The 72,089-nt window shown below is 41.2% G+C and overlaps 3 protein-coding genes and 1 pseudogene across 4 annotated transcripts; all 4 read right to left on the reverse strand.

The window, feature by feature from the left end:
- Nucleotides 1-17,465: 17,465 nt before the first annotated feature.
- LOC311110221 (up-regulator of cell proliferation-like) lies at nucleotides 17,466-26,101 on the reverse strand (the record flags this gene model as incomplete). The annotated part of the gene is made up of 4 exons (XM_084188759.1): nucleotides 25,842-26,101; nucleotides 19,115-22,135; nucleotides 18,000-18,685; nucleotides 17,466-17,669 (listed from the first exon to the last, which is right to left on the reverse strand). Exons 1-4 carry the CDS (start codon nucleotides 25,891-25,893, stop codon nucleotides 17,466-17,468), a joined length of 3,963 nt encoding a protein of 1,320 aa, XP_084044885.1. The 5' UTR covers nucleotides 25,894-26,101.
- A 22,729-nt stretch (nucleotides 26,102-48,830) lies between these two features.
- Nucleotides 48,831-50,384, reverse strand: LOC311110143 (zinc finger CCCH domain-containing protein 15-like; annotated as a pseudogene). The gene is made up of 2 exons: nucleotides 49,754-50,384; nucleotides 48,831-49,566 (listed from the first exon to the last, which is right to left on the reverse strand). The product of its transcript is annotated as a zinc finger CCCH domain-containing protein 15-like (transcript).
- Nucleotides 50,385-63,925: 13,541 nt separating this feature from the next.
- Nucleotides 63,926-64,546, reverse strand: LOC311110222 (interferon-induced very large GTPase 1-like; the record flags this gene model as incomplete). The annotated part of the gene is made up of 1 exon (XM_084188760.1): nucleotides 63,926-64,546. A coding segment is annotated over one exon (621 nt), but the record flags the coding sequence as incomplete, so codon positions are not given.
- On the reverse strand, nucleotides 64,541-68,218 carry LOC311110142 (up-regulator of cell proliferation-like; the record flags this gene model as incomplete). The annotated part of the gene is made up of 1 exon (XM_084188702.1): nucleotides 64,541-68,218. One exon carries the CDS (start codon nucleotides 68,216-68,218, stop codon nucleotides 64,547-64,549), a length of 3,672 nt encoding a protein of 1,223 aa, XP_084044828.1. The 3' UTR covers nucleotides 64,541-64,546.
- Between the last annotated feature and the right edge of the window lie 3,871 nt (nucleotides 68,219-72,089).

Raw genomic sequence — 72,089 nt, forward strand, 5'->3', positions numbered from 1 at the left:
ATGGAATCTAGATCACAGCATCTAAGAATGAGTCAGCACAGCATCAGCCTGTATTCACAGACATTCCTGTTACTGACATTCCAAAGTCCAGTACCTGATAGCATGAACAGTGTATATCATAATACCTGACTATATAATCATGAAGCCATCTGAACACATGATAACTTTACCATGTCGTCTATGATCCTAATTAGGTAAAGCAATGATATGTCAAAATAATTTAAACATATTAACAAATATTGTATTATTTCAAAATATAAGGCTCTGATGTCAACAACAGTTTGACATGATTGTCACAAACAGACTCAAGTCATACGTTGTCATAGTTTTGATTGCCTGAAATATATTTGGTAGAAATTAAATGATCAACAATATAATAACTTCCTGCCTCTTGAGTGGCGCAGCGGTCTAAGGCACTACATCGCAGTGTTGCGGCGTCACTACAGCCTGGGGTTCGATCCCAGCCTGTGTCACAACCGGCCGTGACCGGGAGTCCCATAGGACGGCGCACAATTGGCCCAGCGTCGTCCGGGTTAGGGGAGGGTTTGGCCAGGGGGACTTTACTTGGCTCATCGTGCTCTAGCGACTCCTTGTGGTGGGCCGGGCGCATGCAGGCTGACTTCGGACGTCAGTTGAACAGTGTTTTCTGCGGCACATTGGTGCAGCTGGCTTCCGGGTTAAGCAAGCAGGTGTTAAGAAGTGCGGCTCGGAGGACACATGACTCGACCTTCGCCTCTCCCAAGCCTGTTGGGGAGTTGCAGCGATGAGACAAGATCGTAATCACGAAACTTCCAGAACAAATGAATCTTCCTTGACCAGTTTTGAAGTTGAGTTGTCTACATGCACAGTATATTTTCCCTTTAAAAATCTTTGACATTTTCTCTGGCACCGTTTTGATGGTAGACTGAGAATCACTTTCAATGCCATATTAGTATGGTAACTGTTTGATCAACGACACTAAACAATTTACTCATTACAAAACAGATATAGTAGAAACACATTAGAAACACACTAGAAACAATAAATAAGATAAAATACCTTTCATTAAGTTTTAGTGGTACATGTAACAGTCACTTTAACAATCAACTACCTATAGTTCATGTTAATGTCAAATGATTGATCACATACATACCTGGGAGAAGCCCACCTGGTGCCCCTTCCTCTTGAGTGACAAGATTAGCTTTCCTTGCGAGTTCTCTGCTAACATTGACTGTAAACAAAGCTCTAGAAACTGTAGATTATGAAATGTGTTCCTTCAAAACAGGTTGGGTTTGTGACACCTTCTACCACCATAAATGTTATCTGTTAATGGTTGACTCATTCTCCTCCTTCACCCATCTCTCCTAATCCCTCTCCCCCTGTCAACTGAATTTTCCCTCCAGGTGGCGGCAGAGTGGACTTTGTGGAGCTGATGGGTCCTAAGATGTTGGCAGAGACAGCTGACATGATAGGAGTGAAGGAGCTCAGGGATGCTTTCAAAGAGAAAAGAGGACGGTTTGGTGAACTTCGAAGGTGAGAGAGGGGGAGGATGGGGGAAGAGACAGAGGGAGGGTGAGGAAGGGAGAGATGAAGGGGGAGAGGGGGAGGGAGGAGAGAGAGGATGAGAGGAGGAGAGAGATGATGAGGGGAGGAGAGAGAGTAGATGAGAGCAGAACTAAAGGATCATACTAATACTCACTATGTTGTCACCATACTAATACTCACTATGTTGTCACCATACTAATACTCACTATGTTATCACCATACTAATACTCACTATGTTGTCATCGTACTAATACTCACTATGTTGTCACCATACTAATACTCATTATGTTTCACCATACCAATACTCACTATGTTATCACCATACTAATACTCACTATGTTGTCATCGTACTAATACTCACTATGTTGTCACCATACTAATACTCACTATGTTGTCATCGTACTAATACTCAATATGTTGTCATCATACTAATACTCACCATGTTATCACCATACTAATACTCACTATGTTGTCATCATACTAATACTCACTATGTTGTCACTATACTAATACTTACCATGTTATCACCATACTAATACTCACTATGTTGTCATCGTACTAATACTCAATATGTTGTCATCGTACTAATACTCACTATGTTGTCATCGTACTAATACTCACTATGTTGTCATTGTACTAATACTCACTATGTTGTCACTATAATAATACTAACTATGTTGTCATCGTACTAATACTCACTATGTTGTCATTGTACTAATACTACATTTACATTTACATTTTAGTCATTTAGCAGACACTCTTATCCAGAGCGACTCACCATGTTATCACCATATTAATACTCACTATGTTGTCATCGTACTAATACTCACTATGTTGTCACTATAATAATACTAACTATGTTGTCATCGTACTAATACTCACTATGTTGTCATTGTACTAATACTCACCATGTTATCACCATACTAATACTCACTATGTTGTCATCGTACTAATACTCACTATGTTGTCATCGTACTAATACTCACCATGTTATCACCATACTAATACTCACTGTGGTGTCATCGTACTAATACTCACTATGTTGTCACTATACTAATACTTACCATGTTATCACCATACTAATACTCACTATGTTGTCATCGTACTAATACTCACTATGTTGTCATCGTACTAATACTCACTATGTTGTCATCATACTAATACTCACTATGTTGTCATTGTACTAATACTCACCATGTTATCACCATACTAATACTCACTATGTTGTCATCGTACTAATACTCACTATGTTGTCACTATACTAATACTCACTATGTTGTCATCGTACTAATACTCACTATGTTATCACCATACTAATACTCACCATGTTGTCATCGTACTAATACTCACTATGTTGTCATCATACTAATACTCACTATGTTGTCATTGTACTAATACTCACTATGTTGTCACCATACTAATACTCACTATGTTGTCATCGTACTAATACTCACTATGTTGTCACTATACTAATACGCACTATGTTGTCATTGTACTAATACTCACTATGTTGTCACCATACTAATACTCACTATGTTGTCATCGTACTAATACTCACTATGTTGTCACTATACTAATACGCACTATGTTATCACTATACTAATACTCATAGTTTGTGTTCTCTCTACAGAGTTTGTCAGGATGTCTCGCTGACTCTCCTGGCCAGAAGACCATGATGACGTGAATTTAAGAGACTAGTCAACAACTAAACCTCCTCTGTTAGATGTTACGGACCAGTCCTCAGTATGTTGTTGTACATTTCATTACAGTATTATTGATGTACAAATATTTCATCTTGTTGTTAGGGTATTTGTTCATACTTACAGTGGGGAAAAAAAGTATTTAGTCAGCCACCAATTGTGCAAGTTCTCCCACTTAAAAAGATGAGAGAGGCCTGTAATTTTCATCATAGGTACACGTCAACTATGACAGACAAATTGAGAAAAAAAAATCCAGAAAATCACATTGTAGGATTTTTAATGAATTTATTTGCAAATTATGGTGGAAAATAAGTATTTGGTCACCTACAAACAAGCAAGATTTCTGGCTCTCACAGACCTGTAACTTCTTCTTTAAGAGGCTCCTCTGTCCTCCACTCGTTACCGGTATTAATGGCACCTGTTTGAGCTTGTTATCAGTATAAAAGACACCTGTCCACAACCTCAAACAGTCACACTCCAAACTCCACTATGGCCAAGACCAAAGAGCTGTCAAAGGGCACCAGAAACAAAATTGTAGACCTGCACCAGGCTGGGAAGACTGAATCTGCAATAGGTAAGCAGCTTGGTTTGAAGAAATCAACTGTGGGAGCAATTATTAGGAAATGGAAGACATACAAGACCACTGATAATCTCCCTCGATCTGGGGCTCCACGCAAGATCTCACCCCGTGGGGTCAAAATGATCACAAGAACGGTGAGCAAATATCCCAGAACCACACGGGGGGACGTAGTGAATGACCTGCAGAGAGCTGGGACCAAAGTAACAAAGCCTACAATCAGTAACACACTACGCCGCTAGGGACTCAAATCCTGCAGTGCAAGACATTTCCCCCTGCTTAAGCCAGTACATGTCCAGGCCCGTCTGAAGTTTGCTAGAGTGCATTTGGATGATCCAGAAGATCATTGGGAGAATGTCATATGGTCAGATGAAACCAAAATATAACTTTTTGGTAAAAACTCAACTCATCGTGTTTGGAGGACAAAGAATGCTGAGTTGCATCCAAAGAACACCATACCTACTGTGAAGCATGGGGGTGGAAACATCATGCTTTGGGGCTGTTTTTCTGCAAAGGGACGAGGACGACTGATCCGTGTAAAGGAAAGAATGAATGGGGCCATGTATCGTGAGATTTTGAGTGAAAACCTCCTTCCATCAGCAAGGGCATTGAAGATGAAACGTGGCTGGGTCTTTCAGCATGACAATGATCCCAAACACACCGCCCGGGCAACGAAGGAGTGGCTTCGTAAGAAGCATTTCAAGGTCCTGGAGTGGCCTAGCTAGTCTCCAGATCTCAACCCCATAGAAAATCTTTGGAGGGAGTTGAAAGTCCGTGTTGCCCAGCGACAGCCCCAAAACATCACTACTCTAGAGGAGATCTGCATGGAGGAATGGGCCAAAATACCAGCAACAGTGTGTGAAAACCTTGTGAAGACTTACAGAAAACGTTTGACCTGTGTCATTGCCAACAAAGGGTATATAACAAAGTATTGAGAAACTTTTGTTATTGACCAAATACTTATTTTCCACCATCATTTGCAAATAAATTCATAAAAAATCCTACAATGTGATTTTCTGGATTTTTTTTCCTCATTTTGTCTGTCATAGTTGACGTGTACCTATGATGAAAATTACAGGCCTCTCTCATCTTTTTAAGTGAGAGAACATGCACAATTGGTGGCTGACTAAATACTTTTTTTCCCCACTGTATTTGCATTGCTATAGCAACAATCCCTAATAATACTGTATGTATGTTTTGCTGTATAACTAACATTTTAATCATAATTGTATTTGTAAAGTACTTTTCATGCATTATGCTACGTTATCAGTTAAAGTGGCAATATGTAACTTTTTAGGCGACCCAACCAAATTCACATAGAAATGTAAGTTAAAGATATGTAATTCTCATTGAAAGCAATTCTAAGAAGCGATAGATCTGTTCTATGTACGCTATTTCCCCGTTCTTATGTTTAGTTTTTGCATCTTTTACTTTCGGTTTTGTACACCAGCTTCAACCAGCTGAATATTCAATATCTCCAGTAGCGGTGTGTGGATAAAATCACTGGGGAAGCCAAGCCAGAAAAAAAAGCCATATTACAACTTATGTGTTGTGATAATTGCGTTGTTTGCTCTATAACCTGTTAGTTCATATGCCTTGCGACCATGATATATAGGCCTAAAAGACAATAAGACAGTGGCAGAATAAATTCAACCACACCTTTGTTTCATCACAAAACCAGAGAGCAACCTCTGTCAAGCGAGGTCCACAAAGCATATTGCATGTACAGTAACAGACAGTTACATAACCTACAGCATGGTCAATGTTACGTGAATTATTTAACAAACTATTTTAGTGTCTCTGTGCGTCTCCCAAAAGGTTGTAAGTCTTTTGGGATTTAAGTAACGCCCAGAGTCCCGGTCTGCATGGTCAGAGATATTTATTCATTGAGAATTCTGCCATCAGAATTTCAGAGTCCATCTTTTATACTCATACGTCATACAAAAAGAAATCCCTTCCCTCTGTAGGCGGGCTGTAGTTTTCCACTCTAAAACTGCTCTACTGACCTTCAGTTCACACACACACACATATACACACATGCATACACACATACATACACACACACACACACACATATCCTACTCCCTGCTTTACTCAGTTATTGCCGTTCTCACAATATTCTGCACCATGTTTTCATAAGTTTCTCCCCTCCCTAAATTGGGAGGCCTCTTTATCTTAGTTTCTCAGTTGTCTTTGTTGTCTGGCCTGACTCTTACTCACATTGCTAAATAGTGGCTCAATGCCATAGCCTTTACTGGTCCTACACTCACACATTATACACAGTTTCAGGGTGTAATAATTAGTCATTAATAATTAATCTATCAATTCCACCCTTTGACTAAATATTACACACATACAAAATATATGTTGTTATAGAAATGAATCACACTCATTGAAGTATATAAGTTGGTTTGCATATTAAAACATTACAGGTTCATCAGGGTTACCCCATGATTAAAAGCATAACGTTACTTTTTAGCAATGGTAACTAGTACATCATACTTAAAACGAGACTTTAATACACAAAAGATCATTACAATAACTTTTAAACTAGAGATTTATAGTTCTAGGAAAACATCCAGTCTCAAATTATCTGGATCGTCGTCGTCCTCCACCAAGCCTGGTAGGTCATATCCTTCAGTCGGAGTCCGGGATTGGGCCGTATCTCACCATCTGTTGGGAAACCGCCTTGCTCACCAACCCTCAGACACAGGGAATAAGACAACATCCACAAAGAACAAGTATACCCATAGAAGCTATAACTTCACCCAGAATAGTTACAACAATAGTTTTCCATTTACCAAATATGTTATCAAACTAACCGTTTAGGGAGCTATCAATACCAGAGTTCTCAGCCAGTTCGTTCGCCAGCGTGGTGAGTCCCTGAAGCGCTTTGGTCACGGACCCGTCCGGTGCTGTATTGTTTGGGGATGAAAGTACAGCACATAGATCCAAACAGAACACAAACCCCGTCCCGCTCAGCCAAAAGCATATCTAAAGCTATTCTATTCTGCCATGTCATTAAGCTAGTTGCCGCTGTCTGCTCAGCTAATCCCTTTATTGCATCACAAGTGTGGTTTATAAATCTTTGCTCGTTATAGTAAACATAATTCATCCAATCTACGTTTTTATTAATTGTTGACCACCAGAAAATACTTGATTCAAACCCAGCTGCGATCTGATTCCTAGGTTTGAATTGTTCTGGAACCCCTCGAGGTACTCCTATCCCATCAATATATATATCCTTTCATCAAAGGATCCCGGGAGGAGGTTCTACTTTCTACGTGACAACTCACCAGTCTCTGACACGTTTGATTGTTTGCGTATGTAGGTGAGTTCACAATCAGTTATCACCACACAACCATCAGATGTCAGCACGGGCCTGGTTTTGATTCCTAAAATCCTCTGGCTGCAACAAAGAGGAGAGATTAGTCATGGTCTCTTTTAGTTGTGATATTCTCTGTGTGGGAGCAGGAGCTAAGATGCCTTACCCTGTATCCTATCTTATTAGTCATAGAAAAACAATAAGACTCCCCTGTGACTTCAAACGGAGGCAACCCAGGTCGGGATGACTTTGTTATCGGGGGATACAGATAGTGCAAGTTACTACAAGACTCTTTCACCACATTCCCAGGTGGCTTGCATGGAACCTGACAGAGAGTTAAAGCCTGTCAAGGGGAACGGAGTAGTTGTTAACCTTGGTTTGGCTGTCCTACAGGCATAACAGTCCTCTTTAGACCGTATACTGAATCCATTCCAACCACAGGTTAAAATCTATTTACTCCGTCTCCATCTGTACTACTTCCTTCAGGTCTATAGTTTGCACTGTCTCACTACCTCCCTCAGAGAGGTTTACTCTATAGGGTGCCCCAGTTGAAGAAGATATCTCACTTGTCAGGTCTGTAATCTGTTTTAGCATAATTCAGACTTTCAGACAGTACCTACCCTCATATGGGTCGCACTGCCATTTCTGATAATTCCCTACTTTCACAATACTACACCTGTTCCTAAACTGTGTATGGAGATTGACATATCCCCCCCCCCCCCCCCCCCCCCCGCTTGGTATAAGCAACTACATAGTCCCAGGATGTACATGGTGACATACATATGGTGATGTCCTTCCCTAAAGTCCCTAGTATTTCCCCTTTCCCTACGTCTAGCTGTCTCCTATGCCTTTTCAACTTGTGTTAGGTTAACTACCACTTCTGGCTGAAACAGGAGGGTCCGTGTGTGTTAGGAATATGGCCCCCACAATCAGACAGCTACCTACCGTCGGGAGACCTGTGAATCCCCACCCTCGCCCTGAGAACATGTCAGATGCCAGAGGCCAACCCATTGCTTTACCTTCTATCGAACTCACACAGGGATGATCAGACAGGGTAAGGGAATCTTCGTTAAGGAGCCAACCCCCGAGCCCTAGTGGTGATCGGATCTTTCTCCTAACTCTGTGTTTGTTCGTCAGGTGTAGCTGGTTTTACCTTTTTACAGTGTGTGACATGCACCCAGATGGATCTCTCAGCTATTCTGCTGGCAAAGGCAGTACTTGGTAGGGCCCTTCCCGCCAGGCCTGCTTCAGTCTCCTGGTTAGATAGAGTGGGTCACCTTCTCCTTTAATTCACCTGTGGGGGCACAAAACCTCTGACATACAGGTGTGGTTAATAAACGACCTTCTCACGTGTTCTGCTAGGGTGCTCTCTAGTTCTATGTCTGCCTGTCTGCTCCTGCCAACTGTGGCATTCTGTAAGGTCTTCCAAACACTTTCTCAAAGGGGGATAACCCATCTTTATCTGGGGTTACTCTAAATTTCTTCCCTTCACTCCGTGATAACACTATAAAATCCATTTCCAATTGCTGGAAAGGGTACTTAGCCGGAGGATACTCACCCTGAGGTGCCCTTTGTCTGCCCTGGTGATTATTTTGAGCACAGATAACACATCTTTTTTTATTTTTATAATTAGTAATCCCATGTGCAACAAAGTGTTGTCTAATCTGTTCTACCATCCATCCCTCCTTTTGACACATGTCACTGCCCATGTGTCAATATTATCACCAACCTAACAATCACTTAGGTAATATTGGTAATTTATCATCCAATTGCCATCCCTTATTTTTATTTATTGGTAAAATAAACTATCTTAAAGTCCTCCTCTCATGCCTTTAGAATTTACCAGTGTGGATGATTAATTAACACCAGAAAGTTAAAACAGAGTTCAGAGGCAATTGAAATACCATCCCATAGAATACCAAACATTACCATTATTCTAAATATTTAATAAATGTTACTTATCCCAAGTGTTCATTAATCCTCATGACATTCATTCTCATAAGAAATCATATATACCCCAAACTCAGCCAAAACCTAAAAAACTCCATAAAATTCACTGTGTGCTCCTCTAAGACCTATCACCCTTGACCTGCTGAAAACCCCCCAAAATTGAAACAACAAGGCTATATAAACATCATACTAGGTGTGTTGTTTTTTATTTGAAAACCCCAATTAATTAACAACCAAACAGCCAGGTCATGAGGACTCCTGATTTCTCTCTTCCCCTTCTGCCTACAGTTTCTTAACTGGTGCCCTTTCCTTGCACAGTAACTACACGGTTCCTCACATTCTCTAGCAAAATGTCCCGTTTTGTCACAATTGTAACACTTCCACTCACTCCTGTCTCCACTATTACCATTTCCTTCTTGTCTGTCTTTGCTACCGTAACCTCTCTTCTCTCCTAGCTATTGACTAATAGTCTCACTGTCTCTAATTCAACACAAAACCCCATCATCCAATGTACTCCCAGCAGAACTGAAAAAAACAAAACAGACTGTGATTTCCAGGACACTGCACCTTTGTTTCTGGCCTCACTATCTCCCCGGGAATTGGCCCTCCCTCAAGGTCCCTCCCAATCTGCTCTTGGTAAACTGCAAACCTTGTATTGCTTCTGGTTACATAGGGTATTGCTTCTGATATGGCCTATGATTAGATTTGGGTATCACCTGTACTGGAATTACCCCTTTTATTAATCCTACGTCTGCTGGACCCCGGGACCACAAATGCTCTGGAACTTCTTTTAAGTCTGACTCCTGTTGTTCTGTCAACAGGTATTCCTCTCCTCAGCATCTGCTATTCTCATCTAAATGTACTATCTGTGGATGGGCTGTGTTGATCGCCACTCACAATATTGACCCAATCAGTGATCCTCTTACCCTTGGATACCCCCTGGCCCATGTCTTTCCAGTCCTCTGCTGGCTCCTTTGCTAGGGACACATGTGGGCTCCATATTTCCCTGAACAGTCTCTGACTTTGGGGCCCTAGTTCCACCTCCACTACTGTGTGGGTGTTGTCATAGTGAAACCATTTCAAGGCTATAGTCCTTTCTGTGGTTTTAAATAATGCTTTCTCATAGATTGCATCTGGACCTGGGTGTTTGTTATACCAGAGAGTACAGTGTAGGTCATCGGGGGACTTTTTAGTGGGGCCTGGTACTACATCATCAGCAAGTTCCATTAAGGTTTGGGGAATATCAGTTATTCCCACCCTAAACAAATCTTGCCTATCCCAATAACATGGCTCCCCTTCCCCACAGACCACCATATTGTCTCTGACTATGTGTACTTTCATTCCCCTCTCAGCGGAAATGACAGCCACATTCAATTTAGTCATTACATCACGTCCTAGTAAATTTACCCGACACAGCTTAGATATCAGGATGGGTATGGTTGCCTCTCATCCTGATTGGTCATGTTTTAGGGTTATTGGGGCTGATAACCTTTCAATAAATTGATGACCAGAGGCAGATCGCACTATGATTTTCTCCCCATCAATCCTGACTCCATCTGGCTTGTCTGTTGCACAGGTTGCTGTCCTGCAGGCTCCCGTATCACAAAGGAATTTAATTTTCATACCCATTACTGTCAATGTCAAATAAGGTTTCTGTTCCTGTTGAAGTGCTAAGTCAATAGTAGCCAATTCAAACACCTCACAATTTGGATCAAAGGGTTCCTTAGTCTTCCCCCCACTAGAGTCTACTATTTCTCCCTCAAGGACTAGTCATGCCTTATCTTCCTCTTCCTCACGCTCAAAGCTGGGGGATGGACTTCTCTCTCCCTCTCTTCTCTCTTTTCTCTCTTTTCTCTCCTGTCTGACTTTCTCTGCCCTTGTCTGGTACTCCTCTACCTCTGGCTCTTCCTCACCTTCATCTTCCCTTCCTCCTCCAGCCCCTTCTTCCTCATAGGGAGGTGGGGCCGGTTGGGGGCAACATTATTCCCCTGCACTCTCCTTCTCCTCCCTACGTATTCATCATCTGGATTTTCTCTCCATGCCTGGTCTGCCAAGTTTGGATATAACCTTTCTGCCCTCTGCTCTGGGGGAGGCACGGAGACCTCAACCTTCACTTCTCTTTCCCTCTCACTCACTTCTCTTTTCTTCCTGCCTTATCTCCTCTCTCTCCTAAGTTTCTAGTTCTACCCGCCATCTCTCCCAGAGTGGCAATTAGTTACTCTGCATCTTCCTCTTCTTTCTTGGCTCTGTCCTGTCTGTTATTCTGCTCATGATGGATTGCATGTCTCTCTGAGGCTATTACACAATTCAGTTATTTTCCCAACATACTCTCCGTAATCGGCCCATGGCAAAAGTGTCCTCTGGGCATCCCCTGAAACCCACTGCCCTCTAACGGCAGCCCAAACCTTACTATTCCTGTTTTGGGGTGGGTCATTCTTTCTACCGCTCTGGCCACGTCCTCTGTGTTCATGGCCTGTCTGCTAAATGGCATATTATTATTATTACTGTATACATCTAAGGTTGCTGGGGCCCCTTTCATTCCCCGCCAATAGATTAGGTAAGGCTATCAGTGGGTACTGGCCCCCCTCCTACTCTCTCTCTCTGTCACTGCTTATTTCTCCTTTACACACCTTATGTATCTGTTTAAGCATGGATTCGAGTTTATCTGCGTCTAGATGTCCCTCAAAACCATACCTCTCCCTCCACCTGGTTACATAATGGACATTTCTTCTATCCCTGGATTCCATTTTAATTACATCAAGTATTTCTCGTCTCCAGTAAATTCTGGGACCTCTTGTGAGGATTTGCCCCCCCCCATGGTTGGTACTGTTAAAAATCCCTTAGCCACCTCTTCTATATAACAAGTCAATTTAACAAGTAATTCAAAATAGCTTCACACAACAACACCTTGAATCACCCCTTCCTGTATATGTAATCTTGACTAGTCCCCCAGAATTATCTCATACTTTTACAGAGGGATTGATCCCCACAATGTAATCTTGATAATTCCTGCCAGTCTCATACAACAGGAATGGGTTCTCCCTCCTCTATACAACCACCTGGAATTATTCATGTGACTTTTGAGCAAACATTAGGTCTCACACGTATACAACCTTACATGATTATTGGTGTTGTATCGGTAACCTGGAGTTTATAAGGCTCCAGAACGGATAGAGTTACAGCAAAATCTACAGTTGTTTGTGACTTTTGACTTAACTAATATTCTATTTCTCACACATGCTATTTTAATTCCTTCTGGTGTACTTTTTGTATTTGTTTAACCCGGATTATTTGTTAACTGCTCAATAATCTCTTACAGGTTACATCCCATAGGTGTACTTTTAATAGTTCCTTCTATTTCAACACCGGGTAGTTTCTTTTGGTAATGGCCTATTACCGTGAATCATTACGGACCCACCACCAGGTTGACTAGTCCCCCAGAATTATCTCATACTTTACGGAGGAGTCTATCCTCACAATGTAATCTTGATAATTCCTGACAGTCAACCCCACATTTCACTTAAAATGGCTACGCATTGATCAATTTGCTACTTTTCAATATTTTAGCAAGTCCTCAAATCAATTTCACCAAGTTAATGAATAAAGACTACTGACCTTATCCTTGCAGCCGAGATTCAATGTAGGTTTGGATTCCGTCACCGTCTCTGTCATTAATCAGGTGTCCTCTGGCCTGTTTTAACCCTTAATGTCAAAGGGCAGGACTTTCTATTTACGAATGTATCATTCGCCCGTCGACGGTTTTCAGAGTTACCTGGAATGACAGAAACAGGGTATTGGAGTCCGGCTCAGAAGGACCAAGCTGTTACGTGAATTATTTAACAAACTATTTTAGTGTCTCTGTGCGTCTCCCAAAAGGTTGTAAGTCTTTTGGGATTTAAGTAACGCCCAGAGTCCCGGTCTGCATGGTCAGAGATATTTATTCATTGAGAATTCTGCCATCACAATTTCAGAGTCCATCTTTTATACTCATACGTCATACAAAAAGAAATCCCTTCCCTCTGTAGGCGGCTGTAGTTTTCCACTCTAAAACTGCTCTACTGACCTTCAGTTCACACACACACACATATACACACATGCATACACACATACATACACACACACATACACATATCCTACTCCCTGCTTTACTCAGTTATTGCCGTTCTCACAATATTCTGCACCATGTTTTCATAAGTTTCTCCCCTCCCTAAATTGGGAGGCCTCTTTATCTTAGTTTCTCAGTTGTCTTTGTTGTCTGGCCTGACTCTTACTCACATTGCTAAATAGTGGCTCAATGCCATAGCCTTTACTGGTCCTACACTCACACATTATACACAGTTTCAGGGTGTAATAATTAGTCATTAATAATTAATCTATCAGTCAAGCAAGTTAATGTTTCTGGCATTTTTGGACTACTAAACAACTATTGATTTAGGACCATGGAGAGTTACCACAAGTTGCAAAGAAAACAGGAGCTGCCTCCACTATTCCAGCAGCATTTCAACTTCAACATTTCAACATCATCAAATCACCTCTGCTTAGTCTAACACAGCGACAACTAAAAGATACCAAAAAACGATTTAGTCCAATCAACGTAAACTAAATATGATGTGGCTGTCTATGTTTCTGATTTCTGTGTGTGTGTGTGCAAGTAGAAAGACATGATGACTCACCCTACTTGTAGAGAAATGCCAATGCCATCCTCCTCTCTTTCATGTTGACAAAACGGTCTATCACTCTGCCATACAGTACACGCTTTTATTTTTTGTTGTCCCAGGCTACCAGGCTAAAATGCTTGCTCGCTAGCCTAACTTCCTTTCATGGGCAATGTTAGCTAGTTAACATTAGCCTACTACATCTAGCTACAGTACATATTGAACTTCCATCCTCTCATGCCAGGGGCACAATGTATGAATTTATGGTTGGATCAGAATCGCAGTTCTAATCATTGGCCAGTAAGGAGAATTAAGAAAAACCACAAGTCCAAATCTTTATCTCCCTCATGGCTAATTTAGGAAAGGGACAATTTTAGCTAGCTAGCTAGCCACCGGAGGACAACAACACAATGATTCAAGTGGTTTATGTCAATGATGTACTTCTCTTGATGCAATGTGATAGGAGGGAAGCCAAATCCAAACTGGCTTCCCTTGACACTTTTTTTTTGGTGCACCAGGAACATTCACAGTTGAGCTCACTCAGTTTAGATTTGCTATTATTTTATACTTGGCCAAATGCTCGCTGGCTTCCCTTGCATTGGATGCTACGGGCGGCAACAATGTCATCCCCTTTATGTCCAGACAGCATCAGATAGATGGCTAACACATACAGAGACAGAGGGGCACTGTTTCGCTCGCTCGGATGCTTTCTCCGGTGAGATTTGTTCAGCCTCTTGCGAATTGAAGGACACTTATGAAAACACATAATTGTCAATATTTTGGGGAAGCCTGGCTTCCCTTGGCATCCATGAATACACACCACTGAATATTTTTGGTAAATATATTTCATAGTGGTTTGGATAGTACAATGATTATCTACAATATGCTAGCTTATTTTGTCACATAAACAGAACTTAGCCGAACTATTAGAATTTTAGCAACCAGGAAATGGAGGAGCGATTTCTGCATAGTGTAACTTTAAAGTGATGAATTTGTTTAATTTCAGCCAGTAGTTTTGAAATTGTGCACAATTGTGTACTACGTCATCCATTTTGTATGATATGTTATGAATTACAATTCGTACAATATGTTACGAATTTGTAAGTGCTTAAGATCCTTGACAAAAATGTTTAATTCATACTGATGTTGACATATCACTAGAATTACAATAAATGTTAATTCAAATAGTTTCAATTAATTCACTATTTACCTAAGAGGAAATTAATTCAAATGAACTTTGTGTCAATAAACAATTTTTATTTTCTTTAAACAATAAATGTTGACCTCTTTGTTAATTTGATGTGTAGCAGAGGAATCATAGAACACTGTATGTTACGTGCATTTTTCTTCAAAATAATTCTGAGATTATTAAATGAAATCAGAGGCATATACATTCTTGAAATATGACAAATCAGAGACAAATAAACAAACAATAGAATAATTAAGTTGTTACATAATGGAAATTAATATTTTTAGCATACAGCAGCCCTTCATACAATGTAACTTCATTGTATAAAAGAGGACTAGGTTGTTCTCCTCTTAGAAAAAGTATTGTCTGAATATATTTCAGATAACTTTTGTAAAACATTACATATAGAATCACATCTCTATGGTTGTTAAACTAATGGACAATTCATAATAACATGATGTACATTCTGCATGATTTTTTGATCCCTTGGGCTCATTGGGCTAGTCTTGGAAAGACAAAAGTAATTATATACAAGATAAAAACTAAATAAAACCAAAGATAATAAACAATATCAAAGATCAAACAAACAAAAATGACCTTTAATTTTTAGAGTTACATTACTCTGTTGTATTTATATATTTTTGTTTCATGTTTATCACAATCAACTGTCTTCATTCAATTCTAGTCAAGATCTTTATACAAATTGTGTGAATATATTTTTCACAAAAGTAATTGTTGACACAAATAATTGTTTAATAGACAACAATACAAATATATAAAATAAAGTAAAAGAATAACACAAATGTCAGAACATTAATCACTTATTAATTACTTTATACAATAGAAAACATGTATTAAAAGTTTAGTGTACAGTATGTATAGTTCAGTAAACTTATAACATTTTATTCAAAAGGTATTCACAAAACAAAGACAATATACATATTTTCTTTCTCTGGACATGGGTAGATATATTGTCCTTTGCAATAAACTGTACTTAAAAATATATATTTAATAATAAAGAAGAAGAATACAAACATTTGATTTGATTTGACATTTGGTATGCAGAAAAGCTATTCAACATATCCAGTCACCCTTGACATACATACAGTGCATTCGGAAAGTATTCAGACCCCTTGACTTTTTACACATTTTGTTACATTACAGCCTTACTATAAAATTGATTAAATAGTTTTTTCCACTCATAAATCTACACACACACCCCATAATGACAAAGCAAAAACATAAACAATTAAAAAAATAATATTTACATAAGTATTCAGAAGCAGTATTTGAAGCACCATTGGCAGCGATTACAGCCTAGAGTCTGCTTGGGTATGACGCTACAAACTTGGCACATCTCTATTTGGGGAGTTTCTCCCATTCTTCTATGCAGATCCTCTCAAGGTATGTCAGGTTGGATGGGGAGCGTTGCTGCACAGCTATTTTCAGTTCTCTCCAGAGATGTTCAATCAGGTTCAAGTCCGGGCTCTGGCTGGGACACTCAAGGACATTCAGAGACTTGTCCCGAAGCCACTCCTGCGTTGTCTTGGCTGTGTGCTTAGGGTCGTTGTCCTGTTGGAAGGTGAACCTTCACCCCCGTCTGAGGTCCTGAGTGCTCTGGAGCAGGTTTTCATTAAGATTCTCTCTGTACTTTGCTCCGTTCATCTTTCCCTCGATCCTGACTAGTCTCCCAGTCCCTGCCGCTGAAAAACATCCCCACAGCATGATGCTGCCATCACGATATTTCACCGTAGGGATGGTGCCAGGTTTCCTCCAGACGTTACGCTTGGCATTCAGGCCAAAGAGTTCAATCTTGGTTTCATCAGACCAGAGAATCTTGTTTCTCATGGTCTGAGAGTCCTTTAGGTGCCTTTTGGCAAACTCCAAGTGGCTGTCATGTGTCTTTTACTGAGGAGTGGCTTCCGTCTGGCCGCTCTACCATGAAGGCCTGATAGGTGGAGTGCTGCAGAGATGGTTGTCATTCTGGAAGGTTCTCCCATCTCCACAGAGGAACTCAGGAGCGCTGTCAGAGTGACCATTGGGTTCTTGGTCACCATTGGGTTCAAGGCCCTTCTCCCCCGATTGCTCAATTTGGCCAGGCGGCCAGCTCTAGGAAGAGTCTTGGTGGTTCCAAACGACTTCCATTTAAGAATGATGGAGGCCACTGTGTTGATGGGGACCTTCAATACTGCCGAAATGTTTTGGTACCCTTCCCCAGATCTGTGCCTCGACACAATCCTGTCTTGGAGCTCTACGGTATTTATATTTGTAATAAAGCCCTTTTGTGGGGAAAAACTCATTCTGATTGGCTGGGCCTGGCTCCCCAGTTGGTGGGCCTGGCTGCCAAGTGGGTGGGCACCCCTCCCAGTCATGTGAAATCCATAGATTAGGGCTTAATTAATTTATCTAAATTAACTGATTTCCTTATATGAACTGTAACTCAGTAAAATATTTGAAATTGTTGCATGTTGCATTTATATTTTTGTTCAGTATATATACATTTACGTCAAATCCAGTGGAGGCACACCAGACCATGCTTCCTTTCCTAGGATTCAGCATGGCATGTAACTTGCTCCCCTAAATGTTTCCCCAAAAATGTCTCTGTCAAGCTTTTCAAAGCCTGTTCACAAGTAATGGAACTCCAGTCTCCAGGCAAATCAGCTGGCAAGGCATTGTGCAACTCTGCATACTCCTCATTGTACTTCACAAAGAGGAACTTCCAGTAGTCTGTGGCCTGGGAATTGCCTGACTGGACGGTCGAGCGAAATGTCTTACCATGAACAAAATAAGCCTTCAATTGTCTTTTGAAGATGGAATAAACAGATTCTGAGCATATCTCTGTAGCAAGTTTTCCTGTGCTATTCAATTTATACCATCCAAGTCCTTTAGGTCTGTGAATCAAAGCTGAGTGCCATATATGGCTCTCCCCCTCTACATCACAGGGGACTTTGCAGGTAGGACACACTCTCCCACAACCAAACACCCTGTTAAATAGCTTTTCTTGAGGATGGTCAGGTAGACTGGCCAACCTCTTTAGCACATCATTATCTTTGTGAAATCCATCACTGAGACGGCTCACCATCTCTTCTACAGTTGATAACAGCATGTCAGAAAACTCTATGGTCTTGAAATTCCCTTCTTTGGTCTTGGAAGTCATCCCAGTTGTGTCAGTTGGAATAACCAGCAAGCTGGACAATTCTGAGAGTAAATCCTGTGTGAATTGGTAAAAATTCAGGTCACCCTCACCATCTTCATCTGGTCTGTCAGAGCCAGTTTGCAGTGATTTCTCAACAGCCTTCTTTAACCGTCTACTGATTGTCTTCAAGTGTTGGACCTCCATGTTTGTAATGATGCTGATGTCCTTTTGTTCCCTGCTTCTCTTTGAAAGGTATTCAACTGTGTTATTCAAAATGAACTCAAATACAAATCCCTTATAGTAGTCTGTGTACTTCAAGAATGTGGGGAAATCTTTAGACAGCAGGTTCTTAAGCATGGAGAACTGGAAAGAGCTCCTCGTGCAGAAAACATCACCACAGTTTGAAAGCATTTCATCCAAAATGTCTGGTCCAAGGGATTTGATGATATACTCCTTTACTGCAGGTTCCAGACAGTGTTTGGTGAACTCTTCAGCCTTCCTTTTGCAATGATCTCTCTTGTAGAATAGGTCCTTGAAGTCAGCCAAGAACTGCGGTCTCAGTTTCTCCAGGCTTTGTCGAGGATCACTGTCTCTAATGAAAGCCTCATGCATTTTCTGGAACTCTCTTGCTGCATTCCCACAGATGTGTATCTTAAGAGACGCTACAAATTCATCACTGATATGCAATTCTTTGTCCCTTTCAAGGTTTCTCTCAATCAATTCCAATAGTTCCTGAATGTAAGTGTGGTGGTAGTCAGTGGGGGTAGTCTTTTCTTTGACCTTGTTAACAACAAACCTCTCACTCTGCTTTATGATGCTATTGGAAATCTCTTGAATTTCATCATTTTTTTTATTTTTACTTTCATATGACTCTTTTCGAAATGTCTTCTTGAGGAACTTCACTACACTGCGTTCATTTTTTATTTGAAATTTCTCAAGACCACATTTTTCCAGGGGTTTTGCATTGCCTAACATATCCATGACCGCCCTACCTTGCCTTCCCAAGTTTGTGCTTAGTTGAATGTAGATATCTTCTGAAACATTTTGATGCTTTAGACCTTTGAATGTGAGCTCCTTTATTGTTTTGTCCCACATGTTATCAAATTCTTTCCCCAGTTGTTCGTCATTCATTGGATTTTCATCGCCACTAAATTCCTTAATAAGGTCAGATACTTTCTTGTCAAGAGTATCCCTGTTGTTTTTCTTAATGTTGTCTAACTCGTAGGTGCCTTTTCTTAGGTCCACTGCAGCTTCTAGTTTGTTCATTACAACTCTCTCTGTCTCGCTCACGCGGAACTCTGCACTAATATTACATTCTTCCCTATACTTCTCCACAAGACACAAATTCCTCTCTTCTCTTCTGTAATAGGAAGTCACATTGTCAAGAAAACAGTTTCGTTCTCTTTGTAGCTCATTGCTGGCCTCAGTTTTCAGACTGCTTAAGAGGTCTTCCAGGCCAGACTCCTGTTGAGACCTCATTAAGCCGTAGTTTGCAATTCTGTTTTCCGCTTTCGTCAGCCAGCTGTGCATATGTTTTTGGAAAGCCAAGTTCCATTTACTAAACTCCATACACAGCTTGCCGTACGCCTCAGTTACAATACTGTTGCAAAAGCTAAAGATGAAATTCTCATACTTTACAGACTCCCATAAGCTTCTGATCCACTCAAGGAAATCTGGGATAGTTTGCGCTGGAGTGGTCTCCTCTTTGAATGAATATATCAGATTCCTTTTGAAATTGGCTACAGCTTCACTGTAACCTTTATCGACAGGAGCCATGGGTGGACTGCCATGCCAGAGACCTGGGATGTAACAGTTGTTCTCAGGTTTGTAGTCTATGATGTCAGTGAATTTAGTGTCATCATCAATATTTTCCATCCTGCTTGCAACAGCTGTCATCTCATTCAACTGCACTAGAAAACAATTCCTGTCCCTGAGGTTTTTGTCATGAGCAGATATATCTGCAACATTCTGGTGCACAAACTGACAACTGAACTTCTTCCCTAATGCTTTCATTCTGAGGAAGGCATGGGCTACAATCTGCATTGTGTCTTTCATATCTGTGGTGTTCTCCATAGCAATATTCACAATTGAGATGTCACTCAGTCCTACCAAAAGTGTGGCTAGTTCATTATCATGCTGATAATGGTCAGTAAGGTGGGTAGATTGAAGTCCCTTTAGCCCCTCTGTGTCAATGACCATGATGAAGTCACATTTTAGTTCATCCTTGAATTCCTCTTTGACTTTTATCAGTTGCATGAAGGCACCTCTGGTGCATCTTCCACTGCTGACGGCAAACTGGACTCCAAACATGGTATTCAGAAGGGTGGACTTTCCAGAGCTTTGGACCCCTAAAACAGAAACCACCCGGATCTTACTGTTTGACATAGTCAAAGAGTGGAGCTCCTGCAGAACATCTGATATCCACTTCATTGGGATGTTTGATGCATCACCATCCATCAGCTCCAGTGGAAACCCATCCAACATTAATTCGGCACAGATTCTTGGCAGTCCTTGAACTTTCTGTTGAGTCTCACTGCTTTCAGAGAACATGGTTGCTTCGTATATCTGTCCAACTTCTCTCAAGAAATGTTCGGTTCCTAAGGAACTGTTTGAGATCTGTTTGTCTAAATCGGCAATGATGTCTTTCTTCTCTGGAGAAATCTGACACAGTTCTTTATATTCTTCTCTGTGTAAGGACAGATGTGTTCTTGACAGGTTGTCCATATTGAGCTTCATCCACTTTAGGAAATAGGAGCGCTCTTCTTTGGAAGTCTTCAAACCTTCCACAAAATGTTTCATACTATCACTAATACCAAGAGACAGCTGCTTCTTCCGGAGTTTATATTTCTCTTGCTTGAGTTGACTCTTGTACATTTCAATATCTTTATCACCTACATTTTTCAGCTTGACCTCCTCTTTTTCCAGTTCAGTCAGACTTTTCCATGTCTCTCCCTGTAATGTCAGCTGGCTCTCCTTATAGCTTGCTATGCAAGTGATTGTATCTGTAATTAAAGCTGCACTTTTCTTGGCTCTCAGACAGATATCATAATCTTCATCCACAGGGATACCCAACTCATGCGCAACAACACACATTTCCTCTACTTTAGTTTTGTGTGGGTTTGCCTTCATGACGTCTGTGACTGCAGACCGGAGCGTCTTCACAAACTGTGCGTTGTTTATTTTCCTGTCTTTCCTTATTATGGCACCAGAGTGTTTCTCAAATGTGGCTGCATCGTAGCTCTTAGCCTCAGAGTTGCACACAATGAAGAGTCGATCTTTCATCTTCTGGAGGTTCAGAATACTGCTGTCAGAGCCCAAATCATCACAGAACACAAACACTGTTGCTGACGTCTCGCAGAGGAAAGAGAACTGGGTCTGAAAATCCTGGATATCACCAGGAAGATTAGCTACAGCCACAGCTTCAGTGAAGATGTCAATTTTTGGGTTGCCACTGGGCAGGTACCAGCTGATTTCCACTAACCCATCAGAAATAGTTCTTGGAATGTTGCCAGCTGGCATGTTACCGTGAACAAAGGTGTTGTAATTCTGCTGAGAACAGCTTAGAACATCATTCAAAAGCTGAGACTTTGATAATGTGCTGTTGCCCAGTCTAACAAATGACACCATAGGGAGGTCAGTAAGCACGATACTGTTCTCAACATACCCTTTCTGGTCTTTCATTGAATGAGGCCTGTACTTCTTCACTATGTCCCTCATGGCCCACAGCATCAACGTGCTTTGTTCTGTGTCACAGTTGGGCAGCAGGAGAGGAACAGCAAACTGACACATGGACATTTTCAGGGCAATATCCTGCTGCAGGAAACCATCTGAACACAGAAACAGGGCTGTTATGAGGTCTAGAGGGTTCATACGATCTTTATCATCAGACTGCACATCCCTTGCTGACACATTCACCCTCATCAGTTCTTTCAGAAAACACAATGGTAGGGACTGTAGAGTAGGAGCATGGTTGTCCTCTAACATCTGGCCATCGACTGCAAGTACGGTATTCAACAACATCTTCTGTGTGAAACACTGTTTCAGTCCAACTTTCTGCATATACAGTTCCAGACTGAGCTCTGCAATAACAAAGAGAACAAAAGAAAAATCCAGAGTTTACCACTGAGATTGAGGCCAGGATTCACTCCAACGCAGATTAACGACATGCACACAGTGATAGACTTTTAAAGGCAATTTTACTGATGTTTGCTGAGATCCCATTCACTGTTAATGCCACAGATTATTGCTAAAGTAGTAATCCCCTTAAAAAGTTAATCACAGTGCATACATAGTTTATCTGTGATTGTTTGAATCCCAGGTCTGATGGTAAGAGTGTCATTCCACGAATAGAGTGCCTTTTATTTCCCTCAGACATTGTGTGTACATTTTTATAACACTAAATTTAACAGTTGGATCACATACTGAACATCTAAACTAAACCACGTTAAAATTTCAAATAGCAGTGTGTTTTCATTCAAATAAATGATTTGTTTTCTCTGAAAATCCCTGTTTTGGAATTTCCCATGCAAGGTTATTATAGTTGTGTTTTATATTCGTTTTTATTCGTTTTAGATTTTTATTCGAAATTACATTCAGTTTCAGTTAGTTTTCAGAACTGATTTGTTAGTTTTTTTATTTAGTTTTATCAAAATATTTATATTTAGTTATATTATTTAGTTGAAATTTTAGTTTTAGTGTTAAGAACAGAAAGCATGGAAAGCTAGGAGCTATTTGTGTTGTATAGTTTCTTGGGATATCACTTCTTCCAATGGGGGGGCAGTAATACATAATGTGATGGGCCAGGTTAGCTTTATATCACAAAGTAAATCTCAATGTGACTTGAATCTAAAAAGGAATAGCACCGAGACCAAAAAATTGTGGAATGAAACTCTCTCTCTCCCATATTTACAGAAATCCTATGATTTTTCACCTCAGTAACACATGTGTTTCTTTACCTCTATTTTACACATACATTTTTCTGGTCCCCCTCCCCGCTGGGCAGAGACATCAGTTCAACATCTACACAGACTTCAGCTCAATGTCTAGTTTTGATTTAGATTTGGTTGAGTTGTCAACTAACATCAATTCAATGTGAAATCAACCAAAAGTGTCACCATGTCATTGGATTTCGGTTCAAATTTGGGTGAAAAAAAAACTTTTTGCAAATCCAATCAGTTTTCCAACTTGAGTCAACCAGTTTTTGCCCAGTGGGTCCCTTCACATTTCGCACTTTCAATCGTGAATGATAATTCTTCAAGTTTTAACGGTGAAACGTCCATGCAGCATCTGCATACCAACCATTTGATCTCAATTAGTTTATTGGGGATATGCATTTAGATCTTCTTGAGTTATACAGTGTTGTTTCGAAGTAGCCTACAGTTTTGAACGATGTACAGTGAGCGAATTTTAGAGCAGATGGTGTTAAACTGTAGCACAGACTTCCTGTTTTACGGTTCAATCAAAGCACATATTTTGTGGCGCCCTTTTGAGTTTTGGCCATATGAGAGAAACATGCGACCATTCGCACAATCATCCTGAAAATGTATAAGAAATCAGGTGGTGTGTTTTTGTCTTACAGTAACATGCTATTATATTTGGTTATTTTATGTAGAATACTATCATTATGTGATCTTGCAGACATTGATTCAGCTTTGACCTAACTTTTTAAACGAGTACCATTCACCAGAGTAGCCTGTTCTCTGAATAGAGCAGAGACTGCACGACCTTTAGCTGTTGGGAAGAGGGGTCGAGTATAGTCGGATCGGCAGCCACTGTAGTAGTCCATGTAAGAAGAATCAAGTTAGCTACCTAGCCGATTTATTCCCTGGTTCAGGGTCAATCCTGTAACGTGAACTGAACTCATGTTAATATGCTAAAATGACTTATTTAAAAACATTTGTTTAAAGAAACATTGAACATTAATAGTCAAATCAAAGCGTAAAAACAGGTGAGTTGGTTCTACTCGTTTTGGGCATTTTCTGGTGTTTTGTGATGGAAAACTGAGTGGGTTGAGCATAACATGTCAACCTTGTTACCCATAGATAGGCTAGAAAAGTTTTAACAAGTTCATATATTGTCTTTAAGCTTGCATTCAATTGCCCCTCCCTAATTGCACACAAGCTTCCATTCCCCCTGTCACAAAGGGATTTATGGCTGATTTAAGATAAAATTGTCAACTCTGTTATGGTGAACCCTGTCACTTTTAGTAATTTCTTGTAATTTAACCTCTTGAGATGGGAAAACATGTTTGTTGTGACTAGTGCTGAGCGATTAGTGCTTTTTGAGGTCGGTTCGACTATAAGTAAGTTAAAAACACGATTTTCGATTATTAAAAAAAATATTAAATGCACTATGCATTATGTGGGTTGAATGCTGTAATACATAATAAAACAATTAATAAAAGTCCCATGATGGTAGTGACTGCCCATTACCGGTTATCACTTATTAACCGTAATTTATTCACATTACTTTAATAAAATATTTCAGTTGCGTATATTACATTTGTTGAATACTCGTTTCTGATTGGCCAGAAGGGCATTCTAGAATGGGCATTAAAACCAGGACAGTTGGAAAAGATATCGGGACACCTTGATAGCATGACGCAATATGCACCTAAACATGCAGACCTTACTTGCTACAAAGTTACAGAAAGCTAAACCAACAACCACACAAGACGAAATTGGATACATTGTAAACGCAGGTTCAACAAGAAAAAACATCCATTCTCAACAGTTATTCTGGCTGCATAGATCATGACTGTGTTAGCCGTAGCTAGTTAGCAAGCAAGGGATAACGGAACATATAGACCGAAGAACTGGGTCGTGACCATAAATATAGAACTAATCGAACGAACGACTGGGTCGCGTCTCTAGAAACCAAAGTATGAATTTGCTTATAAAAATATAAACAGAAAAATATTATTTCTACTGGTAAATGTGTGCTTTAGTACTGTTTTCTTTGGCAACTGTGGTATAAGCGGGATAAACACCTCTGTTCTGTACGTTACGTTGGAAAAATGAACTCAGCAAAGGGACTCGGCTCCACCTCCTCCTGCTGCGTCGTCTATTATTTCCAAGGTAATGTACAGAACGTCAGCGTTTATCCCTTACTTACTTGATGACTTTATTATTTTATTCCAAGTCACATCTCATATCTATAGAGCTGCTGCCTATGCTGTATGACAAAATCACTATTTTAGTAGTTCTTCAAAGTAAATAAGGCATACTTTTATGACTACTACTAAATACCAACTATCAATCACTTAGATCATGTATGTTCCGGTAGAGATACCTTGAAGCAACTGCTATCTATCCCTCTCGGTTGCGCTTTCTTCTGTCTCTTCTTTCCGTCTCGTTGTCTCGCCCACACAACCGAACAAGTAGGCGCACAATGGATTATGGTCATTGTAGTTAATTACCACGTTTTCTGGACTACACTGTGTAGAATATTGGCCTTTTGGAAACTACAACTCCCTACTACATCGCACAGTTTGGGCTTGATCTGATTTATCTCCAGAGAAACCATGCATTGAGCTCACCAATTTTTTTTAAGCTAAAAATTTTGGACCTGTGATCTGCTTTCAACCAGACCTGGGTTTAAAACCTTTTTGAAATCGTTCAAATACTTTTAGCATTTGCTTTAGCCTGCCTGGAGTGCCAAATGGGCGGGCCACTATTTTATTTGTTCCATTACGCCAGGCAAGCTCAAAAAAGGCCAGCTTAAGTATAATTTAATGATTACTAATAGTATTTGAACGCAGGTCTGCTTAGAAGTTGCACCACTTACTTGTGGTGAAGGTTGTTGACATTGGTGCTCTTTGTTCCTCATCTTTCAGCATAGTGCAGACAGCGACAGAGTACTGAGTGGCAGGTTGCAGGTCGGAGAGAGTGATGATTGGTGAAGATGTGGTAGTGATGTGTGGTTCTGTCCCTGGACAGCGGTAGTAGATCTGGTAATGATGTTGGGTTTGGTCCAATCCTGGTGGCTGGCTCCAGCTAACAACAGCTGATGTGGTCTTCACTGAGTCAACAGTCAGCTGGTCTGGAACTGGGAAAACTACATTACAAAAGAAAAGTGGTTGCATTTATATTATTTATTTGATTTTGTGCTAATCTTTATCAAGGGTGCCAATAATTTTGGACCTGACTGTGTATTTTTTTTAATTGTCAAAATCAATCAATCAATCAATCAATCAATCAATCAATCATTCAATTAAGCCATGTCATTGTATTTTCAAAAATTCCTGAAATGAGTGTATTGAATTGTTGCAAATCTAAGATGTATCATTGAGTCAACCAGTTTGTGCCCAGTGGGAAGGTTTGATGAGGGATGTTTTACTTGACCCCCAGGATACAAACAATACTTGTGCAGATGGTTGTAGAAACAGGTCGACTCTGTGTTCCATTGTTCAGCACACTGGTGTGATTGCTACTACTGCTATATTGGTAGTTACAGTGCCTTCAGAAAGTATTCACATCCCTTGACTTTTCCAAATTTGTTGTGTTACTGCCTGAATTTAAAATTGATTCAATTTAGATTTTTTTGTCACTGGCCTACACACATTACCCCATAATGTTAAAGTGGAATTATGTTTTTACAAATTTTTACAAATTAATAAAAATAGAAAGCTGAAATGTCTTGAGTCAATAAGTATTCAAACCCTTTGTTATGACAAGCCTAAATAAGTTCAGGAGTAAAAATGTGCTCAACAAGTCACATAAGTTGTATGGACTCACTCTGTGTTCAATAATAGTGTTTAACATGATTTTTTGAATGACTGCCTCATCTCTGTACCCCACACATACAATTATCTGTAAGGTCCCTCAGTCGAGCAGTGAATTTCAAACACAGATTCAACCACAAAGACCAGGGAGATTTTCCAATGCCCTTCAAAGAAGGGCACCTATTGGTAGATGGGTGAAAATAATTTTTAAAAGCAGACATTGAATATCCCTTTGAGCATGGTGAAGTTATTAATTACACTTTGGATGGATTATCAATACACCCAGTCACTATAAAGATACAGGCGTCCTTCCTAACTCAGTTGCCGGAGAGGAAGGAAACCACTCAGGGATTTCATCATGAGGCCAATAGTAACTTTAAAACAGTTACAGAGTTTAATGGCTGTGATAGGAGAAAACTGAGGATGGATCAACAACATTGTAGTAACTCCACAATACTAACCTAATTGACAGAGTGAAAAGAAGGAAGCCTGTACAGAATAAAAATATTCCAAAACATGCCTCCTGTTTGCAACAAGGCACTAAAGTAATGTGGCAAAGCAATTCACTTTTTGTCCTGAATACAAGGTGTTATGTTTGGGGAAAATCCAACACAACACATTACTGAGTACCACTCTCCTTATTTTCAAGCATAGTGGTGGCTGTATCATGTTATGGGTATGCTTTTAATCGTTAAGGACTGGGAGAGTTTTTCATGATAAAATATAAACAAAATGGAGCTGAGCACAGACAAAATCCTAGAGGAAAACCTGGTTCAGTCTGCTTTATTATAAAACAATAGCGAATCAGTGTTGAGCTAAACTGAGTGAGTTTAACTGTGAATGGTCCTGGTGCACCAAAAAAAAAGGTGTCAAGGGAAGCCAGTTTGGATTTGGCTTCACACCAATTACATCACATAAAAAGCATTGACAGAAAAAACTTTTGCTGCGTCTTGTTGTGTCGTTGTCCTCTGGTGGCTAGCTAGCTAAAATCGTCCCGTTCCTAAATTAGCCATGGATGGGATGGAGATTGGGATTTGGACTTTGTGTACCGGCCAATGATTAGAAATTCATACATTGTGCCACTGGCCGGAGAGGAAGTTCAATATGTAGCTAGATGTAGTAGGCTAACGTAACACGTTAACTAGCTAGCTGGCTCATCGTTGCCCATGAAAGTAGTTTAAGCTAGTTAGCAAGCCTTTTAGTCAGGTAGCCTAGTCTAGGACAACAAAAACTAAAAGCGTGTAACGTTAGGCTACTGTTTTGGCAACATGAAAGAGAGGAGGATGGTATTGGCGTTCCTCTACAAGTAGGGTGAGTCCACATGTTTTTTCTACTTGCGTGCGCACACACACACACACACACACACACACACACACACACACACACACACACACACACACACACACACACACACACACACACACACACACACACACACAGAGAGAAACCAGTACCATGGACTGATACTTAGCTTACGTTGGCCTAAATTGTTTTGGTATCTTTAAGTTGTCACTGTATTAGGTGATTTGATGATGTTGAAATGGAGCCAGAATGACGTCAGTGGAGGCAGTTCCTGTTTTTTTGCGACTTGAGCTAACTCTCCGTGGTTCTAAGTGAATAGTTGTTTAGTAGTCCGAAAATGACGTAAACATGAACTTGCTTGACCATGCTGTAGGTCAGGGTTCTTCAATTCCGGTCCTGGAGGGCCGAAACACCTCTGTTTTTCATCCTCTCCTTCTAATCAGGGGCTAATTCAGACCTGGGACACCAGGTGAGTGCAATTAACTACCAGGTAGAAATAAAAAACAGAAGTGTTTTGGCCCTCCAGGACCGGAATTGAAGAACCCTGCTGTAGGTCATGTAACTGTTTGTTACATGCAATATGTTTTGTGGATTTCACCAACAGAGGATGCTCTCCAGTTTTGTGATGAAACTAAACATGTGGTTGCATTTATTCTGCAACTGTGTGAATGTTGTCTTTTTGTCATCTCAGCCTTATAAATCACGGTGACATTTGAACTAACGGGTTATAGAGCAGCAAACAACGCAATTATCACAACAAATGTAATTAGGGTGACCACATGTCCTGGAATGTGAGGGACTGTCCCGCATTTTGGCCCAGGACGTAAACAAACAATCCAGCTTTTCATCAACAAATTCAAACTTCACTAATTTAGAAAGAAAATGTTGATTTGTCTCGTATATTTTAGTCAGACATTCCAAACTGTCTCTTGCAGTCACGTTGCGCTTATGAAAAGATAAGTTGCCAATTTATTAGGTATACCCATCTAGTACCGGGTCGGAACACCCTTTGCCTCAGAACAGCCTGAGGTTGTTGGTCAGTTTGTATCAAGGGACCTAACGTGTGCCAGGAAAACATTCCCCACTCCATTACACCACCAGCCTGTACAGTTGACACCAGGCTTGCTGAAATAGCCAATCCGAGATGCTGTTCTGCACACCATTGTTATACTGCGCCGTTATTTGCCTGATTGTTAGCTTTTACGATTCTTGCCATTCTCCTTCGACCTCTCTTATCAACAAGCTGTTTTCGCCCACAGGACTGATGCTGACTGGATGTTTTTTGTTTGTCACACCATTCTCAGTAACTTAATTAGTATTCTAGATAACCTTACCAAATACACTGAGTGTACAAAACAGGCTGTGTCAAAACATGACATAGACTGATCAGGTGAATGCTATCATTCCTTATTGATGTCACTTGTTAAATTCACTTCAAATCAGTGTAAAGGGAGGATACAGGTTAAAGAAGGATTTTTAAGCCTTGAGACAATTGAGACATGGATTGTGTATGTGTGACATTCAGTGGGTGAATGGGCAAGACAAAACATTTAAGTGCCTTTGAACAGGGTATGGTAGTAGGTGCCAGACGCAACGGTTGTGTCAAGAACTGCAACTCTGCTGGGATTTTCGCACTCAACAGTTTCGCGTGTGTATCAAGAATGGTCCACCACCCAAAGGACTTTCGACACCTGGTAGAGTCCATGCCCCAACAAATTGTGGTTGTTCTGAGGGCAAAAGGGGGTACAACTCAATTTCTTTTACTATTCGGCTAACCATCCTAAAATCTCTAAAATATCATAAGAAATGAGGTGATGTTTTTGGTGTAACAGTAATGTTATATTATGCTATTATACAGTGAGTGTACAAAACATTAAGCGCACCTTCCTAATATTAGCTTACATGGCCAAAACCCAACAGCGCTAGACATAATGTGCTTTGATTAAAACAAAATACAGGAAGGCTATATAGTTTGTTAACACCATCTGCTCTAATTTGCTCACGAAAGAGTAATTAAAGAAGATCTAAATGCATATTCCTATTAAACTGATTGAGATCAAATGATTGACAAGCAGAAGCAGTTTGGACATTTTACTGGTAGAATGTGAAAAATTATTATACACGATTTACCAACTAGCTCTCACAGTCTCAAATCAGAATTAGATGTTCATCCATGTTTCTCAAACGTCAAATTTCGAAAAGTTGTTCCAAACATCACATTTCAAAGTGTTTAAGGTTAAATTTAGGCATTAACTCCAAATTTTTAAGGTTAGGGTTAAGGTTTGGGATAGGCTTAAAACAAAAATATCAAAAACAACTTTCTATCGCTGGATTCAGACAACTTTAGAACCAGATGCATCCCCCTCCACAACACCCAAGCAAAACCAAAACATACTTTAAGGTAACAGTGCTCACTGTTGCCCCTAGTGGCCCTAGTGGCTGACGGCCTCAGACATGGATGTTGAATCCTGACTTGTATCACGGGTGACCAGCCTAGATTTACAGTGATAATGCCATTGAGACAATATGTGTGGGCATAGGTAGACGTTGCAATTGGAGGATGCATTTTATGCATATTTTATAATGATATTCAATAATCTACATCCTAATTAATCCATGCATTAACATAACCCAATGACGAGGAATTAATGGTAAATGTACTACTGGTGACATATGAAATGGGGAATTGATACAAAATAAACAAACAAAGGGCAAACAATTAACACAACAAAATAATGAATGCGCAATAATTGACGGTAGACAGCTCAGCGCATTCTGTAAAAGACCGCCAATATCTACACCACACACCCCTCCCCTTCTTGTATCAACATTTCAAATTATACTCAAGTCACATTATCTTCACACATATTTTAGATGCTTTTCACTGACTGCCGCATCTTAATAATCAGCTAGGCCTATTGTCACGCGCGATGCCCAAATTGCAGGCTTCCCAACTACACATAGGCCTACATCCACAACTTTAAGAGAAGCTAATGATCCTCTGTGGCTGTCATGCTCTCTGGCGAAGGTTAATTTATTTATGTATAGAAAGGAGTAATTATATATTATATAATTTTGGCACATTTATTTCAATTTACTTTAGGCTGCAGTCATACTGTTACCGAATCTTGTCCTATGTTTAGGCTACTCATCACGTTAGGAATTGTATTTTACTGTTAGCCTGCAAATATTTTATTAGAAAGGTGTTGGGGTTTTTTTACCCCCCAAACTCAGCACCCCCTACTCAAAATATCTTCCCGCTGATCATACAGCTTTTGGTGGTTCTTAGATTTCCCCAAGTTGCGCTGCCTGAAATTGGCCCAACGGCACAAGTTAAGGACGCACCTCAGATATTTCCACCTCAGTGCAAGTTGATGTTAGACAGGTAAATTACCAACACTGGCACAAGGGTTGGAAAATAGCTATAGGGCTGGCTTTTACAAGTCGAAATTGCCAACGAGCGTGCATTTGACAATAGCGGAGCTTTAACGTCAGCCGAAAACAGAGCCCCTAGTATGAACTCGTTGCACATTATTTAAGAGGAGAATTGTCTTTATTATGGTGGATCGAACTGCGCAGGTATAGCCTACTTTTTGAAGTGATTTGTTTGACAATCAGGTCAAAATATCATCACACAACACCCATGATAGGCGAAACGGAGCCTCAGCAGACCGTAAAGAACAACAGTAAAAGGGCTAAGGTGTTGACATGACACAGTATAGTGTCTAAGATCAGCATATCTCAGGCATCTTATCAGGTTCTCTCATAATCAGGATACAAGCTTTTTTGGGTTATTGTGTCGTATATGAAGATTATGACTTTGTTAATGTTTTTAAGTGGAATCTGAGAGGTTTATTTGGCAGAAAGAGAGCCATTTTTAGTGTGACGCCACATACAAAATACAGGAAGTGTGTTGTAGACAGGGGATTGGACAGTAGAGGGAGCCACCCATATCTTGGGAAGATTATATATACTGGGTAAAAGCGAAGAAGAGGTTAGAGCGGCCATTGCAATCTGGGACGCCGTTCTCCGGGTGATCTTGACACCTGTAACTCATGCTGAAAGCTTGTGATATGAATAAACTTATGATCAAGGTTCAGTATGAGCGGACTCCTTTGTTTGACAGCAAAAATGACTAGCAACATTTGACTCGATACTACAAATGGGGGCTCGTCCGGGATCGGTCTGCATCGTCCTTGTGTTCCATTCATGAGCCACGAGGTGACTCCCGCTATAAGGTGAGATTCCTCACTCCTCACAAGTTTTGGGCGTTGGTTCGCTGGCTTATGAGTGGGCATTGGAAGGATGTACCGTGGAAAATTACTTGGGTTTGTGCTGATGTGGTGTTATTGCGGTCGACTAGGGGTCTGTCATAATTATTCTAAAATTTTAGAGCAATTGATGGTAGTAAAGGCAGTTATACAAGGCAGATATTAAAGGCAGATATACGTATACAATTAGGGCATTGTGAATCTGGAAAGACCCCAGGGGGGCGACCTCTCGGGTGGGCCATAAATCCTGGTAACGCGTTAGGTGTTTTTAGGTCAGTCTGGGACTGGGGTTTTTGGAATATATTCTATTGCATGTTACCGCTCAGCTGGTGGTTGACGAAGCATTTTGTTTGATGTAACCTCTCATAGGATATCCATGAACTCACGGCAGCATAAAGTTAGTGGTAAAGGAAAAAAGAATTTAGGCACAATGCAGGTTACATTGTTACATGCCACATGGTAGATACATGCTAAGGCTAAATGCTAATGCTAATTGTGTTGCATGCTAACGTGTGACCTTAGAGGGCCATTGCGATGGAATAAAGCCTCTTAAATTATGTTTGTGTGTGTAGAATTCAGGTTATATGCGTTGTGAGCTCTGTTAAATGTTGTTTGACTATAAGGGGTAAAAGAGAGGAGCTGTAGCAGAATGCTAACGTTCTGTTGTCTGGAAATCGTATCGTTGAATGTATTGCGCATGCGTTTAATTTTACGGCACTACACTACAACACGGGGGAGTTTACGGCACTAGATTATGACACGTTTGATTTTACGGCACTAGACTACAACACGTTGGATTTTACTAAAACTACAACACGGGGGATTTTGGGTAAATGGGTCATACTTCTGTTACACTGGGGTGCAAGGGGGAGAGACAAACACAGACGAACGTAGAGATTTGAAAACGAATGGAATGTTATGGTTGTTACGTCGGCTGTTGTTTGAAAATGAAACTATTTGTTGAGATCTATTGAATTTATAAATTAGATATATGCTGACTGATTAAAAAAAAAAAAAAAATGACGGATTAAAATAAATAAAAATGTTATTGAGCTATTTAGTCCTGAGTTAATTCTTAGAGCGAATGTGAACGGAGGAATATTGAATGGTTGAAGTGACTCAGTGACTGCATAGACTGCTAAATTCTTTTTCTGGTTCTCTGTTCTTTTGTCATATGAAAGGAAATAGGAACGATGGGACGAGAGGAGAGAGAGAGAAAGAAAGAGAGGTGCTGACGTGAACATCACGTGACAAGGGGAGGATCGAGTCAAAAGGTTTTGGTGCTGTTCTGTTTACAAAATCTTCCCCTACAGGATATTTGATGTTATGACAATTTCACAGAGGCTTGGCAAAATACTCATTCATTAAAAATTGCATTTTGGAGTTTCTGTGCATCACTTGGGTTGATTAGGGGTTGTGTTGGGAATCGAGGACTGACATTATTCTGTAAAATTAAGATAATTGGGTGCTTATAGAGCAAGGGGGTTTATGGGTATTGTAGTGTTGTAGGATTAGAAGTCTTTGTTTTTTGGGATTGCTGTGAAGTTGACTGCTTGCATTTTACTTTCCTGATGGGTTGTGGTAAGATAGCCACTAATTGATAAATTGGTAAAATAGGATATAGAAATAAAAAATTGTTTTGGATTATTCATAATTTTTAAATGATTTTTTAATTGATTTTTTATTTAAATGAAAAATAATTTTTTGAATACATATTTTTATAGAATTTTTTAATAATCATATATTTTTTATTTTTTATTTTTTTGTTTAGTTTATATTAATAATTAAAGGGGGGAAGCCATAGGCTATATAGTCTAAAATAAAATAAATCACAATAAAGGAATATAAAAGGGTTGTTACAATGGGGAAAAAACGACATCAAGGCTATGAAGGTAATTACACCTGTTGATATAGTTGAAAATAGTAAACATTGCAATACCATTAACTAAAGTATTGCGAGGTTATCCGGCAAATGAAACAAAAGTTGGCCTGACAGTGAACAAACCATAGCTAGTAGAGGGAATCTTAACCCTGACGTCATCAACATAATGAAAGTGCTTCTGTCAATTCATAAAGCAGATCAAAAGAAAGGGAAAAAAGGGAACAACGTAAAGAAAAGAGACAGAGAGCTGGGTGTTCTTAAGTTGCCCTTCATTCTCAAACAAAAACTGATAAAAGATTCCAGCGATAAGATAAACAAAGGTATAGAGAGAATTGTGAAACAAGGAAAGGCGACAGAAAAACTAATGGCAGAAGTTAGTACACCTTTCTCACATACGGATTCAGCAAAAAGACCCCCACCTTATGAGGAAGAAGTAGAGCTTAGGGACGTTTATCCTCAGCTTCCAGTGATCATCCAGGAGGGTGATTATTGCATCAGAGATGAAGATGAATGAATAATAGATAGAGGACAAGAAGAAACGACAATAAAAATGAATCCAAAACTCCAGAAGTAAGAAAAAACAGAGATGTCTGGAAACTAAGAGAAGAATGAGGTTCGGAAAGATGAAGATGAAGCTGAAGATACAGAAGAGAAGAAAAAACTGCTGAGAAAAGGATCCCAAGAATTGGAGGAGAAGAATACATTGAGGCCAAGGAAAAAGGCCACTAGTAAGAAGATGATGGAAGATGATATTTCGAGGGCAAAACTTAGAATATAACCTTTTGAAGAATACTGATATGTCAACAACAAGAAAGAACAGGACCAAGAAACTCTCAGAAAACTCAATCAAATACAGCTGGTGGAGAAGAAGAAGGAGAAGAAACAAGCTTTGGTTATGAAGAATCAGAGTGAACCAAATCAACAATCACTGCTACAGCTTCAACTGAACAAGGTGAAATGCAATTGTACCAGCCACCAAGGACGGTACCAGTTGTTATCCATATCCACAGCCAGTTTCTGGACAGACACAGAATTGGAGAGGAAGAGGACGAGAAGGCTTAGAAGGAGGAGGAAGATTTCAGACACACTTCCAGCAACTTTCAGAAGAGTGTTATAATTGTGGACAGGTTGGTCACTTTACCTGTGAGTGCAATGCGCCAGGAGGAAACAACAGAGGAAATTTCTGAGGAAGATAAAGAAGCAAGTGAAGATCACCTGTTCTCCAGGTGAACCCTTAAAGGAGCAAGGATTCTAGAGTACCTAGAAGATCCGAAGGGGGGTGTCAGCTGATAGCACCGATTTAGGGAGAGGAAGAAAATATCTAACAATTGAAGTGAAATAAAAAGGACTATGAGAAGTGATGGTGAATAGTGGAAAAACTTTTATCTGTGTTGAGCCTAAAGAGGTTAAACATCTCACTATGTAAAATTAACTAATTAGGATAGGATTTGAGGGAGTAAAACAGCTAATTACTCTTAAGGAACCAATTGAGCTCTGCTATAAAAAATCTAAGAGATGCATTGAGAAAGTATGCGTTGCTGAATGATAAGAGAAGATTAAGGGTGATTGAGTATCTATATTTACAATTCCCAGCAGGAAGATCAAGGTAATTATAGGTGTATTTTTATAATCAAAAATTTGAAAGTGAGGGTTTAGAGTAGGAAGAGAGAGTTGATGTAGTGACACTAGTGGTGATAGATGGAAGTACAAGTAAAGAGTTCAAAGTCTTAGGGAAACTAGATGAAGTAACAACAAGGACATTAACACTTCAGTCTATTATAACAACAGTGAGAAGCAATTTAACTCTTTCAACATTGATAGTTATTAAAGCCATAAATATATCGCATTTGATTACAAGGGAACCAATAGCTCCAGCAGCAATTTTAGAGGTAAAGACTATTAGGGTTAAAATAGGAGAGCAGATGGTGGTAGAGAAGAATATAGATTCATCTGAAATAGCGAAGGATACTATCATGGAGGTACAGGATGAGTTCTTTGATTTTAATGACAGACAAGGAGAGGTATCTGATCAGTACCGCTCGTTAGGGAAGAGAGAAACTAAATGGAAGGCATATGGGTTTGATTATTCTGTTGTGAAAATTAAAGATGGATGGGCAGGTAGGAATCTTTGGTTCCAGCAGCTAGCTCATTCTGTAAGATCAGTGAGGAATCTTGAGGGTCCATGTCTGTTGAGAATTCCAGCACCAGAGACGTGGGGTTCCATTTTGGGACGGTCGCTCAGCCTCTATCAAGTGTGTGTCAGTCTTATGCTTTGTCATGGCTGTTGTATCAGCAAAATCATTAACAGATAAAGTAATGTCGTTGTCAAAACATTTGTTTAAGCCTAGGTTTAAGTGTTCTTGGTTAAATGAATTACCCTATGTGAATTTGTTAGATGGGAAGGAAAATCAGGTAACAGCGAACCCTGAAGCATTGGAGGTGAAACCAGTGAGGGCTAAAAGTTGTTTTTGTTCTAATAAAACATATGATGGAAAGGGTATGTTTATGGGAATATCAGATCGTGATGATTATATGATGACTTTGGGTAAGCATGACCTTAAGGGTAGTAATGAGAAATATAATGTTACTTTTTATGTTCCAGTTAGTAAGAAGAGCAGGACTTTGATGGTTAAAAGATTAGCTTTTGCTTGACAATGTGACTATTGGGAATTTTAGAGATATTTGGAGGGTTTGTGGTGATAAAGCATATATATTCTTACCCTATGGATGGACAGGATGTTGTTACATGTCAACGTTGAAGCTTCCATATGAGGTTTCTACCATTAAAAGAGAGGTAGCACCGGACACAGATAAATCTGAATTTAGGTTTGGAAATAGGGTGAAAAGGGACATGGTGACATGTCATAGTCTTGAAGCCTATCATTGGAGGATAAGTCTAAGAGAGAAGGGGGGACATTTTCCATGGTATGGTGTAACATTTTTGGCAGATCATATTGATAATATTAGCTATACTTTGATTCCAGATAGTTATAGATGCATTGAAGAATATAAGGGATGCGTTTGGTAGATCTGAAGGAGCTGGATGGTCAGCGAAGTCTTGGTTGCAAGATCAGTTAGGCCCAGTGGGAGCAGTGATGGTTTACGATTTAATAGCAGGTTTGATAGCACTGTGTGTGATGTTTGTAATTTGTTACTGACCTTTGAGAAAGCTATGATATTGAGATAGGTTGGAGTTGTGATGCCTGGAGACAACGCTCAGATGCCGTTGTTGACTGTTCCTGATATGGATGAAGATGGACAAGTGGGACTGGATGGATAAATATCCTTTTTGATTATTTGATCATTTTTCAAAAAAATTTCAATATTAGTGTGATTTTGGTATGATGTTATGAATCAAAGGGGGTAAATAGGATGATGTGATTCATATATCATTTTATATCATTTTTTATATTCTTAGTTGATATTGATGTTTAATTTGAAAGTGTTGTTTTGCAAAAGATACTGTTTGGTCTTTTCTTTTCTTCCAGAAGCATTTGGGGGAATATGTAGAGATTGAAATACTCAAACAAGGACAATATGAAGGGACAATATGACTGGAGGAGATGAAACAAGGAGGGTGTGGCCGATTCCATCATCAATAATCCATTGGAAGAGGAGACTACGGGGAGATGAAGTGTAGTGGACTACATTCCAGTGTCTTCAATGAAATATAGACATATTTGCATGTGTAATACATAATTTGTGTCATATTCTTAGGTATTACTTTTTGTAGAATGATATTTGATGTTATTGGATACATGTGGGGATCTTAGATGTTTTTGTTTATTTCGTGAATGCTTAGGGACATGGAGTCTAGGCAGGGATAGAAATCCACTGTAGGGTCCGATGGGTTGACCAGCCTTAGAGTGGACATTTTTTGGATAGTATTTTGTTTGCAGGGGCTTTCATGTGTATTTAATTGCAACATAGTTTCAAATGCATTGATAAAGATTTATGAATTCATCGGGAGTACCTAGGTGGTTGCCTGGGGCAGAGGGACCGTGAGAGAATTTTACTGTCTTGATTGATGGATGGATATTTGGACCGATGGCCAGACAGTTTTTCGCTCTCACACTCCATAAAGATTTGTTCATATTTCATAGTAATGTATTCACACTCCATAAAGATTTGTTCTTATTTCATAGAAAGGTATTTACACTCTAGAGGGAAATGTTTTTGGTTTAATGTTAAAGATACTCAATAAGATAAATTGTTACTTGTCATAATCCTATTCTGTTTGTTTTCGAGACTTTTAGTTCGTCTCGAAGGGGGGAATGTAGTGTATTAAGATTATGACGTTGTTAATGTTTTTAAGTGGAACCGGAGAGGATGTTTATTTTAGTGTCAGAGGGAATGGTTTTAGTGTGACACCCCGGATAGGACAGAGAAGACTGTGTGTTGTAGACAGGGGATTGGACAGTAGAGGGAGCCACCCCTATCTTGGGAAGATTATATATACTGGGTAAAAACGACGAAGAGGTTAGAGCGGCCATTGCAATCTGGGACGCCGTTCTCCGGGTGTCATTACACCTGTAACCTCATGCTGGAATCTTGTGATATGAATAAAACTTATGATCAAGGGTTCAGTATGAGCGGACTCCTATGTTTATCAGCAATAATTGCCAGCATTGACCCGATACTACAGTGCTGCCCATGCTGTCACAGATGCTATACAGACACGGATACAAAGGTGAGTTCTCTATCTGTCTATATGATGGAGACCCGCATAGCCGCAGGAAGTAGGGGGGCTGAGGGTCCTGCAGCACCCCCAGATAAATCAAAATTTAAGAAATTATAATAAAATAAAAACATGTTACACAGGCCTTTATTACTCCTGTATGAGCAGACATGGAACAAATATTTATATATACAGTACCAGTCAAAAGTTTGGACACCTACTCATTCAAGGGTTTTTCTTTATTATTACTATTTTCTACATTGTAGAACAATAGTGAAGACATCCAAACTATGAAATAACACATATTGAATCATGTAGTAACCAAAAACGTGTTAAACAAATCAGAATATATTTTATATTTGAGATTCTTAAAATAGCCACCCTTTGCCTTGATGACAGCTTTGCATACTCTTGGCATTCTCTCAACCAGCTTCATGAGGTATTCACCTGGAATGCATTTCAATGAACAGGAGTGCCTTGTTAAAAGTTAATTTGTGGAATTTCTTTCCGTCTTAATGCGTTTGAGCCAATCAGTTGTGTTGTGACAAGGTGGGGGGGGGGGGGGGGGGGTATACAGACATAGCCCTATTTGGTAAAAGATCAAGTCCATATTATGGCAAGAATAGCTCAAATAAGCAAAGAGAAACTACAGTTGTTGTCTCTTCCTTTCCTGTGGCGGTTCTCATGAGAGCCAGTTTCATCATAGCACTTGATGGTTTTTGCGACTGCACTTGAAGAAACTTTCAAAGTTCTTGATATTTTCCGGATTGACTGACCTCTTAAAGAAATAATGGACTGTCGTTTCTCTTTGCTTATTTGAGCTATTCTTGCCATATTATGGACTTGATCTTTTACCAAATAGGGTTTTCTTCTGTATACCCCCCCTACCTTGTCACAACACAACTGATTGGCTCAAACGCATTAAGAAGGAAAGAAATTCCACAAATTAACTTTTAACAAGGCACACCTATTCATTGAAATGCATTCCAGGTGACTACTTCATGAAGCTGGTTGAGAGAATGCCAAGAGTGTGCAAAGCTGTCATCAAGGCAAAGTGTGGCTACTTTGAAGAATCTCAAAAATGAAATATGTTTTGATTTGTTTAACACTTTTATATTTACTACATGATTCCATGTGTTATTTCATAGTTATGATGTCTTCACTATTATTTTACAATGTAGAAAATAGTAAAAATAAAGAAAAACCCTTGAATGAGTAGGTGTGTCCAAACCTTTGACTGGTACGATATATAAAACAATTTACGAACAAAAAAAATATTTCAATAAGAACATCTCCACATGGCCTGTCCTCCCTATAGGCCTACATTAAAATGCAACCAATGTTGTTCTAAAAATGTAATACGTTTTTGTTTCTTCAATGATGATGCATGTTAGTGTGAATTATTTCACATATCTCCCCTCTTTCAGGGGTTTAACGTTACAATTGAATAGCTAGGCTATGTGTTTGTAGATCGACTAAGGTGAATGAACCTACAGCATCCAAGTTGATAATGGCTGGGGTCATTTAGGCTTGTTTTTGCTGTTCTCCAAATAGCTTTTTAACGTTTTTAAAAAATTGTATAGAAATGCAATAAATGAGCTTCAACTTTTTAAAAAAAATACCTTGAGGACGGGATAGCAAACTCGTCCGTTCACCTACCAATTTAAACTTTCCTCAACCACTGACCGCTTATCGGTTTCTGGGTTATGGCGGAAAGGTAGATGGAGGAGTCGAGGAAAGGACAGACTTTTTTGCAATTGAGAATCTCCCGTTGCTGTTCACTAGCTCTGTCCCTAACTAGTGCATGAATAAAACATGGCATGGAGTACTGAGTGCATCAGTTATCAGTATATGGACTGGACTCCCAGTAATGATCACTATAGACTACAGTAGTTATAATAATACTCTCATAATATAATGCTGATGGCTGCTGTATTAGGCTAGTGTGATAAATCAGTTGATTTAGGATAGACTACTTACAAAGGTGCACCATCATCATGTGATTTAGTTGATCCTTTTCTTGTCAGTCATTTTTTATGAAATTATAGTTAACAATTATAGAGCAATTTGTTTTTATAGACAGACTACAACTCCGCCATTTTAGGCCATATTTAAGTGCAAGAGAACAGTGAATATTATCCTCAGGTGGCTGCCCTTCCCTTGCCCTTAGTCTGCCTACTGTCCCTCCTATCTCCATGGAGACACCTTCCTGAAAACAATAGCACTGTACTTTGTTTCAAACCTGTTCTGCCAGTTCATGTCTTAAAAGATTAGAATGTTCCAATGTGGTTAGTCAAAAAAGATGATATCGTATATGAAGATTATGTCTTTGTTAAATGTTTTTCATGAAGAAATGGAATGTTGTTTATGTTAGTATCAAAAGGGAATGTTTTAGTGTAACGTCACATACAACAGACAGGAAGTGTGTTGTAGACAGGGGAGACTGGTGATTGGCCAGAAGAGGGAGCATATTTTTGCATTGTTTATAAATAGGGGTTAAACGAAGAAGAAAGTCAGAACGGCCATGACAATCTGGGACGCCGTTCTCCGGACACCGCGGGTCTGTAACTTATGCTGTAACCTTGTGATATTAATAAAAGCCTCTAAATCATTGTGCAGCATAAGCGGACTCTTTGTTGACAGCAATAATTGCCACCATTTACCCGATACGACAATGACAAGATGGTTCACACATTCATCATCCAGGGTTACTATCAAACAGATATGTTATATTTCTGGTTTGTCCACTTGTTTCCAGCTTGTAACAGCGCAGTTACAGGAATGTTCTAACTATAAGTCACATGATTACATGAGAAAATGTTTCTGCAGTGAGGGTGGGTAATGCAAGTAAAGGTGTCCTTGGATGAATGTCAATTAAATGAATTAAATCTGACCATACCAGTTCATGCCCCAAAACACTCAAATTCAAATCTGGACCTCGAAGCCTGTTCCACTGCTTTTGTCTTCTTCTAATTTTCTCTATCAGGGACTGATTTAGACCTGGGAGACCAGGTGGGTGTAATCAGTCATCAGGTAGAACAAAACCAGCACCATTTCAGATTTGAATACCCCTGCCCTAAAATAATACAATGTTCAAAGGTAGTCCATGAGGAGGTAGGCCTATTAAGATTATGTACATAGCTATTAACCTCACATGTAGCTATAGCAACTGATTAGGGGCCAGGGGTATTCACATTTTACCCTATGAGGACTGCTGCTGGTTTTCTGTTCTACCTGATAATTGATTTTACCCACCTGGTGTCCCAGGTCTAAATCAGTCCCTGATAGAGAAAATTAGAAGAAGACAAAAGCAGTGGAACAGGCTTCGAGGTCCAGATTTGAATGTGAGGGGGTTAAACCTACAACTATATTGAGAGAAAGATCGTCTTTTTCTGCATACGAACATTAACAGATCTCACAACGCCTGGGGAAGTATGTATCATGTCAGGAAACTCATTAATGTGACATATTATTATATTGCAATCAGACTCGCAGCACAACTGCAAAAAAGACTACCTGGAACGCTGCCAGATAGTTTGCCTGTAGATTTTTTTTTAAAGTAGTGAAAAATAAATGAACATTTGACAATTTTTTTATATATGCTAAGAACAAATGAAACCCTTTTTGTGAACTTCCCTGTGCGCAATCTCTCATTATGCGAGATCTGGGCCATTTGATTTTTACCAGTTCAAAATACCTGAGAGGAATAGCAATTGTTATGACATTTTGAGTCCTAAAGTCTTCCCCAGTTTGAATAAGGAATAGCCTACCTGCCAGTCATCAAAACATATATTAACCCGACACTTTTATAAAACATGTATACTTACCATTTTCCAGCTGCATTCAGAGTAGCCTAGCCTGGAGCATGTACTGACACGGTCATAATAAAAAGGTGGCGTTACTGAGGTGAGGCGAGGAAGACTGGCAGGAGGAGAGGGGAAGGGAGGAGCATCTGGGCATGCATCACCTGGGACAATTTTAGCTTCTTCTTCGATGAGGTTTAGCGGTGGTTGGCATCGAATAAATGTTGCAATTCTGCCACCTACTAGACTGGAGTATAACTCCTTTATATTTTGCCTGAATTGAAATCATAATAAATAATAAATAAAATAATAAAATAAACACCCCCTACTCCACTATTTAAATACCCTACCATCTAACCCAATCACAAAAAAAACACCACCCTAATCCACTATTTAAATACCCTACCATCTAACACACTCACAAAAAACCCACCACCCTACTCCACTATTTAAATACCCTACCATCTAACCCAATCACTAAAAACCCACCACCCTACTCCACTATTTAAATACCCTACCATCTAACCCAATCACTAAAAACCCACCACCCTAATCCACTATTTAAATACCCTACCATCTAACACACTCACAAAAAACCCACCACCCTACTCCACTATTTAAATACCCTACCATCTAACCCAATCACTAAAAACCCACCACCCTACTCCACTATTTAAATACCCTACCATCTAACCCAATCACTAAAAACCCACCACCCTACTCCACTATTTAAATACCCTACCATCTAACCCAATCACTAAAAACCCACCACCCTACTCCACTATTTAAATACCCTACCATCTAACCCAATCACTAAAAACTCACCACCCTACTCCACTATTTAAATACCCTACCATCTAACCCACTCACTAAAAACCCACCACCCTACTCCACTGTTGAAATACCCTACCATCTAACCCACTCACTAAAAACCCACCACCCTACTCCACTATTTAAATACCCTACCATCTAACCCACCCACTAAAAACCCACCACCCTACTCCACTATTTAAATACCCTACCATCTAACCCACTCACTAAAAGCCCACCACCCTACTCCTCCATAATATCTGGCATGCTCACGGTTCCTCCATAATATGTGGCATGCTCACGGTTCCTCCATAATATCTGGCATGCTCACGGTTCCTCCATAATATCTGGCATGCTCACGGTTCCTCCATAATATCTGGCATGCTCACGGTTCCTCCATAATATCTGGCATGCTCCCGGTTCCTCCATAACATCTGGCATGCTCACGGTTCCTCCATAATATCTGGCATGCTCCCGGTTCCTCCATAATATCTGGCATGCTCACGGTTCCTCCATAATATCTGGCATGCTCCCGGTTCCTCCATAATATCTGGCATGCTCCCGGTTCCTCCATAATATCTGGCATGCTCCCGGTGACGTTACTGAGGTGAGGCGAGGAAGACTGGCAGGAGGAGAGGGGAAGGGAGGAGCATCTGGGCATGCATCACCTGGGACAATTTTAGCTTCTTCTTCGATGAGGTTTAGCGGTGGTTGGCATCCAATAAATGTTGCAATTCTGCCACCTACTAGACTGGAGTATAACTCCTTTATATTTTGCCTGAATTGAAATCATAATAAATAAAAAATAAAATAATAAAATAAACACCCCCTACTCCACTATTTAAATACCCTACCATCTAACCCAATCACAAAAAAACCCAGCACCCTACTCCACTATTTAAATACCCTACCATCTAACCCACCCACTAAAAACCCACCACCCTACTCCACTATTTAAATACCCTACCATCTAACCCACTCACTAAAAACCCACCACCCTACTCCACTGTTGAAATACCCTACCATCTAACCCACTCACTAAAAACCCACCACCCTACTCCACTATTTAAATACCCTACCATCTAACCCACTCACTAAAAACTCACCACCCTACTCCACTATTTAAATACCATACCATCTAACCCACTCACTAAAACCCACCACCGTAATCCACTATTTAAATACCCTACCATCTAACCCACTCACTAAAAACCCACCACCCTACTCCACTGTTGAAATACCCTACCATCTAACCCACTCACTAAAAACCCACCACCCTACTCCACTATTTAAATACCCTACCATCTAACCAACCCACTAAACACCCACCACCCTACTCCACTATTTAAATACCCTACCATCTAACCCACTCACTAAAAGCCCACCACCCTACTCCTCCATAATATCTGGCATGCTCACGGTTCCTCCATAATATCTGGCATGCTCACGGTTCCTCCATAATATCTGGCATGCTCCCGGTTCCTCCATAATATCTGGCATGCTCCCGGTGACGTTACTGAGGTGAGGCGAGGAAGACTGGCAGAAGGAGAGGGGAAGGGAGGAGCATCTGGGCATGCATCACCTGGGACAATTTTAGCTTCTTCTTCGATGAGGTTTAGCGGTGGTTGGCATCCAATAAATGTTGCAATTCTGCCACCTACTAGACTGGAGTATAACTCCTTTATATTTTGCCTGAATTGAAATCATAATAAATAATTAATAAAATAATAAAATAAACACCCCCTACTTCACTATTTAAATACCCTACCATCTAACCCAATCACAAAAAAAACCACCACCCTTCTCCACTATTTAAATACCCTACCATCTAACCCACCCACTAAAAACCCACCACCCTACTCCACTATTTAAATACCCTACCATCTAACCCAATCACTAAAAACCCACCACCCTACTCCACTATTTATATACCCTACCATCTAACCCACTCACAAAAAACCCACCACCCTACTCCACTGTTGAAATACCCTACCATCTAACCCACTCACTAAAAACCCACCACCCTACTCCACTATTTAAATACCCTACCATCTAACCCACTCACTAAAAACCCACCACCCTACTCCACTGTTGAAATACCCTACCATCTAACCCACTCACTAAAAACCCACCACCCTACTCCACTATTTAAATACCCTACCATCTAACCCACCCACTAAAAACCCACCACCCTACTCCACTATTTAAATACCCTACCATCTAACCCACTCACTAAAAACCCACCACCCTACTCCACTGTTGAAATACCCTACCATCTAACCCAATCACTAAAAACCCACCACCCTACTCCACTATTTAAATACCCTACCATCTAACCCACTCACTAAAAACCCACCACCCTACTCCACTATTTAAATACCCTACCATCTAACCCACTCATTCAAAACCCACCCCCCTACTCCACTATTTAAATACCCTACAATCTAACCCACTCAGAAAAAAACCACGACCCTACTCCCCTTTTTAAATACCCTACCATCTAACCCACTTACTAAAAACCCACCACCCTACTCCTCCATAATATCTGGCATGCTCACGGTTCCTCCATAATATCTGGCATGCTCACGGTTCCTCCATAATATCTGGCATGCTCACGGTTCCTCCATAATATCTGGCATGCTCCCGGTTCCTCCATAATATCTGGCATGCTCACGGTTCCTCCATAATATCTGGCATGCTCACGGTTCCTCCATAATATCTGGCATGCTCACGGTTCCTCCATAATATCTGGCATGCTCACGGTTCCTCCATAATATCTGGCTCACGTGAGAGAGGGAACAGCTGGCTCTAACCTACTTATTGTCCCATCCCTTACCGCCAGACAAGAAAGAATTTGCCAGTGAGAAGTCTCGCCCTGGAGCAGCCCCTCCGTGGGGCGGGGGCAATAAGTAGTCCACTCGAGTGGCCCCGTACTGATCCAAATAAATGAGAGAGTGGGGTGTCTCGCTTTCTCTACCGTCTCTGACTTTAGATATCCCTGTTTTTCTATGGTCAAAAGACGACAATAGCCACAAGACTGTTGACAACCAAAGCAACCATTACTGCAGTTGTTTAACATAGCAGTCAACCTATTTCCTGTAGTCTCAAAATGATTAAACGTTTTATTTCATGTAAAGTTTATTTTAGATTTCTACATCAAATAGAGCACACTTTGGCTAGGCTAATGTGGCTTCTACCTGACGACATTACTCTTGGTAATAGCCTGAAATTCACATCTCCCATGTAGATAGAGATCATTAACATAACTCTCAGTGTTCAGCCCTTCTTTTCTGCCAAACATTCCTTTGTTCATTGAGCAGCTTTTCTGCATGAGCTAGGCGGTGGAGACCATAGAGAATGATAGAGGGCTCTAGTGGCCAAAAGGTTGTATTAGCATGGTCAAAGCCATTGAGGGATTACACCATTTTAATATAGTCAACTGGATGAGACTTTCAACATCATTCGCTGATCCCTCCTGATGACCCAGTTGGGGTCATGTCCAACCGGGTCATCAGGAGGGATCAGCCAATCGTGAAGAAGAAAATGGACTACTATGTGAAGAATGGAAATTGCCTCAATGGTGCTGCCCATGCTGTCACAGATGCATACAGACACGGATACAAAGGTGAGTCCTCTATCTGTCTATATTATGGAGACCAGCTTCAGCACTCTGCATAGACACAGGAAGTAGGGGTGCTGAGGGTGCTGAGGGTGCTGCCCCCCCCCCCCAAATAATAATAATAAAATAATAACAAATTCACAACATTTTTGTGAACTAGGCCTTTATTACTCATGTATGAGATATACAGTATATACAGTACCAGTCAAAAGTTTGGACCACCTACTCATTCAAGGGTTTTTCTTTATTTTTACTATTCTCTACATTGTAGAATAATAGTGAAGAAATCAAAACTATGAAATAACACATATGGAATCATGAGCTCCTGAGTGGCGCAGTGGTCTAAGGCACTGCATCGCAGTGCTAACTGTGCCACTAGAGATCCTGGTTCGAATCCAGGCTCTGTCGCAGCCGGCCGCGACCGGGAGACTCATGGGCGGCGCACAATTGGCCCAGCGTCGTCTAGGGTAGGGGAGGGAATGGCCGGCAGGGATGTAGCTCAGTTGATAGAGCATGGCGTTTGCAACGCCAGGGTTGTGGGTTCGATTCCCACGGGGGGCCAGTATAAAAAAAATATCTAATCACTAACTGTAAGTCGCTCTGGATAAGAGCGTCTGCTAAATGACTAAAATGTAAATGTATATGTAGGAACCAAAAAAGTGTTAAACAAATCAAAATATATTTGAGATTCTTCAAATAGCCACCCTTTGCCTTGATCACAGCTTTGCACACTCTTGGCATTCTCTCAACCAGCTTCACTTGGAATGATTTTCCAACAGTCTTGAAGGTGTTCCCACATACGCTGAGCACTTGTTGGCTGCTTTTCACTCTGCCGTTTGACTTATCCCAAACCACCTCAATTGGGTTGAGGTCGGGGGATTGTGAGGCCAGGTCATCTGATGCAGCACTCCATCACTCTCCTTGGTAAAATAACCCTTACACAGCCTGGAGGTGAGTTGGGTCATTGTCCTGTTGAAAAACAAATGATAGTCCCACTAAGCCCAAACTAGATGGGATGGCGTATCACTACAGAATGCTGTGTTAGCCATGCTGGTTAAGTGTGCCTTGAATTCTAAATAATTCACAGACAGTGTCACCAGCAAAGCACCCCCACACCATAACACCTCCTCCTCCATGCTTTACGGTGAGAAATACAAATGCAGAGATCATCCGTTCACCCACACCGCGTCTCACAAAGACACGGCGGTTGGAACCAGAAATGTCCAATTTGGACTCCAGACCAAAGGACAAATTTAAACTGGTCTAATGTCCATTGCTCGTGTTTCTTGGCCCAAGCCGGTCTCTTCTTATTATTGGTGTCATTTAGCAGTGGTTTATTTGCAGCAATTCGACCATGAAGGCCTTATAGGCTCCTCTGAACAGTTTACATTTAACATTTAAGTCATTTAGCAGACGCTCTTATCCAGAGCGACTTACAAATTGATGCTCGAAAGGAGTTGCACAATCTGTCATGGTATGGTCTAATAATACAAGTCAGGAGGATGTTTATACAATAGAACCCAACATCAATATACAGGATTCAGGACACCCAGAAAGAACGGGTGATTTCACATGAACCACATTCAAGACCATACAGTTCAAGATGTACCCCTCCCCCTACAATCCTTTTCACTCTCTTAGCAATCAGGACCACTGAGAGGGAAAGGAAACAGCAGCAGCAACAAGATGTGAGCATCAGGATGTTTTATTATGAATCTGTTTTAGTCATCTCTTCTTCATAGTCCATGAGGCACTGTTCTATTAGAAGTCATCATTGTCAGTCATCCAGGTCCAGTGTATTGAGTTCTTCATCCAGTTCGTCCAGGTCCTCACCGGTGAAAAGGTTCTCGTCCACAGGCACGGCCTCTGCTTACTTATCATCGAGAGTCTCCTCTTCCCCGTCGTGCCCGTTCTCCTCCACACCTCCACAAGCCCGGTTCAGCTGGTCATCATTAATTTCCTTTGTTGGCTTCGATTTGGCTGTGAATCTGTCAACTGCAGCAACAGTTATTCCGGTGTTGTCAACTTCCTTTGGAACAAACCTGGCTAGATCGATGTCCTCGAACTCCTGAACATCTTCAACCTCTTCAACGTCATCATCGTCCTCAACATATTTTATGTAATCAGCCTCCTCATCGTCATCATCAGCCAGATCAGGGCAGAACTCAAATACTTGACGGCCTCTAACCCCAAAGAACCTGCCAGCATTGAAATCAGCCTTCTTTTTCTCCATGTCCTGCTCTGCCTTGGCCACTTTCTCTTGCCTTTTCCTCTTTTTCCAGGCCAAGAAGGTCTCCAGAGTTATTCGGGTGACATTTGGTCCGAGGGCAGATCGCTCATTCTCTATCAACTCTTCCATTGAGATTTCATCTTCCTTTTCGTCCTTTTTCTTGTCTTTCTTGAGCACAAACCCGGCAGGCAATTACATTTTACATTTTTTTACATTTTACGTCATTTAGCAGACGCTCTTATCCAGAGCGACTTACAGGAGCAATTAGGGTTAAGTGCCTTGCTTAAGGGCACATCGACAGATTCTTCACCTAGTCGGCTCCGGGATTAGAACCAGCGACCTTTCGGTTACTGGCACAACACTCTTACCCACTAAGCTACCTGCCGCAATACATACAAGTGTCAGCTCCACTAGTACATACCCAAAACCAACCATATTTGTTGTTTTCAATGGCATCAAGGAAATGCTTGCAAACTATTTGGGTTTTTGAGCTTTGAGCTTTCTTCTTTTCAGCTTCTCCGTGCTTCTGGTTCACTACCTCCTCCAGCTTCTTCTCATCCCAATTATCCATGGTATCTTTCTCAAGCTCGTCATCTCTCTTGTCAACATAGAGGCTCCGTTTCTCACACTTCCTCTCGAGTGTCAAATCGTGGGAGAACCTGCACTTGTCTCCCTTGGTGCATTGGCCTTGCTTGAAGAAGGCACAGAGAACTGACTTTGGGCCCACCCCTTTAGCGACTTTCTGAGCAGCCACCACTGGCTTGAAAAGTTAGTTCAGCTCATCTAACAATTTTTTCTTGTCACCCTTTTTGTTCTTGTCCCCTTCCGCACCAACCTTACTACCAGGAACTTGCTTGACTTGCTGAGAGACATTCTTGATACATTTCTGTTGTTTTCCTCCCTTTTTGTTCTTCAAACCAAATGTCTTGTTGTCAATTATCTTTTCCTTCTTCTTCTCTTGCGTTTTTTTTTACTAACGGCGGCAGCTTGAGCTGGTTTCTTCGGAGGCATAGTGAATGATGTAACTATATTTTGAATTATTCTATTACGATAGCCACCGCTACATGAAGTACTAAAGTTGATGTTGAGATGTGTCTGTTACTTGAACTCTGTGAAGCATTTAATTTGGGCTGCAATTTCTGAGGCTGGTAACTCTAATGAACTTATCCTCTGCAGCAGAGGTAACTCTGGGTCTTCCATTCCTGTGGCGGTCCTCATGAGAGCCAGTTTCATCATAGCGCTTGATGGTTTTTGCGACTGCACTTGAAGAAACTTTCAAAGTTCTTGAAATGTTCTGTATTGACTGACGTTCATGTCTTAAAGTAATGATGAACTGTCGTTTCTCTTTGCTTATTTGAGCTGTTCTTGCCATAATATGGACTTGGTCTTTTACCAAATAGGGCTATCTTCTGTATACCCCCCCCCCCCTACCTTGTCACAACACTACTAGTGTAGATGTCAGAACACTATACCATCACCAGATAACTGACCTGTTATAGTAGTGTAGATGTCAGAACACTATACTATCACCAGATGACTGACCTGTTATAGTAGTGTAGATGTCAGAACACTATACTATCACCAGATAACTGACATGTTATAGTAGTGTAGATGTCAGAACACTATACTATCACCAGATAACTGACCTGTTATAGTAGTGTAGATGTCAGAACACTATACCATCACCAGATAACTGACCTGTTATAGTAGTGTAGATGTCAGAACGCTATACTATCACCAGATATCTGACCTGTTATAGTAGTGTAGATGTCAGAACACTATACTATCACCAGATAACTGACCTGTTATAGTAGTGTAGATGTCAGAACACTATACCATCACCAGATAACTGACATGTTATAGTAGTGTAGATGTCAGAACACTATACTATCACCAGATAACTGACCTGTTATAGTAGTGTAGATGTCAGAACACTATACTATCACCAGATAACTGACCTGTTATAGTACTGTAGATGTCAGAACACTTTACTATCACCAGATAACTGACATGTTATAGTAGTGTAGATGTCAGAACACTATACTATCACCAGATAACTGACCTGTTATAGTAGTGTAGATGTCAGAACACTATACTATCACCAGATAACTGACCTGTTATAGTAGTGTAGATGTCAGAACACTATACCATCACCAGATAACTGACCTGTTATAGTAGTGTAGATGTCAGAACACTATACTATCACCAGATAACTGACCTGTTATAGTAGTGTAGATGTCAGAACACTATACCATCACCAGATAACTGACCTGTTATAGTAGTGTAGATGTCAGAATACTATACTATCACCAGATAACTGACCTGTTATAGTAGTGTAGATGTCAGAACACTATACTATCACCAGATATCTGACCTGTTATAGTAGTGTAGATGTCAGAACACTATACTATCACCAGACAACTGACCTGTTATAGTAGTGTAGATGTCAGAACACTATACTATCACCAGACAACTGACCTGTTATAGTACTGTAGATGTCAGAACACTTTACTATCACCAGATAACTGACATGTTATAGTAGTGTAGATGTCAGAACACTATACTATCACCAGATAACTGACCTGTTATAGTAGTGTAGATGTCAGAACACTATACTATCACCAGATAACTGACCTGTTATAGTAGTGTAGATGTCAGAACACTATACCATCACCAGATAACTGACCTGTTATAGTAGTGTAGATGTCAGAATACTATACTATCACCAGATAACTGACCTGTTATAGTAGTGTAGATGTCAGAACACTATACCATCACCAGATAACTGACCTGTTATAGTACTGTAGATGTCAGAACACTATACTATCACCAGACAACTGACCTGTTATAGTACTGTAGATGTCAGAACACTTTACTATCACCAGATAACTGACATGTTATGGTAGTGTAGATGTCAGAACACTATACTATCACCAGATAACTGACCTGATATAGTAGTGTAGATGTCAGAATACTATACTATCACCAGATAACTGACCTGTTATAGTAGTGTAGATGTCAGAACACTATACTATCACCAGATAACTGACCTGTTATAGTAGTGTAGATGTCAGAACACTATACTATCACCAGATAACTGACATGTTATAGTAGTGTAGATGTCAGAACACTATACTATCACCAGATAACTGAAATGTTATAGTAGTGTAGATGTCAGAACACTATACTATCACCAGATAACTGACCTGTTATAGTAGTGTAGATGTCAGAACACTATACTATCACCAGATAACTGACCTGTTATAGTAGTGTAGATGTCAGAACACTATACCATCACCAGATAACTGACCTGTTATAGTATTGTAGATGTCAGAACACTATACTATCACTAGATAACTGACCTGTTATAGTAGTGTAGATGTCAGAACACTATACTATCACCAGATAACTGACATGTTATAGTAGTGTAGATGGCAGAACACTATACTATCATCAGATAACTGACCTGTTATAGTAGTGTAGATGTCAGAACACTATACTATCACCAGACAACTGACCTGTTATAGTAGTGTAGATGTCAGAACACTTTACTATCACCAGATAACTGACATGTTATAGTAGTGTAGATGTCAGAACACTATACTATCACCAGATAACTGACCTGTTATAGTAGTGTAGATGTCAGAACACTATACCATCACCAGATAACTGACCTGTTATAGTAGTGTAGATGTCAGAACACTATACTATCACCAGATAACTGACAAGTTATAGTAGTGTAGATGTCAGAACACTATACTATCACCAGATAACTGACCTGTTATAGTAGTGTAGATGTCAGAACACTATACTATCACCAGATAACTGACCTGTTATAGTAGTGTAGATGTCAGAACACTATAATATCACCAGATAACTGACATGTTATAGTAGTGTAGATGTCAGAACACTATACTATCACCAGATATCTGACCTGTTATAGCAGTGTAGATGTCAGAACACTATACTATCACCAGATAACTGACCTGTTATAGTAGTGTAGATGTCAGAACACTATACTATCACCAGATAACTGACCTGTTATAGTAGTGTAGATATCAGAACACTATACTATCACTAGATAACTGACCTGTTATAGCAGTGTAGATGTCAGAACACTATACCATCACCAGATAACTGACATGTTATAGTAGTGTAGATGTCAGAACACTATACTATCACTAGATAACTGACCTGTTATAGTAGTGTAGATGTCAGAACACTATACCATCACCAGATAACTGACCTGTTATAGTAGTGTAGATGTCAGAACACTATACTATCACTAGATAACTCACCTGTTATACTAGTGTAGATGTCAGAACACTATACTATCACCAGATAACTGACATGTTATAGTAGTGTAGATGGCAGAACACTATACTATCATCAGATAACTGACCTGTTATAGTAGTGTAGATGTCAGAACACTATACTATCACCAGACAACTGACCTGTTATAGTAGTGTAGATGTCAGAACACTTTACTATCACCAGATAACTGACATGTTATAGTAGTGTAGATGTCAGAACACTATACTATCACCAGATAACTGACCTGTTATAGTAGTGTAGATGTCAGAACACTATACCATCACCAGATAACTGACCTGTTATAGTAGTGTAGATGTCAGAACACTATACTATCACCAGATAACTGACATGTTATAGTAGTGTAGATGTCAGAACACTATACTATCACCAGATAACTGACCTGTTATAGTAGTGTAGATGTCAGAACACTATACTATCACCAGATAACTGACATGTTATAGTAGTGTAGATGTCAGAACACTATACTATCACTAGATAACTGACCTGTTATAGTAGTGTAGATGTCAGAACACTATACCATCACCAGATAACTGACCTGTTATAGTAGTGTAGATGTCAGAACACTATACTATCACCAGATAACTGACCTGTTAGAAGTACTGGTGACACAAGTAATTTTTCCAACAATTGTTTACAGACAGATTATTTCACTTATAATTCACTGTATCACAATTCCAGGCTTTAGAAGCTTCTGATAGGCTAATTGACATCATTTGAGTCAATTGGCGGTGTACCTGTGGATGTATTTCAAGGCCTACCTTCAAACTCAGTGCCTCTTTGCTTGACATCATGGGAAAATCTAAAAAAATCAGCCAAGACCTCAGAAAAACAATTGTAGACCTCCACAAGTCTGGTTTATCCTTGGGAGCAATTTCCAAACGCCTGAAGGTACCGCGTTCATCTGTACAAACAATAGTACGCAAGTATAAACACCATGGGACCACGCAGCCGTCATACCGCTCAGGAAGGAGACGCGTTCTGTCTCCTAGAGATGAACGTACTTTGGTGCGAAAAGTGCAAATCAATCCCAGAACAACAGCAAAGGACCTTGTGAAGATGCTGGAGGAAACGGGTACAAAAGTATCTATATCCACAGTAAAACAAGTCCTATATCGACATAACCTGAAAGGCCGCTCAGCAAGGAAGAAGCCACTGCTCCAAAACCGCCATAATAAAGCCAGACTACGGTTTGCAACTGCACATGGGGACAAAGATCGTACTTTTTGGAGAAATGTCCTCTGGTCTGATGAAACAAAAATATAACTGTTTGGCCATAATGACCATCGTTATGTTTGGAAGAAAAGGGGGGTTGCTTGCAAGCCGAAGAACACCATCCCAACCGTGAAGCACAGGGGTGGCAGCATCATGCTGTAGGGGGTGCTTTGCTGCAGGAGGGACTGGTGCACTTCACAAAATAGATGGCATCATGAGGAAGGAAAATTATGTGGATATTTTGAAGCAACATCTCAAGATGTAAGGGATCGGGGGTTGGCTGGGTCTAGACAGAGTCTGACACTTCCCCGATCTACAGAGAGGGGGAGTCATCAGACTCGATCTGGTTCACCTGAGTTCTGAGCACACCTGTCCATAATTAGGGTAGGATATAAGGTGTGCTCAGAAGTTCAGTCGGTGCGAGGTATTGTTCCATTGTGACTTGCTAAGCGTTTTGTTCCGAGAGAGAGAGAGAGTTTGTTGTTTTTGATTACCCGTGTATCCGACCTGTGCCTTGTTGTTTGACTCCCCGAATTGCTTAATCCTCTGCTTGTATACCCCAGTGATTACCGTCTTCTGATCCTGTGCCTGTGCCCCGACTACGACTAAGCCCGCTCCCTTGGTACCTCTGCCTGTCTCTGCCTGGCCCGGTTTTGACCACAGCCCGCCCGACCACGATTAAAGCTATTCCCTTGTCTGTACTCAAATAAAGCATAGCTATTCTGCGATTGGATCTTACCACTCTGTCCGAGTATTCATTACACAAGACATCAGTCAGGAAGTTAACGCTTGGTTGCAAATTGGTCTTCCAAATGGACAATGACCCCAAGCATACTTCCAAAGTTGTGGCAAAATGGCTTAAGGACAACAAAGTCAAGGTATTGGAGTGGCCATCACAAAGCCCTTACCTCAATCCTATAGAAAATGTGTGGGCAGAACTGAAAAAGCGTGTGCGAGCAAGAAGGCCTACAAACCTGACTCATTTACACCAGCTCTGTCAGGAGGAATGGGCCAGAATTCACCTAACTTATTGTGGGAAGCTTGTGGAAGGCTACCCGAAACCCCGGTGTCGAAGGTGTTTGTACCAGCTCCGCTTCGACCTCAACTGATGGAATGGTGCCACACGTCGCTAGGATCTGGTCATCCCGGAATCACTCGAACTACACGACTCATCAGTCGAAAATACTGGTGGGATTCCCTCGCAGATGACGTCAGAGACTACGTATTATCCTGCCCAGTATGTGCTCAGTCCAAGGCGCCTCGAGCACTACCGGAGGGTAAGCTGATGCCATTGCCAACTCCTCAACGACCCTGGTCGCACATTGCTATGGACTTTGTTACCGACCTACCAGAATCAGAGGGCCATACTGTAATTATCGTGGTCATCGATCGATTCTCCAAGATGTGTCGGTTAGTACCCATGACCCGTTTACCTAACGCCACTCAGATGGCGGAGACTATGTTTAACCAGGTGTTCCGGCAGTTTGGTGTTCCGGAGGATATTGTTTTACGACCGGGGACCCCAGTTCGTATCCCGGGTTTGGAAGGCCTTCTGCGAACGCTTGGGCATCTCAGTGAGCCTCACCTCCGGATATCATCCCCAGGCCAATGGGCAGACAGAACGGCTCAACCAGGAAATTGGGAAGTATCTACGGCAACAATGTTCGCGGCAGCCGCAAGAGTGGAGCCGATTCCTTCCTTGGGTAGAGTATGCTCAGAACTCACTCATTCACACCTCCCTACGTCTAACGCCCTTTCAGTGTATTCTAGGGTATCAACCACCCCTGTTCCCGTAGGAAACCACAACCAGGATGGTACCGGCGGTGGACGAGTGGTTCCGTCGGAGTGCACAGGTCTCGGAGACGGCCCATCAACATCTCAGTCAAGCCTCACAACAGCAAAAGACCTACGCTGACCGACGCCGGAGACCTACTCCCACTTATCAAACCGGGCAGCGAGTGTGGCTGTCTACCCGAGACCTGCGGTTCCGACGGAGCTGCAAGAAGCTCCAACCCAGGTACATTGGTCCCTTCAAGGTACAGAGACGTATTAACCCTGTCACCTACCGTCTGTTACTCCCTCGACACTACAGGATAAACCCTACGTTCCACGTCTCCCTGTTGAAACCTGTCCATTATAGCCCGATGTACCCACCAATCGCTCAACAACCTACTACACCACCTTTGGAGGATGAACAGGACACCACCTATACAGTCCACGAGATACTGGAGTCAAGACGGAGACGAGGGGGCATCGAATATCTCGTGGACTGGGAGGGATATGGACTGGAGGAACGGTCCTGGGTCCCTGCTAAGGACATACTAGACCCCGCTCTCAAGGCCACTTTCCACGCTGAACACCCAGATCATCCCGGACCCCGACCCAGAGGAAGACCACCCGGTAGAGGTAGAAGGCCGTCAGGAGCCGGCCCTGGGGAGGGGGATACTGTAAGGGATCGGGGGTTGGCTGGGTCTAGACAGAGTCTGACACTTCCCCGATCTACAGAGAGGGGGAGTCATCAGACTCGATCTGGTTCACCTGAGTTCTGAGCACACCTGTCCATAATTAGGGTAGGATATAAGGTGTGCTCAGAAGTTCAGTCGGTGCGAGGTATTGTTCCATTGTGACTTGCTAAGCGTTTTGTTCCGAGAGAGAGAGAGAGTTTGTTGTTTTTGATTACCCGTGTATCCGACCTGTGCCTTGTTGTTTGACTCCCCGAATTGCTTAATCCTCTGCTTGTATACCCCAGTGATTACCGTCTTCTGATCCTGTTTCTGTGCCCCGACTACGACTAAGCCCGCTCCCTTGGTACCTCTGCCTGGCCCGGTTTTGATCACAGCCCGCCCGACCACGATTAAGCTTTTCCCTTGTCTGTACTCAAATAAAGCATCGCTATTCTGCGATTGGATCTTACCACTCTGTCCGAGTATTCATTACAGAATACCTCGCCCTTACCATGGATCCAGCGGAATTACAGAGGCGATGGAAGATACAGGAGAAACGGATGGATGAACTCCTGCAGCTACTCAACGCTGGTGCAGCGGAAGGCACCATCCCGAGCACAGTCAGTCCTCGTCCTACACCTCCTCATGGACGAATCTACCCTTTGTCACAGCCGGAACGAGAATCAATGAGCAAGTATATTGATGAGGCACTACAGCAGGGGCCATTCGCCCATCTACGTCTCCCACCGCATCCAGTTTTTTCTTTGTTAAGAAAAAGGATGGCGGACTGCGTCCTTGTATAGACTATCGAGGTTTGAACGATATTACCATTAAAAATCGTTATCCCCTTCCTTTGATTCCAGCAGCCCTCGAGCAGGTGGGGCAGGCCTCCATCTACAGTAAACTGGACCTCAGGAGTGCGTACAATCTGGTGCGCATTAGAGAAGAGGATGAATGGAAGACCGCCTTCATCACCCATCGAGGACATTATGAATATTGTGTCATGCCCTATGGACTTACTAACGCGCCCTCTGTGTTCCAGGCATTCATGAATGACATTTTCAGGGACTTGATTGATCGCTTTGTCATAGTGTACATTGATGACATCCTAATCTACTCTAACTCTCTGAGTGAACATGTGTCCCATGTACGACAGGTTCTGGACCGACTCCGACAACACTCTCTGTTCGTGAAGGCCGAAAAGAGTGAATTCCATGTCACGACGAGTTCCTTCCTTGGGGCCATACTCACTCCCTACGGGGTAAAACTGGATGAATCCAAGGTGCAAGCTGTACGAGACTGGCCTCAACCCCAGACGGTGAAAGAGCTCCAGAGATTCTTAGGGTTTGCCAATTACTATAGACGGTTCGTGCTTAATTTCAGCACAACCGCAGCTCCCCTGTCGGCGATGACCAGCCACAAGGGTCGTGGTCTGAAATGGACGCAGGGGGCAGTGCAGGCTTTTGAGACATTGAAACAACGATTTACCACCGCTCCCATTTTATGTCAGCCGGATCCTACCTTGCTGTTCATCGTGGAGGTGGACGCCTCGGAGGTTGGAGTTGGAGCCATGCTATCACAGCGCCAAGGTGAGCCGCCCAAATCACGACCCTGTGCTTTTTTTTCTAAGAAGCTGAATCCGGCCGAGCAGAACTACGACGTGGGAAATCGTGAATTACTGGCGGTGAAATTAGCACTGGAGGAGTGGAGACATTGGCTGGAGGGAGCAGCTCATCCGTTCCAAGTGCTCACGGACCACCGCAATCTGGAGTATCTTCACAGTGCTAAACGACTGAACTCCCGACAGGCAAGGTGGTCCTTATTCTTCAACCATTTCCAATTCACTGTCTCTTATATTCCCGGGTCCAAGAATTGTAAGGCGGACGCGCTTTCCCGACGGTTCGAGCGCGCTGACAGACCGGTTGAACCAGAACCTATCCTCCCCATGAGTTGCCGTGCTGGTCCTGTGAGGTGGGCTATCGATGACACGATTCAGGAGAGCCTACAAGCGGAACCAGCCCCTCCAGGAAACCCCGGTGTCGAAGGTGTTTGTACCAGCTCCGCTTCGACCTCAACTGATGGAATGGTGCCACACGTCGCTAGGATCTGGTCATCCCGGAATCACTCGAACTACACGACTCATCAGTCGAAAATACTGGTGGGATTCCCTCGCAGATGACGTCAGAGACTACATATTATCCTGCCCAGTATGTGCTCAGTCCAAGGCGCCTCGAGCACTACCGGAGGGTAGGCTGATGCCATTGCCAACTCCTCAACGACCCTGGTCGCACATTGCTATGGACTTTGTTACCGACCTACCAGAATCAGAGGGCCATACTGTAATTCTCGTGGTCATCGATCGATTCTCCAAGATGTGTCGGTTAGTACCCATGACCCGTTTACCTAACGCCACTCAGATGGCGGAGACTATGTTTAACCAGATGTTCCGGCAGTTTGGTGTTCCGGAGGATATTGTTTCCGACCGGGGACCCCAGTTCGTATCCCGGATTTGGAAGGCCTTCTGCGAACGCTTGGGCATCTCCGTGAGCCTCACCTCCGGATATCATCCCCAGGCCAATGGGCAGACAGAACGGCTCAACCAGGAAATTGGGAAGTATCTACGGCAACAATGTTCGCGGCAGCCGCAAGAGTGGAGCCGATTCCTTCCTTGGGTAGAGTATGCTCAGAACTCACTCATTCACACCTCCCTACATCTAACGCCCTTTCAGTGTGTTCTAGGGTATCAACCACCCCTGTTCCCGTGGGATACCGCACCCGGGATGGTACCGGCGGTGGACGAGTGGTTCCGTCGGAGTGCGCAGGTCTCGGAGACGGCCCATCAACATCTCAGTCAAGCCTCACAACAGCAAAAGACCTACGCCGACCGACGCCGGAGACCTACTCCCACTTATCAAACCGGGCAGCGAGTGTGGCTGTCTACCCGAGACCTGCGGTTCCGACGGAGCTGCAAGAAGCTCCAACCCAGGTACATTGGTCCCTTCAAGGTACAGAGACGTATTAACCCTGTCACCTACCGTCTGTTACTCCCTCGACACTACAGGATAAACCCTACGTTCCACGTCTCCCTGTTGAAACCTGTCCATTATAGCCCGATGTACCCACCAATCGCTCAACAACCTACTACACCACCTTTGGAGGATGAACAGGACACCACCTATACAGTCCACGAGATACTGGAGTCAAGACGGAGACAAGGGGGCATCGAATATCTCGTGGACTGGGAGGGATATGGACCGGAGGAACGGTCCTGGGTCCCTGCTAAGGACATACTAGACCCCGCTCTCAAGGCCACTTTCCACGCTGAACACCCAGATCATCCCGGACCCCGACCCAGAGGAAGACCACCCGGTAGAGGTAGAAGGCCGTCAGGAGCCGGCCCTGGGGAGGGGGATACTGTAAGGGATCGGGGGTTGGCTGGGTCTAGACAGAGTCTGACACTTCCCCGATCTACAGAGAGGGGGAGTCATCAGACTCGATCTGGTTCACCTGAGTTCTGAGCACACCTGTCCATAATTAGGGTAGGATATAAGGTGTGCTCAGAAGTTCAGTCGGTGCGAGGTATTGTTCCATTGTGACTTGCTAAGCGTTTTGTTCCGAGAGAGAGAGTTTGTTGTTTTTGATTACCCGTGTATCCGACCTGTGCCTTGTTGTTTGACTCCCCGAATTGCTTAATCCTCTGCTTGTATACCCCAGTGATTACCGTCTTCTGATCCTGTGCCTGTGCCCCGACTACGACTGAGCCTGCTCCCTTGGTACCTCTGCCTGTCTCTGCCTGGCCCGGTTTTGACCACAGCCCGCCCGACCACGATTAAGCTATTCCCTTGTCTGTACTCAAATAAAGCATAGCTATTCTGCGATTGGATCTTACCACTCTGTCCGAGTATTCATTACACAAGACATCAGTCAGGAAGTTAACGCTTGGTTGCAAATTGGTCTTCCAAATGGACAATGACCCCAAGCATACTTCCAAAGTTGTGGCAAAATGGCTTAAGGACAACAAAGTCAAGGTATTGGAGTGGCCATCACAAAGCCCTTACCTCAATCCTATAGAAAATGTGTGGGCAGAACTGAAAAAGCGTGTGCGAGCAAGAAGGCCTACAAACCTGACTCATTTACACCAGCTCTGTCAGGAGGAATGGGCCAAAATTCACCTAACTTATTGTGGGAAACTCGTGGAAGGCTACCCGAAACGTTTGACCCAAGTTAAACAATTTAAAGGCAATGCTACCAAATACTAATTGAGTGTATGTAAACTTCTGACCAACTGGGAATATGATGAAAGTAATCAAATCTGAAATAAATAATTATATTATTCTGACATTTCACATTCTTAAAATTAAGTGGTGATCCTAACTGACCTAAGACAGGGAATTTTTACTAGGATTAAACATCAGGAATTGTGAAAAACTGAGTTTAAATGTATTTGGCTAAGGTGTATGTCAACTTCTGACTTCAACTGTATATCACGGTGTCAAGCCATATGAACTAACAGGTTATAGAGCAAACAACGCAATTATCACAACACGTAGGTTGTAATATGGCTTTTTTTCTGACTTCCCCAGTGATTTTACCCACGCACCAATACTGGTGTGATGACTAGTTGTGATTATTAAAGATAATTAAACTAGTAAACAAGTGGCCCAGATGCTGTTTTGTAGTTTTTCAAATGTGAAAAAGTGTGATGAGACGACTCAAGGAATCTATGACAGGTTCTCCAGGTCCAATATTATTTTAATACACCACGGTGGAAGGGTTGCACTTCAACAAACACCTTAAATGTCATGATCTACAGGTCTTTTATGTTGCCATCTCACACACAATAGGTGGGCCCAAAACCGCCCATACATGGGAAAGTTCCTCGGCCGTCACTACAACTGATAATTATAGAGTTGACAGATGAAAACTACTATGCCAAATATGATGTTTAACAGACAGATAACATGGTACTAAGAGCGCTGACATGCTACTTAAAAATACATAGTTCAATCTGCTGAACAACTCAGGTTTCAGAATGTCTTGGTCAGTGTATTCACTGGTCCAGAATGAGCAGGTAGAGGAATTTCTCTGTCAGCTTGGCTGCGGACGTTTTAAGCGTGGTTTCTGATTTCTGAACAGGAGTGAGGATTCCAATACAGTATAAACATTCTACTGATTCACAGAGTGCATGCATATAATATATAGAATATACTGGATACATACTGTATATTGGGTATATATTGGATTAGAATAATTGAGAATATATATAGGTTGAAATGTTGGTCTTCAAAACTATAGAACCAAGGACTACTTATTTTCTTCAACACACAACACTACCCTTATACACTTTGGCTCTTTCTCAGTCGTCTAAAAATCGCCCCTCTCCTTCACTGATCTGCCAATCAGTGCAGATTCAGGGGAGGAGACAAGGAGAGAAGGGATTTTTAAGCAATTGGTCTGTTTACATTTCCACAGATTACATACCAACACCACTATCTAGTGGTCAATTCTGTTTTTTTATTAACAGGGGCTGAACGTATCAAGCGTCTCAGAGCAAGAGCGCTAACTTAGGATATGTTTAGCCTTTTATATCACATTGAATAAGACTACATGGACAGGGTTTGCCTGGTCCTAGATCAGCACTTCATTCTTAGATACTTGATACTCACATTGTGTGCCTTTATTTGTCTACAGCTGATTAAAATGGTATAGCCTACAACAGATTCCAAGTGAATAATGATTTTCAATCAAATAATGTTTTGTTAAGTGTATTCATCATTTGCATTATTTCACAATATGTCTGTAAACTATGTGTTCAGTGCAGAAGTGCAGTGCAAAAAAATATAACAATATCAACTATTGGCTGAAAAGTAATTCCCTCAATCTCACATTATTATTATAAACTACAAAAATTAAATCATCAATAGCAAAAACTAAATCATCTTTAACAACAAAATGCATAAAATAAAAACAAAAAACAACTGTTTCCCACTGAACCATGCAGTCCCTTCTAAATCATTAAACTGTGATTAAGGCATATGAAACCATAGGTTAGATGGTAATTAAATGACAGAAATGTATTTTTCATAATTGAAACTAAATGAACAATGTCAGACTAGCTCCTTATGTACCTGTGTATTGTGTTTATTTATGGACATTATCATGTAAAACACTCTGAATCTGTTAGTTAACCTGTTGATGTTGATGTTCTCTTTTCTTATTTGTAGGATTTCTGAATTTGCTTACATCTACATCTATTAGAAAATGTTATTCCTTTCGCATCAAATTCAAAGTGTTAGCTATGTATTTCATTATGGAACATCAGATCTGTAAATTGCTAAGACGTCAAATATTTATGAATGCATATAGATTAAATATGTTTTTCCAAGCTGCATTTGTTCTTTTTCAAAATTGCATTGGGTATTGCCAGAACTGCACATTATTTAAAAAACTTTATTGAGACAACTGGCTCTACATATGTTGATTCTGTGATATGTAATTCCTGGTTGTTAAGTCTATGAAAAGTCAATCATGTTTTTGGTCAACAAGTCATTTTATAGTACTTCATTTCATGTTGAATGACATTTTTAAGCTTCTCATTGCATCATCAGGTGTTAATGCCTTCCAGTCCCCTGGGATATCAGCAGGACGTGCCTTTACTTCATCAACGATTCTCTTATGGAATGTGGCCATCACATACTTCCAGTAGTCTGACGCCTCCACACTGGCATCACCAGTTAGGGTCCAGTCAGGGTAATATGTCTGGTAGTCCTTGTAGGGGTGAAACTTTACTCCAGTCACAGCGTTGGAGAATGTTGCTTTGCAACTAACCACAAGAGATGAACAAATCTCAATTACTAATTTCTGTGAATAATTATTCCGATAACCACAGATACCTTGTGAACGGTGAATGGAGGAATGGTGTTTGTTGTGCTCTATCCCCCCTGCTTCACAAGGTACACCACAGAAGGGACATTGCTTCCCACAGCCAAACAGACTGGTGAACATCTCGTCGTGAGGCTTGAATGGAAGAGATCTGAGTCTCTCTTTGATGTTACCTCTCTTTTTGTACTCAGCTGCCAGTGACTGCTCAATTTCTCTCACAAACTCTGTGAGGTAGACAGCAAACTGTTCTGTATCTGCAGTGTTCAGAATCAAGATGGAATCCAGAGCATCCTTGAGGACCTAGTCCTGTAAAGCTGGCTGCAAACAGAGCTTTGTGAAGTCCTCAGCTTTCTTTTGGCACTGGTCTCGGTTATGAAATACATCACTGAACTCCATAAGGTACTTGTTCTTAGACTTTTCCAGACACTTCTTTGGGTCATTGACTTCAATGAAATCATCATGCATCTTCTGAAACTCTCTGGCTGCTCTGCCACAGATGTGTAGCTTCAGAGAAACTTCACATTCCTCACTGACTTTAACATTCTTGTGGCGTTGCAATGTTTCATCAATCCTGTTCAGCAGGTCTTTGATGTAAGTGTCATGATAATCAGACTTTCCTTTAACCTTTTCTTTTATAAACTCCTGACACTGTGTTATGATGTCATCATAGAAGTATTGTAGTTGTTTCCTGTGATGGTCGGGATCCCCGTGCTTTACTATGTTTTTAGTCTGCTGCCACCAACTCTCTGATTCCACAACAAAGGCTTTTCTCCCACAATCCACCAGTCTGGTTCCAACCAACATACTGTTGACATGACTGCTCCTTGTTGCCAGATTTGCCCTCAACATGAGAAAGGCATCTTGAGCAACATCTCGCTTAGGAAGTCCTTTGAAGTGTATCTCAGAAAGAGTTTTTCTCCACATGATTTCAAACTCTTTACTGAGTGCCTTATCTGAGAGATTAGATTTTTTCTGTCTACAATTCTGAAGCAAATCTAGTACCTTTTTCTCAATTGTACTTGCCTGAGAGCTCTTGATGTTGTTCAGTTCTGTCATTCCCTCTTTGATTTCAACAGCTCCTTGCAGTTTGTTCTTCACAGTGGTTTCTGTCTCTCGTCTCAGTGTTTTGGCACTGGACACAAAGTCCTCCTTGTATTTTTCCATCAGATTGACATGGCCATCTTCTTTTTCAAAGTATTTTACTAGATTGTCTTGGATTTCCTTTTCTCCAAATGTCAGCTTCTCAGATGCTTCTAACATTAAGTATTTTAGCACATCTCTTATGGACTTCTGGGGATATTGATCTGTCATGCCAATATTGGACATTTTAGTTTCAGCACCCACCATCCATTTATACATCTCTTTCTGGAAGGCCCATTCCCAACCATTGTACTCCGAGCATAATCTGGAGTATGCATCTGCAACCAAGCTGTTTCTGAAACTAAAGATGAATTTCTCAAATTTCACAGACTCCCACAAGCTTTGTGTCCACTTCAGGAAATGTGTTAAATCATCATTTCTCTGACAGGTTCTAAAATCTTTCATCAAGGTCTTCTTGAAGTCATACACAGCCTCACTATAGCCTGCATTGACTGGAGCCATAGGGGGAGTCCCATGCCAGAGTCCTGGGATGTAGCAGCTGCTTGTGTCTGGATCATACTTCATCACATCTGTGAACTTGGTGATATTCTCCTTCTTCTCCATTCTGGCTGCTGCCAGGGTCATTTCATCCAACTGTTCCAACAACTTCTTCCTGTCCCTCATGTTGTTGTCATGAGCAGACATGTCTGGCACATTCTGATGCACAAAATGACATACTGGCTTCTTCCCCACTTCCTTCATCCTGATAAAAGCATGAACAACAATCTGTAGAATGTCTTTCATCTCTGTGGAGTTCTCCATGGCGATGTTGATAATAGTGACATCACTGAGTCCTACCACCAGTGTGGCCAGTTCATTGTCATGTTCATAGCTATCATCTAGTTGAGCCAGCTCTGGTGTTTTCAACCCCTCTGTGTCAATGATCATGATGAAGTCACATTTCAGTTCCTCCTTGAGTTCTTTGTTGACTTTAATCAGTAGCATGAAGGCCCCTCTGGTGCATCTTCCACTGCTGACAGCAAACTGGACACCAAACATGGTGTTGAGGAGAGTGGACTTCCCTGTGCTTTGGACCCCTAAAACTGTCACAACCCGGATCTTGCTGTTAGAGTCCACAAGAGTATGAAGCTGAGTCAGTACAGCTGATATCCATTTCAGAGGGATATTTGATGCATCTCCATCCACAAGCTCAACGGGGGAGCCATCCAACAGCATCTGAGCACACAATCCAGGGAGATGCTCCATCTGTTTCCTTTGTAGGCTACTTTCAGGGAGGGAGCAGGCAGACTCATATAACTGGCCCAACTCACGCATGAAGTGTTCCAGACCTAAGGAACAGTCAGATAATTGCTTATCCAAATCTTTAATGTCGTCTATTTTCTCCGGAGAATGTTGGCAAATATCTTTGTACCGGTCCCGCAAAGCAGACAGGTTCTGCCGTGACAGATTGTCCAGATTTATCTGCATCCATTTGAGGAAATAGGATCGCTCAGCTCCTGAACTTGACAATCCTGAAATGAACTTTTCCATTGCATCTGACATATCACATTTATTTAGCTTCTTTCTCAACTCTTCCTCCATTTTTTTCAGAGAGCTCTTGTAGTGTTCAATGTCTTGATCCCCTGCTTTTCTCAGCCTACATCTCTCTTTCTCCAACTGGGAAAGCTCTTTCCAGATTTGGCCTTGTAAGGGTAGCTGTTCATATTTGAATTGAATTGTGTCTGTGATGTTCCTGGTGATTTCATCTACCATCATCCTGGCACTCTGACACTCACCGTCTTCATCAATCAGAATCCCAAACTGATGAGCCACGTCAGCCATGTTTGCAATTGTCAATCTGTTTTTACTTTTTTCGATGATGTCACCCACAGATGACTGCAGGGTTTTGACAAATTCTGCATCATTCTCCTTCTTTTTCACAATCACATTTGTTGGGTTGATACTGTGTTTTGTGATCATTTTCTTCAATGTGTCCACCTTGAATGTTTTTCTCTGAGAGTTGACAACCAGAAATAACTCTGCTTTTGTGCTTTTTCCTTCCAAAACCTTGAGATCTGCCTCGAAATCATCACTGAAAATGTAAACTGCAGCTGATGTTTGACACAGAAAGGAGAACTGTGTTTCAAGGGACCTGATGTCTCCTCTGAGATTGGCAACAGCCACAGGCTTAGTGAACATGTCTATGTTTCTGTTCCCACATGGAAAGTACCAGCTGATTTCAACCAGTCCATCTGAGATTTGCCGAGGGACATCGCCACATTCCATATCATGATGAACAAATGTATCATGGTACTGTTGAGGGTTACTAAGCAACTTGTTCAAAATCTGAGACTTGGACAAGCTACTCTCTCCTAGCCTAACAAAGGACACCATAGGAATATCAGAGATAACTATTCTCTCCTCCACGAAAGCATTTGTGGCTGTTTGGGAAGAGGGTCTAAACTTCTTCACTATGTCCCTCAGGGCCCACAGCATCAACGTGCTTTGTTTTTTGTCACAGTTTGGCAGCAAGAGAGGAACAGCAAACTGACACATGGACATTTTCTGGACCATCTCCTGCTGCAGGAAACCATCTGAGCACAGAAACAGGGCTGTAATCAGGTCCAGTGGATTAATGACATTGCTGGTGTCAGAGTCAGTGTCCAGGTTGTCTACTCCATAATATAGAACTTCCTGGTCAGTGGACATACATTTGACACTCCTAGCATTTACATTTGCCATCATTAATTTCTTAAGGAAGGCCCCTGGAAGTGACTGCATAGTGGTAAGTGGTTCATCTGCTGTAGTATTATCATTTATCTCAAGGACAGTACTTAACGTCAGCTTGTTTTCATAATGATCTTCTAGTCCAACCTTTGACAACAGCTCCATGAAACAAGATCCTGTTTAATAGAAATAAAAAAGCTGCCATGATTACAAATACCCTTTTCCACAGCGATTAGCAGAATAGTACACCAACAGGTGTTTTACACAGTATTTAGAGCAGGGATGGGCAACTTTAGGTGGGGGCCACAAAAAAATCACAACTCATCATGAGGGGTCACAGTTGCTCGCAGGTTGCCCATCCCTGATTTAGAGTAAAGTTCAGTAAAGTAAGCCGAGTCAGACCAATTCCTTGACACAATAAGTCACAGGAATTCTGGCATGTATTTAACACAGAATAAATTTAAGGGAGGTATAGTGAGATAAGATATGGTAAGGCAATTGCCATCTGATCCTCTGGTAAAATGTCTACTGCAATGCAAATGAGAGATCCAATCAATGGAAAATGGTAAGCTAAAGAGCAACAGTCAGAGCATTACTATAATTATTACACTATCCACCTTATACAGCCTGGCAACAAGAATGCATCCAATTTGTTACGGTTGTCTTCCAACTTCAGGCGCAATGACACTCAGCTGGTGATGTCGATAAATCTAAATGATTAAATAATGAGGTGTAAGGGAGATGGTATGAAGAGCTTTTAAACAGGAGACAATACCTTTGCTTGTTTCCCTGTTTTTTCCTGAAGAACCATCCTTCTCTGGTTTTGACTTATTGGCTTTTGGTAAAAGCTCTTGGACCTTTTCTGATTTCTGTCAAAAAAGTTAGATGTGTGTTAACTCATTTAAATTCAAGATGACATTGAATCTACAATTCCAGGTATTTTTTTAGAATAAAGCACTATAGTTTCCATGTAGTACTCTGGATGGGGTTTTGGGTAAATAATAGATCAAAACATTAATGATTTCACTAGATCCACACAGTTACAATGAACCCTTCATTGATATTCGTAGTGTATGTTCAAAATGTATATTTCACAAGTGACTGACTCGTTCTACACCATATACTACCATTCTGCCTAATATGTATTATAATATTATTTTCAGCATGTTAATCATTATAGGTATCAGCATGTCTTATCAATTACTATCATACCCTAATTATGAGTACCTTTTTAATCACGTCTGCTGTTTGACATTTACAATGATGGACATTCACTTGGTTCTTTCCATTCTCACGTGTGAATTCACTTGAATTGCATGAATTTGTTGCTTTTTATACATGGTGTGTTGTGCTTCCACAGATTGGCACGGACTAAATTACTGTGGGGAAAACGGTTGCCAATCCCTACCACCTCTTCACTCCCTGAACTAATTACAAAACATGCCCCAGAACTATTAAGAAAAGGGAACGTGAACTTGCCTTGGACAAGCCTCTCCACAAGGCATTTCTCCACGGAGGGACCTCTGCCTTGCTGCTTCTCCCCACTGCTAGCCTGCTGCTGCGGGGAAAAACACCATGACAACGCTTGCTACAGCACTACTAAAGGAAAGCATTTATTCCTAGCGTGTGAGTGAGGCTCCCATTGTTGATCAGTATACACACTACTAGTTTGAATTAAAGCCACAGCACAGCTGAAAAGCTACCCAACGCTACAACTCAGCCGGCACAGAGTGAGGGACCACCCTGCAGACGGCCAACGACTACCGAGAAAGAGAGGACTGGCAGAACACTCACAAAGGCACTATCTAAACAAAGGAATGTGCTTGTTCCGGTGTATGAGTGAGTCTCTACATCATTGATCAGTACAGCCTCTCATTGTGCTTTTTGTGTTCCCAATCCCTTCACAATTTTTTTTTAAAATCAGCATATGCCAGTACAAACATACAGTACTTAAAAAACAACAGTGATTTAAACTCAAATTAACTAAACTAACACTAAGAGATTGTCCTTTGTTTTTTCCTGAATTTGTAATAAATAACCTTTGTACTGACCTGTGTCTTAAGTTGTGTTCGCTGGGGGATCCTAGAATCTGTAGAGTCAAGACGCTGTTAGTGAATTCTACTTAGGTAACCAGATCAACATCTTGACATATATACAGTGCCTTCGGAAAGTATTCAGACCCCTTGACTTTTTCCACATTTTGTAAGGTTACAAGCCTTATTCTAAAATGGATTAAATTGTTTTTTCCCCTCATCAATCTACACACAATACCCCGTAATGACAAAGCGAAAACAAGTGTTTAGAAATTTTTGCACAGTTATTAAAAATAAAAAACAGAAATATCACATTTACATAAGTATTCAGACCCTTTACTCAGTACTTTGTTGAAGGACCTTTGGCAGCAATTACAGCCTTGAGTCTTCTTGGGTATGACGCTACAAGTTTGGCTCACTTGTATTTGGGGAGTTTCTCCCATTCTTCACTGCAGGTCCTGTCAAGCTCTGTCAAGCTGGATGCGCAGCGTTGCTGCACAGCTATTTTCAGGTCTCTCCAGAGATGTTCGATCGGGTTCAAGTCCGGGCTCTGGCTGGGCCACTCAAGGACATTCAGAAACTTGTCCCGAAGCCAGTCCTGTGTTGTCTTGGTTGTGTGCTTAAGGTCGTTTTCCTGTTGGAAGGTGATACTTCGCACCAGTCTGAGGTCCTCAGCGCTCTGCAGCAGGTTATCATCAAGGATCTCTCTGTACTTTGCTCCGTTCATCTTTCCCTCGATCCTGACTAGTCTCCCAGTCCCTGCCACTGAAAAAAAAAACACAGCATGATGCTGCCACCACCATGCTTCACAGTAGGGATGGTGCCAGGTTTCCTCCAGACGTGACGCTTGGAATTCAGGCAAAACGTTTAATCTTGGTTTCATCAGACTAGTGAATCTTGTTTCTCATGGTCTGAGAGTCTTTAGGTGCCTTTTGGCAAACTCCAAGAGGGCTGTCATGTGCATTTTACTGAGGCATGGCTTCTGTCTGGCCACTCTACCATAAAGGTCTGATTGATGGAGTGCTGCAGAGATGGTTGTTCTTCTGGAATGTTCTCGCAACTCCACGGAGGAACTCTAGAGCTCTGTCAGAGTGACCATCGGGTTTTTGGTAATCTCCCTGACCAAGGCCCTTCTCCCCTGATTGCTCAGTTTGGCCGGGATTCCAGCTCTAGGAAGAGTCTTGGTGGTTCCAAACTTCTTATGAAGGCCATTGTGTTCTTGGGGACCTTCAATGCTGCAGAAATATTTTGGTACCATTCCACAGATCTGTGCCTCGACACAATCCTCTCGGAGCTCTACAGACAATTCCTTCGACCACATGGCTTGGTTTTTGCTCTTACATGCACTGTCAACTGTTGGACCTTATGTAGATAGGTGTTTGCCTTTCCAAATCATGTCTAATCAATTGAATTTACCACAGGTGGACTCCAATGAAGTTGTAGAAACATCTCAAGGATGATCAATGGAAACAGGATGCACATGAGCTCAATTTCGTGTCTCATATTAAAGGGTCTGAATACTTATGTAAATAAGGTATTTCTGTTTTTTATTTTTTATAAATTTGCTAAAACATTTGTGATCTTTGTCATTATGGGGCATTGTGTGTAGATTGCTGAGGATTATTTATTTTTTTGTTCATTTGAGAATAAGGCTGTAACGTAGCAAAATGTGGAAAAAGTCAAGGGGTCTGAATACTTTCCGAAGGCACTGTAACTAGAAAACCATGCTGGAACTAACTTTTACATAACCTTAAACAGAGACATTGAGTTTTAAACTTGAAATTAAACATAATTACATTAACATAATCAGCATGACCATTAAGGATGTAACCTATGTAAATGTATCTTATTGTAATTAATTGGTTCTTAAAAACAGTTGTCATTTAAAACTCTGAATTACTTTGCTGTTACAATAAAACATTACATTAACTTAACAGACTCTCTTATACAGAGCGATTTACAGGAGCAATTAGGCTTAAGAGCCTTGTCAAGCGCACATCAGC

This window comes from Coregonus lavaretus (assembly GCF_964263955.1).
Source record: "Coregonus lavaretus genome assembly, contig: SUPER_35_unloc_2, whole genome shotgun sequence".
NCBI lineage: Eukaryota > Metazoa > Chordata > Actinopteri > Salmoniformes > Salmonidae > Coregonus > Coregonus lavaretus.